At 44.3% G+C, this 72089-nt stretch overlaps 1 protein-coding gene across 2 annotated transcripts; it reads right to left on the reverse strand.

The window, feature by feature from the left end:
- Positions 1 to 11868: 11868 nt before the first annotated feature.
- Positions 11869 to 25742, reverse strand: hspb3 (heat shock protein, alpha-crystallin-related, b3). Of its 2 annotated transcripts, none has more exons than XM_041199390.1 (2): positions 25250 to 25742; positions 11869 to 12066 (listed from the first exon to the last, which is right to left on the reverse strand). In XM_041199390.1, exons 1-2 carry the CDS (start codon positions 25605 to 25607, stop codon positions 11936 to 11938), a joined length of 489 nt encoding a protein of 162 aa, XP_041055324.1. In that variant the 5' UTR covers positions 25608 to 25742; the 3' UTR covers positions 11869 to 11935. The 2 variants fall into 2 exon arrangements, with proteins under 2 accessions (XP_041055324.1, XP_041055335.1); XM_041199401.1 differs by having other exon boundaries at positions 11983 to 12066; positions 25151 to 25742.
- Between the last annotated feature and the right edge of the window lie 46347 nt (positions 25743 to 72089).

Raw genomic sequence — 72089 nt, forward strand, 5'->3', positions numbered from 1 at the left:
TCTTGCGGACAGACCAAAGGTGTTCTGCAAAGCGGTCGCCCAGTCTGCCTTTGGTCTCTCCAATGTAGAGGAAACCGCATTGGGAGCAACGAATGCAGTAGACTAAGTTGGGGGAAATGCAAGTGAAATGCTGCTTCACTTGGAAGGAGTGTTTGGGCCCTTGGACGGTGAGGAGAGAGGAAGTGAAGGGGCAGGTGTTGCATATTTTGCGTTTGCATGGGAAGGTGCCGTAGGTGGGGGTTGAAGAGTAGGGGGTGATGGAGGAGTGGACCAGGGTGTCACGGAGGGAACAATCCCTATGGAATGCCACCAGGGGGTGAAGGGAAGATGAGTTTGGGGGTGGCATCATGCTGGAGTTGGCGGAAATGGCGGAGGATGATCCTTTGAATGTGGAGGCTGGTGGGGTGATAAGTGAGGACAAGGGGGACCCTATCATGTTTCCGGGAGGGAGGAGAAGGCGTGAGGGCGGATGCGCGGGAGATGGGCTGGACACGGTTGAGGGCCCTGTCAACGACCGTGGGTGGAAAACCTTGGTTAAGGAAGAAGGAGGACGTGTCAGAGGAACTGTTTTTGAAGGTTGCATCATCAGAACAGATGTGACGGAGGCGAAGGAACTGGGAGAATGGGATGGAGTCCTTACAGGAAGCGGGGTGTGAGGAGCTATAGTCGAGGTAGCTGTGGGAGTCGGTAGGCTTGTAATGGATATTGGTGGACAGTCTATCACCAGAGATTGAGACAGAGAGGTCAAGGAAGGGAAGGGAAGTGTCAGAGATGGACCATGTGAAAATGATGGAGGGGTGGAGATTGGAAGCAAAATTAATAAATTTCCCAAGTCCCGACGAGAGCATGAAGCAGCACCGAAGTAATCATCGATGTACTGGAGAAAGAGTTGTGGGAGGGGGTCGGAGTAGAACTGAAACAAGGAATGTTCCACATACCCCATAAAGAGACAGGCATAGCTGGGGCCCATGCGGGTACCCATAGCCACACCTTTTATTTGGAGGAAGGGAGAGGAGTTGAAGGAGAACTTGTTCAGTGTGAGAACAAGTTCAGCCAGACGGAGGAGAGTAGTGGTGGATGGGGATTGTTCGGGCCTCTGTTCGAAGAAGAAGCTGAGAGCCCTCAGACCCTCCTGGTGGGGGATGGAGGTGTAGAGGGATTGGACGTCCATGGTGAAGAGGAAGCAGTTGGGGCCAGGGAACTGGAAATTGTTGATGTGACGTAAGGTGTCAGAGGAATCACGGATGTAGGTGGGAAGGGACTGGACAAGGGGAGAGAGTAGGGAGTCAAGATAACAAGAAATGAGTTCCGTGGGGCGGGAACAGGCTGACACAATCGGTCTGCCAGGACAGTCCTGTTTGTGGATTTTGGTTAGGAGGTAGAAACGGGCCGTCCGAGGTTGGGCAACTCTCAGGTTGGAAGCTGTGGGAGGAAGATCTCCAGAAGAGATGAGGTCAGTGACAGTCCTGGAAACAATGGCTTGATGTTCAGTGGTCGGGTCATGGTCCAGGGAGAGATAGGAGGAAGTGTCTGCGAGTTGACGCTCAGCCTCCGCGAGGTAGAGGTCAGTGCACCAGACAACAATAGCACCATCCTTTTCAGTGGGTTTGATGAAAATGTTAGGATTGGACCTGATAGAATGGAGTGCAGTAAGTTCAGAGAGAGACAGGTTAGAATGGGTGAGAGGAGCAGAGAAATTGAGACGACTAATGTCACGCCGACAGTTCTCAATGAAATGATCAAGAGAAGGTAAGAATTCAGAGAGAGGGGTGCAGGTGGAGGGAGAATATTGGAGGTGGGTAAAAGGATCCGTTGAACAGGGAGAGGACTCCTGCCCAGAGAAGTGAGCATGGAGACGAAGGCGGTGGAAGAAGATTTCAGCATTGTGTCGAGCCCGAAATTCATTGAGATGAGGGCGTAAGGGTATGAAACTAAGTCCTTTGCTGAGCACTGAACGTTCAGTGTCGGAGAGGGCAAGGTCAGAGGGTATAGTAAATGCACGGCCAGGGCTGGATTGGAAGATGGGGTGGAGACGGCAGGACAGGCAGGGGTGGGGGGTCCTAGATGGGTGTTGGTGTTGATGAGTTGTTGGAGCTTGCGTTCCTTAGCACTTGAGAGAAAGAGAAAAAGTTTCTTGTTGAGGCGTCGGATGAGACGAAGAATAAAATTAAACTGGGGGCATGCGCAGCTTTGAAAAAGGGTGCGGCGGTGCTGCTGGAGGGAGAGGTCAAGTGTGTTCATATGGCGGCGCATGGCGCTGAGTGTGGATCTCAGAATGTGACGGGAATAGCAGTCCGAGAAACATTTAATGTCCTGGAGATACCTGTAATCCTGGGTGGGTTCGAAACATGAGGGATGGAATTTCAGTTGAAATCCACGTGGGGTAAGCCGGAGATGGAGACAGTCACTGAGAAAGGAGATATGGCTGTGAAAGCGGGTTTTAGTAAACACCTTGTCAAACACCAGGAGAGAAATGGAAAGCAATGAAGGCGAACAAAGCAAGAGAGTGATTCGAAAATCCTGACGGAGAGTAACACAAAACTTCTTCAAGGTAGGTGTTTCTTGAAGAGAAGTGGCAGTCAATTAAATACAGAGACAAAAACAAAAAACTGCGGATTCTGGAAATCCAAAACAAAAACAGAAATACCTGGAAAAACTCAGCAGGTCTGGCAGCATTGGCGGAGAAGAACAAAGTTGACTTTTCAAGTCCTCATGACCCTTCAACAGAACGAAGTAAAAATAGGAGAGGGGTGAAATATAAGCTGGTTTAAGGTTGGGGGTGGGGGGGCTGTGAGGGGAGAAGTGGGGGGATGCGTGGTGATGGTTGTAGGGACAAGCAAGCAGTGATAGGAGCAGATAACCAAAAGATGTCACAGACAAAAGAACAAAGAGGCGTTGAAGGTGGTGATATTATCTAAAAGAATGTGCTAATTAAGAATGGATAACTGGACAGACTTCAGTCCGGAAGGCTGTAAAGTGCCTAGTCGGAAGATGAATTGCTGTTCCTCCAGTTTGTGTTGAGCTCCACTAGAACAATGCAGCAAGCCAAGGACAGACATGTGGACAAGAGAGCAGGGTGGAGTGTTAAAATGGCAAGCGACAGGGAGGTCTGGGTCATTCTTGCGGAGCAATCGCCTTCCGGACTGAATATTGAGTTCAACAACTTTAGATCTTGAACTCCCTCCTCCATCCCCACCCCCTTTCTGTTTCTTCCCCCTCCCTTTTGTTTTTTCCAATAATTTATATAAATTTTTCTTTTCCCACCTATTTCCATTATTTTTAAATCTATACCTTTTATGCCCTTTTAGTCTTATTTCACCCCACCCCCACTAAAGCTATCTGTACCTTGACTGTCCAGCTATCCATTCTTAATTAGCAGATCCTTTTAGATAATATCACCACCTTCGACACCTCTTTGTTCTTTTGTCTGTGACATCTTTTGGTTATCTGCTCCTATTTCTGCTTGCTTGTCCCTACAACCATCACCCCCCCCACCTCTCCCCACATGAGGCCCACCCCCCCCCACGCCCCCCCCCCCCCCCACCCCCGCACCTTAAAACAGCTTATATTTCACCCCTCTCCTATTTTTACTTAGTTCTGTTGAGGGGTCATGGGGACTCGAAACGTCAACTTTGTTCTTCTCCGCCGATGCTGCCAGACCTGCTGAGCTTTTCCAGGTATTTCTGTTTTTGTTTTGGATTTCCAGCATCCACAGCTTTTTGTTTTTATCTCTGTGTTGTCAGGGCCCTTAGCCTTTGCCGTATCCCATTTCTTGATATCACATGGAGTGAATCGTACTGTCTGAAGCCTGGTATCTACAATGGTGTATTCTCTGGAGGCTGCCAAGATGGATCATCCATGCATCTGACTGGAGGTGGTTGCAAATCCTTCAGCCTTTTCTTTTGCACAGATGTGCTGGACTCCTCTATTATTGAAGATGGTATGTTTTTGGATCCTCTGGTTAGCTGTTAAATTATCCACCATCATTTATGACTGAATGAGACAGGATTAGTGAGCTTTGATCTGATCTGTTGGTTGTGGGATCATTTACCTCTGTCTATAGTATCCACATTCCACTGTTTAGCATGGATGTAGTCCAGTGTTGTACTTACCCCTGCTTAGCACCTAATCTTACGGTACATCTGGTACTGGTAGTGGTGCTGACATGTTCTCCTGTATGCTTCATTGAACGAGGGTTGGTAACCTAGTCTGATGGTAATGATAGCATGAGGAATAAACTTTCTATGATTCTATGTTTCTATGATATGCCGGGCGTTGAGATTACCGATTGTGGTTCAATATAATTTTGCTGCTGTTGGTGGCTCAGTTTTAAACTGTTAGACCTGTTCTGAATCTATCCCATTTAGCACAATGGTCATGCCACACAAGACGATGGAGGGTGTCCTCAGTGTGATGACAGGATTTTATCTCCACAAGGACTGTGCAGTTCTCACTCTAACCAATACTGTCATGGGCAGATGCATCTGCAACAGATAGATTGGTGAGGTCAAGATTAAGATTTCTCACTTGTTTGATCTCTCTCTAACTGCTGCATACTCAGTCCAGCAGATACATCTTTCAAGAGTTGATCAGCTTTGTCAGTAGTGACGCTACTGAGCCACTCTTGGTGATGGACATTGAGGTTCACTACCGAGAGCACATCATGTACCCTTGCTACTTTCAATGCTTCTTCCAGGTGGTGTTGAACATGGCGGAGTAATGATTCATCAGCTGATGGAGGCTAGTAGATGGTAATCAGCAGGAGGTTTTCTTATCTGTGTTTGACCTGGTCAATTTTTGAGTTCCAGATTCAATATTGAAGGCTTCCAGGGGCCACAATCTCCTGACTGCATACCCACTTCTGGTGGGTGTCTCCTGCTAGGGAGACAGGACGTATCTGGGGTGATAATGGGGACATCTGGGAAATTGACAGTAAGGTATGATTCAGTGAGTATTTAGGCTCTTGCTTGACTAATCTGTTGGTCAGCTCTCCCAATTTTGGAACATCTACATATGTTAGTGAGGAGGGCTTTGCAGGGTTAACTGGGCAGGCTGTGTCTTTGTCTTTTCTGCTGCCTTGGTCAATGCCAGGGGCAGAGTTTTTCGCTGAGTGGGCGGGTGCATGCCTGACCTGCTTGAGCGTAAAATAACGCATGATGACGTTGGGTGAGCGGGAGTCAGAGCTGCACCCACCATTAATTAAGAAGCCAGTTAAGGCCATTAAAAAGGTAATTGATGCTGATTTTACATTGCCCAAGCGATTTCGTGCTCGTCGCACAGGTAAAACGGTCAGGCGGTCAGCTGACAATTTGCAAAACCTCATCCACGGGCAGGATAAAAAGGGTCAGCAGCATTGCCAGTGTGAGTAATGAGGAGCTTGGTAGGTAGTTTGCTGCTGGAGACTTATTGGTATTTGGCAGCTTCATCTCTGTTTGGGGCTTCATTCTTAGCATTTCCAGGCTTCATTTTAGGTCTCCTTGGTGTCTCCAAGGACCCTGGAAGATTCAGACCATGTGGACCTTCCAGGTACCAGACAGTCTTCCCTTACCCTTGTAGTGGGGATAGTGGACTCTGCAGGAGGCACCTCTTCTGAGGAGGAAGAGAGGGGCAGAAGGGACAGGGGGCTAGGTATCCCAATACAGCTTACAGGGGAGCTACCTTTGGGAGGAGAGGAGAGGCACAGGTGCAAGGGGCGCAGGGCCAGCAGGTAGTCCAAGGCATTAGGGGCCGCCATTATATTGCTGCCAGGGTTTACAGGCGGCGATGCAGCTACCTCAATATTCAAAGGTGCAAAGCCGGAGGAGGCTCCACCTCTCAGGGGAGAGCGTGACCTCCATTTATCAGGTGATTGGGCCTGAGATCACCTCCAACTGTGTGGTTGGACACCCTATGTCAGTGGCGCTGAATATCACAGTGGCCCTCAACTTCTAAACGTCCGGCTCTTTCCGGCTCAGTGGGGTATCTGTGTGGAGTCTCCCAATCAGCTGTCCACAGTTGCACCAAACTGATGACAGAAGCTCTTTTCAGGTGAGTATTGACTTTCATTCATTTCCGTACAGAAGAGGCCAGCCAGGCTGAGCGAGCCAGAGGGTTTGCAGCGATTGCTGGGTTCCCCTACATCCAGGGTGCCACCGACTGTACACATGCGGCCATCAAGGTGCCAGCCAGGTGCCTTTATTAACAGGAAGGGCTTCCACTCCATGAACGTGCAGATAGTATGTGATCACAGGATGCTGATTCAACAAGTCTGTGCAAGGTACGCAGGCAGCTCTCATGACACATACATCCTGAGACACTCCCAGGTGTTGAGGCTATTCAGTGCTCCGGCCCAGCTGGATGGATTGCTGCTGGGTGCCAAGGGCTAACCCCTCAAAAGGTGGGTTATGAAGCCTCTCTGCTGTCCAAGAACAGAGGCTGAGAAGCGGTAAAATAGGAGCCACGCCTCCACAAGGGCAATGATAGAGAGAACCATAGGTCTGCTGAAGAATCGCTTTCGATGCCTTGGCCATTCAGGGGGAATACTACAATACCCCCAGAGCAGGTGTCACTGATAGTGGCTGCATGCTGCACTGTCCACAATCTGGCACTGGCAAGGGGGGACCCACTGGAGGAAAAGAAAAGCAGCTCCACAGGCCACAGAGGGTGAATCCAGTAGTGAGCAGGAAGAGGAGCACAGTGAGGAAAATGCTGAGGGTGTGGAGGCAGACCTCCGTAACCTCCAGCAGGGACACCAGGGATGGCTTGATCCAAAGCTCCTTCAGCTAGGCTGCCAAATAAGCATTACTTCCTCATGCCAGGGCTGCCGCCTCCATCTCAAATATCTGAAATAACTCTTTCCTTTGATGCCAAAGTCCTCTTTGTGCCTGTGCAATAAAGTTTAGAGCCACCCACATCCAGCATTACATATGGGCATACCTTGCACCACATTAAATAATAAAGCTGAAACATACTCAGGCCATTACGACAAAAGAAAGTTTATTTCATTTTGACAGTCCAAACAAATTAATAGAAGCTTCTCTGGTCTCCAACCCTAGACTAGTAAACATAAACAAAAAATTGCATAATAGAAGGTCACCTGTGATCAGTCCCTCTTGTGCTCATGGTGCCTTAAACTTACATTTGCGAGTGCTCCATTTTGGTGCTCACCTCTCTATAGTAGCAGCATTGGAGACAGCCTGCTGACTGCTGTCCTGTTGGCCTTGATGACCTTAGCAATCGTCCTCTGGCCAGTGGAGCCTGTGCTGGCCCTGCCTGGGAGAGAGAAGCCAGTGCCATGGCTGGCATCTCCCCAGTTGCTGCAGCCTCATCAGATGCCACGGTCACCGGCAGAGGGGCGGAGGAGCAGCTATCATCATCCAAAGCCTGCAGAGATGTCAGGCAGCACACGCGCCGATGTGAGGTCACTCTGGACCATCCTGCTTGCCATTGGTGGATGGGCACCTAGCTGGGATATTGGGTGCCTCATCCATCTCCCACACTGACACTGACCATCTGAGGTCATTGCCTATGTGACGGCTTGCAGGTCCGAGCACAACCACAGGATTCTGTTCCTGGAGTTGCCTGTCCATGAGAGTCACCATTCTCTCAATGGAGGACTCAGTGCATGTGGCCATGCGGTTCAATGCAGTGCTGATTCTCCACATGGACTCTTCCACAACAGAGACCATGACACGCATACCCTCATGGATTTCCATCAGATCCACCCGCATATTTCACTGGACATCCAGCGTCTTCCGCCTAATGGACAACTCCAGAGGCTCATCATCTGCCTTCAACTGAACATCATCCTGGTCTCCAGCAATCCTCCAACTGCCAGCGTTCTCTGCCTCCACCTGCACCTCAGGCAAGTGTGAAGAGCCCTCAATGCTGTGCACTGACATTCTAGCTGAGGATCTAATGCCCACTGAGATGCTGGCATCTGTCCTTGTGCCTGGTTCAGAGAGCGGATGTGATGTAGGTGCTTCTGGAGCCTGGTGATCCTCTGGCGTTAGGGGTGGCTCTTCAGGGTCCTGCGCTTGGATGCCTGGTGGCAATCTAAGGGAGAACAACGACATGTCATTAGTTTAAGTCATCTGTGCATGCCAGGCACCCTGGTGAGAACATGGGGATCTGCATTATGGTGCCATCATCTTTCAATGATCAATGGAGAATCTAGTTTTGAGATTCCCACCAATGATGAGACTATACAAGAGTGTTTGCACCATCCGAAACTCTCACCTCTGTGCATTGCACTCTTACCTTCGTCTGACACCCCAGCCTCTCCGTAGCCAGTTGACCGAGGTGCATGCCGGCTCTCCATTTCCAAGACATCCTACTCGTACCTCATGAGGATTAGGAGGTTTTGGGGCTTCCGTCATTCCATGACCTTTCAATGTTATTATGGGTCATCTTCTCCTGAAAGGGCAGAGGAGCATTGATTACCCACTCTCTACCTGCAGCACCATTGCAGCCTGGCCAACACCACCTGAGGAACGTCTTTCAGGGCACATCTGGGTTGTGACCCTTGAGCCGCAAAGCACTCAGTCCAAGCAGCCTCGCCCCCTTGGCCAGCTCCGGCGTCATTGACAGTTGGCTCTCAGGCTCTAATACCACTGATCTCCACGGTGGGGACAGCCAGACCTTAACGCTTCAACACACTGATCCATGCCAACACAGTGCTCACCTTTCCAGAGTCAAACCTCTTGCGGCACTGGACCCACATGCACTGCACAACATCATGGCTGCTGACCAGCACTGCCACCTCCTCCAGTGCTCTTTTTGTAAGGTGTGGTGTCCTCCTCCTTCCATCCCTGGAGACAAGGGTGTCCCTCTTGGCAGCCACCTCCTCCAGGAAGACTGTGAGACACTCATCAGAAAGCCAGGGGGCCGAGTGTCCACCTGACCTGCCCTCCTGCCTGGCGTCTGCTGCCGCACTGGAAACCATAATTTCCTGTTGACAACACCAAAGATGTCCTCTTCACTGGCAGCCTTCCAAGGCTGCCTGGGCCAATTTTAAACCAGTCACCTGGTTGCCATTGGATCCAGCAGCCGACAGGTCCTCGCTCCTGCTCAGCCCTTCCCGACTGGTCGGAACCCACATTTCACATTGGATGGGCCTTAATTGGCCCGCCAGTGAAATCGCGGTTGGGGACTATTGTGGGCGGTGGCCTGTTTCCCAGCTGCTCCCGGGCCTGCAACTGCGCCCACCCACCGAACTCAAACTTCTGCCCCAGGCATTCTGGTGTTATTCTTGTTCAACTTTTCTGTAGCAGTTTGATACAACTGAATGGTTTGCAAGGTCATTTCGTGGAGCAGCTTAGAGTTCAATGCATTTCTGTAGGTCCGGAGTCACAGGTATCTCTGACTGGTTAAGGATGGCACATTTTAAACACCTCCCACCCACCCTCACCAACCATAGCCCCCTCCACTACCACCCCCCTCCCAAAGAAAGACATTAGTGAACTAAACAGGTTTTTATGATAATCTGGTGGTTTCCCGGACATTATCAATGAGACAAGCATTTTTTTATTCCAGTTTTATTAATTAATTAAATTTAAGTTCAACCCGATGAGGTGAAGCATTCTATAGCAAAAGAATCTTATGTAGTAAGTACTGAATAGGGAAGTTGAGTTGGTTCGAGTCAAAAAGATGAAACTTCAAGGTGACTAGCATAATTTTCAAACTTACAAAGTACTGTAAAGTTGATCTAATCCAATTATTTATATTGACTAAGAGTGCAAAATTACCAGATATAATTTAACAATTAAGAACTCGAGTAAATCTATGTTTGCAGAGCAATTTTATAAAAGTGTATAAATAAGTATGGTAAATGTTTGCCTTTGCTGCATGGGCAGTAATTTGGTTGAGCAATTGCTATCCATTATGGACCCCATTCAACTTTCAGAATATTTAAATGAAAGCTAAACAGTTTGGAGCTGAATTCCATAGAATTACACCAGTTGCCTACCATGGAATTTATTGGACACCACTAGTTGCCGTGAAGACATTAAGAGTTTAATAGATAGTGTGAGATTCGAGCCATATATTGGGATTCCTGGTCTAGACCTAAAGGACATTGGTTGGTTAACCAATTTCGTGTTTAAATATTGTAATTTTGTTTCTGACACAAAAAAATATATAAACAGATTCAGATTATCTCCAAGTATAACAAAAGACTTCCCAAACATTTTTATCACAGTAACTCAACTTTTAATTGTGCTAAAAAACATGGTTTAATGGTAATTATGCCAGATGTGGTGTGATTGGCTGTCAGTAATAAGTAATAACAATTGCACATTTAGTGACTTGAGATTAATTTTCCAGGACACAGTAACTTATTAGTTAATCATTTTGGTGTAAATTAAATCCTTATGCTATTAATTAGATAGTATCATGGATCAAAAAAAAGTTGTTCTCCATGAACTTTCTTGCCACTGTTAAGATGAATACCTTCCCCTACATTTCTGAATCCGTAACACAAAGTTATAATTTACATTGTAAATATTCAGTGACAGCGCAGGAATATTATCACAAGTTGCCACAATGTCTTAGCAAATATAAGTGGAGTAGCTGAGCCACGCTGTTCATGAAGATCACAGCTTCAGTGTTCAGCCTTTGCAGTACTTCTGGATCAGAGAAGGGGAAATTAGTGAGGATTCCTTTTCTTGATTGTTTTCCTGAGACCCCTGCTGTAAGTATGTGTGATGTCAATGGCTCTGATGCCCCCTGCTGCTGAACCATCCATGGATCCTGGCAGTCAACGTTCACACATAAATAACGGCCAACTGGGCAATGAAAGAGAGGTAAAACAATATCCATGGAAATGTAACACAAAGAGAGTGGGAAAAAACATGACAGGAATAAAATCACATTGATCATGTACAAAATCATCAGAGAATTCTTTTTTCACACTTAAAAGGCATAATACATGAAACTATTTGGGCTAGTGAAGAAATGAAATGGGGATTCCAGAGAACGAGTTGGGGTATGTTTTCTTGTTCTGTTTTGGGGAATCTAAGATCTTCTGGTGATAGTACATTGAGAAAAAGCTACTAGTTAGGATTACATTCCTGTTAATGCTCAAAAACAATTATAATCTTCTACAGGTATGCAAACCCTTCCAGTTTGACGATTTGATGTTGGACAGACAATCTGATAGCACTGAAATAGTTGTAGGATTGGCTGAGAGGTAGAGATCAGTGTCAGCAGTATACATACCACAGCTAATAACAACTTGCACTAATATAGTGACTTTAAGATGGCAAAGTCACACACCGTGTAGTAAAAAAAGGCCAATGGCACATCACGGGAGTATTAGTGAACAAATTTGACCCAAAAATTTAGTGAACCACATGAAGAAACAGGTGACAAAAAATTTGGTCAAAAAGATAGGTTTTAAGGAGCAACATTTTTTCTAATCATTTATGGGATGTGAGCATCTCTGGCAAGGCCAGCATTTATGCCCTTTCCAAATTTCCCTTGAGAAGGTGCTGGTGAGTTGTGCCTGAGTGGTGAAAATATTCTTACAGTGCTGTTATTTAGGAAGTTCCAGGATTTTGGCCCAGCAACAATGAAGGAATGGGCACATATGGCCAAATCAGGTTGGTGAGCCTTGGAGGGCAACATGCAGGTGGTGGGTGTTCACATGTGCCTGCCGTCCCTATCCTTCTAAGTGTTAGAGGTTGCAGATTTGGGACATGTTGTTGAAGAAGCCTGGTAAGTTGCTACACTGCATGTAGAAGATTGTACAATCTGCAGCCATCCCCAGCTGCTGGAGGTTGAAGGTTGAAGACAGTGGATGAGGTCCCAATCAATTGAGTTGCTTTGTCCTGGATGGCGCTGAGCTTCTTGAGTGTTGTTGGAGCCGCACTCATCCAGGCAAGTGGGGAGTATTCCATCACACTCCTGACTTGTGTATAGTAGAAAATGGAAAGGCTTTAGGGAGTCAGGAGGTGAGTTAACCATTGCAGAATTCCCAGCATCTGACCTGCTCTTGTAGCCACAACGTTTTTATGGTTGATCCTGTAAAGTTTTTGGTCAATTGTAATTCCCAAGATGTTGATAGTAGGAGTGTTGATGGTAGTAATGCTGTTGAATGTCAATGAGAGGTAGTCAGAATTTCTTTTGTTGGAGATGGTCATTATTTAGTGCTTATATGGCGCAGTTGTCATTTAACACTTACCAGCTCAAGCCTGAATGCTGTGCTTGTGGACAGAGACCAGTAATTTTATGGTTACCATTAATGATACTAACTTTTTATTCTAAATTTGTTTAACTGAATTTAAATTCCCCATTTGCCATGGCAGGATTTGAACTCATGTCCCTGAATCTTTAGCTTGCTAAATTACTAGTTCAGCAACATAACTAGCTCAGTATGGTGACATACCTCCCTTAAAAAGTGAAGAAGTAGGGAGGTTTAGGGAGGAAATTCCAGAGCTGAGTGCCCAGGCAGCTGGTAGATGGTAGAGCGATGAAAATTGCGTATGTGTAAGAGGCTAGGATTAAAGAAACACAGAGGCCTGAGAGAGTTGTAGGGCTGGAGGAGGTTACAGTAGCAGGGTGGTGGCAAGACCATGGAGTGATTTGAACATAGGGATGAGAATTTTAGAACTGAGAACTGGAAGCCAATATGAGCACAGGGATGATGGATGAATAACTCTTATTGTGAGTTGGTTATAGGCTGCAAGGGTTTGGATGAGCTCAAGTTTACCAAAACTGGAACAGGGAGACTGGCCAGGACAGCAGTGAAATAATTGAATATGGAGATATAACATAGTGTTACAAATATTAAGTTTAAAGGATTGTTATGTTTTGGGATTGTGTCTTTAATTCAGGGTAAAATAGAGGAATGAAGGGGCTCTGAATTTTGCTGACAACAAGCCTGGGTGCTGTGATTGTTAAATATTGATGGGGGCCCAGGTTGTTTTACTGGGAAGAAGATGCAAGATATTTACACCTGTAAACAATGACCAGGGCAGCTGCACTAACAGTGGATAGAGTGTTAGTCTCCATGTCCCAGAACAGTATTAGGAATGTCAAGTTTTGTAAATGGGTATACTTTAAACTGTCAATTTAATTCCAATAACAAATGAAGTTGGGGGTCTAGTGGATAGCTAATTAGCATTTCTACCTGGATGCAAGACACATGTGATTCACATTTCCATAGAGATGGGTGTTAAGAGAAGAAGGGTCCATAGGAAGCCATTGTAGGATTGGGTTGCAGATTTTCCTAAAAATATCACTGAACCTCACTGACAGGGTTAGTCTGCAAGAATCTGACAGAGAGAGAGTGAGAGAGACAGAGTGAGAGCAGAGGAATAGAGGCAGCAAGTCCAATTGTTCACAACGCAGAATGTGGGTGGGATCTCTTGCTTGGATTGAAGATAACAAAGTTTTGAGGGTTTAAGCAAAGCTGGAAGATTTGTTGAGCTTTAGCCAGAGGGAAGGATCTCCAGGGTAACCCAGTGAACTTCACAATTTTTTGAACAGCCTGCTTATTTCAATGCCAGATTGTAAATTCCAGATTGCTGTGTGGCCACATTCACCTGCACCTTAGAGGGAACATTTCTCTTCTTCACCACTCCCATCACTCCTTGAAGGTCCCATTCCATCTTCACCTCTCACTGGTCCCAACACATCTCTCCACTAACAGATCACGTTAGATTTCAGTTCTCATATCTCCCGTTTCCCTCTCCTCACCCATGTTCCATTCTCCCTCTTCCCTTATGCATCACATTCTAGCTCCCCTTTCACTGGTTCCATTCTACCTCTCCTCACACATGTCCCATTCTACCTCTTTTCATGCATCCTATTCCAGTTCTACTCTCACAGGTTGTGTTCACCCTCCCTTCACACATCCCACACCTGAGCCAGAATTTTACAACCCCCCCTCCCACCCCAGGAGTGGGCTTGAAGGTGGGAGTGGGGGTGGTGGAGCATAGAATCAAGTGGTGTGGTGGGGTGGGTATGCCAAGGCCATTGTCTACCTGCCCTTGCTGGTATTTTACCTGACTGCAGACTTGGGGGGGAGGGTACCTAAAGTTTAGGCACCCTGTGCCTAATGGAGGGCCTCCCCCTAATCCCAGCAAAAAGGGCTGTCCCTGTTTGTTCCCACCCCCCCAACACTCCACCTCCCAACAACCCCTTGGCTCCTTTCGACTGTGCCACCAACTACTACATCACCTCCTCCACCGCCCACCAACACTACAACCTGACTAACTGGTCCCAGTGAGATCGTCCCACTTACCTTTCAGTCCAGCCTCCCTTATGGCTCGTCATTGAGGACTGGCTGTAGCCCTAGCCATGGCCTTTAATCTTGGTGGTACTGCTGTGAATAAAGAGCTGCTGGCCCTCTGATTGGAGCACATGGGGGCAGCAACCATGACCTCAGACAATTAACTGCCTGTTGACCATAAAATCCAGTCATGGCTTCTGGGTTGGTGGAGGCTGGCTCACCTCCCGACTTTCCGGCTGGTGGGCAGGGCCACCACCTCTCCATAAAATCCAGCCTCTGGATTCTTAACTCTTTCCTGATACACTTCAGAGAGCAGATGAAATGCAAAAATAGCAGGGTGGATGCACACGGATCAGAAGTCTGGGTTTAGATAATAAAGAAACTGAAAACTCCATTCACCTTGCCAACAATGAAATAAAGCTCACTTAATCTGCTCTCTCATCCATTATCCATTAACCTAGACAGCTTCAATTAACTTACAGTTTCCAGGCTGGCATGTGTGGTTCAGACAATGTTAAAGGTAGGTGCTCATTGGCTATGCTCCATATATATATATGATCAATAGGCCAATCTGCATCGTAGGTCTGCATGTCAGAAAACATTAGCTGCACAATGAGACTGAATCAATTGATGAAGTTCATCCCAGCTTGGTGTGTTTATCTGGCTTTGCCTTCTGGCTTTGTTTTGTTTAGATGCTGAGGATCTTTCTGGGTCATTCAGCTCCAGATTGAGTCCTGGGCCATAAAGAGCTGCAGAATGGGAAGCACTCCAGAAACTCATTCCAATCAAGGATTAGCGGCCAGATGCTCCACGGTCCTCACCTCTTCAGCTAGTTATCGATTCTCTTTTGAACACCACCCATTGAATCTGCTCCCACTACCCATTCAGGCAGTGCATTCCAAATTGTAACCATTCAGTGCAAAAAGCCTTAGGATCCCATTTGCCTTAATAACTGCTTACTAATCTGCCCTACCACTTTCCATGATTTGTGCACTCAGGTCCCTCTGCCCTCGCCTTCTTTGGAAATGTATCCTTTATTCTATTTTGCCTCCTTATTCTTCTTACCAAAATGTATAACTTCTCTGTATTAAGTTTCATCTGCCAAGTATCCACCCATTCTACCAGCCTGTGTCCTCTTGAAGTCTATCACTATCCTCCTCACATTCACAATACATCCCAGTTTGGTGTCATTTATAAATTTTGAAACTGAGCCTTGCTCTCCCAAGTCTAGGTCATTAATATATATCAGTGCTACAGGATATCTCCACAGTCTTTATTCAAAATAGGCTGATGAAAACTGTAAGCAGAGATTGGAAAGTAATTTTTTAGAAAAATTAATTGATTTCTAGAATATAAGAATAAGGTACAGTTGTTAATAAACGTGAAATTTCAGTTCTTTTATATTATGCATCTAATACTGTAAAATGAAAGTCTTAGCCTACTCCCTTTGCTGTAAGCTAAATGTAACATTAATTATGTTAATGATACAAGATACAAGAACTTGGTGCTGAACATTTTCAAATGGCATTACTTCATTCTGGTGCAATCATCAACACACACAGCTCCTTATTTTGATTAGTAAACTATTGGAGAAGAGTGTTTACAAAATACATACTCATATATAGTGACTCGTCAAGGCTCCTTCAACAAGACCTTCCAAATCCTCGACCTCCAGCACCTAGAAGGACAAGGCCAGCAGATAGATGGGAATGCCACCACCTGGAAGTTCCCCTCCAAGCCACTTACCATCCTGACTTGGAAATGTATCGCCGTTCCTTCACTGTCTCTGGGTCAAAATCCTGGAACTCCCTCTCTAACAGCACTGTGGGTGTACCTATGCCACATGGACTGCTGCGGTTCAAGACGGTAGTTCACCACCGCCTTCCCAAGGGCAATTAGGGATGGGCAACAAAAACTGGCCTAGCCAGTGATACCCAAATCCCATGAACGAATGAAAAAATTATATAAAATGGACACAAATCAGTGTTTGTTTGCATAGAAACAATTCACTGTACTGTTACCTTTCAGCTTAAGCCAATTTTCCTCATGTCAAAATCCCAATTTCAACCATGACCAATCAAAAATGCAGTCTATCAAATATATGATTTGGGATAAAAACAAAAAACAATGAAAAACTCAGCAGGCCTGACAGCATCTGTGGGGAGAGAAACAGAGTTAATTTTTTGAGTCTGTATGATCCGAAGAAAGGTCATACAAACTTGAAACGTTAACTCTGTTTCTTTCTCCACAGATGCTGTCAGGCTTGCTGAGTTTTTCCAGCATTTTCTGTTTTTATTTCAGATTTCCAGCATCCACAGTATTTTGCTTTTATATGATTACGGAATACAAGGAGTACAGGGAGGGCGATTAAGACATAGGGCATCATACCAAGGTCATTTTTCCACATCTCCCAGAACCTACAGTATCATTTTCAGGATTCTAGAAGCAGGTTATTCAGCAGCCTGTTGATTGGGTAAATTATTAGAAACCATATAATTTGATATGAACCTACTAAGCATTTAGAGATGCATCGCCAAATCAGAGTACTACTCTGCAACCAAGGCAATGTCTCCAAGGCCATCATAGTCTGCTGCATGCTGTTTAAATTTTCTATCCAAAATTGGGACAAGAAGGAACATCATTGGGCTGCCAGCTGACAGGAAAAAGACAAGAAAGAGATAGAGGTGACAATGACACAAATGAGGTATAGGTAGGATTAGTGGCACAGGCCATTGTGTTTGAGAATGACTGGTCATCTCCTGCCGTTGACCAACTTTGTTGTTGCAATGAAACCCCATGCATTGGGATGAATTTTCCCTGTCCCACCAGGAGACAGGACTAGAAACAAAATTCAAGAACCTCGAATGAGGGTGGCTGTCCGATGGAATTCTGTCTCTGAGTGCTCTTATCGGAGACAGGTTTGCCCAGTACTGGCTACCCGCCCAGCAGGTAGCTAATTAGGATCAATTAAATACCCTGTTGTAGGCAAATTGGTGATGCAGCTGGGCTGTTCCCAAGGGCAGACAGGCCCCATGCTGAGGCCGAAGCCTGCTGTCACCTGGAGGCTGCTTCCCAGTGACAGAACAGAGGAAAGGCCAGTGAAGCCTTCATTAACACACTCCCCATGTACCCCAGCCACAGGTGCCAGAAAGCTGAGGCTGAGCTGCAGCTGCAGGCCATGCTGCAGAAGGATTCCCCCTTCACACTGATGGCCTGGCAGCTGTGGTCACACCTATTGTTTACAATTTCATAATTCTTCAGAAGCCAACTTCATCTTGAGGTGCCCTCCTGTTTTCCTACCTACGTCCACAGCATCTACCTCTCCCAGTGTAATTTCTGACTGGATATCATTGTGGGTCCTCTGATTGGGCCTCCTGGTTACCTAGTCCACTGCCATCCTTAAGTGGATGGGGGTCCCAGAGGCGGATTGTTAATTGGCTGCCTTTGAAAAGATCATGATCAAGATCACATCACAGCCATTTTGGGTTCCTGACCTGGAATTGAACCCAACAATGGGGCGACAATGATCTTGGCAAAATCTAGTTGTTTGTTCCCCTAAGGACATGCCACACTTTGCAGCCATCAGGATAAACTGCCATCTTTCAGTCTCCTCCCAATACTTTGAGTTGGATTGTTACTTCCTTTAAGTTACATTTTACTCCCTTGGCATTAAACACAAAATCCTGTTTATTTTGTTGTAGGTTGCTTTGTTGAGGATCAAGGCCACTAAGACTCTTAGGTCTCTTTCAACTTCACCCACAGCTAATTTAACAGTATTCATAGAGTATGCGTGTCCTTTTCTTTTCTTCCTATGTGCAATGCTTTACAGTTGTTTTTATTAAAATTCATCTGCTGGTGTTCTGATGTTTTCTTCAAGGACTCCTGCCTTTTTTGCTGTAGTATATGCCTGGGTATGCATTTATGCTAACTGAGGGATAGGGGGATTTCACCATTTATTGCTTTGATCAGCTTGTACTGGGGGAAGCAGAAATCTTTATGCTGAAGGCCATTTAAAGAGGCATATGAATCATCTTTCTTTGATTTCACAGGCAGATTACTGCTCAAGAGGTAGTGACAAACACAAGGGCTCCTTTCTAAGCCTCTGTCTGCCCCAACTGCAAGGTTATGCTTGTCCAAGTTAAGAAGGCATGAAGATGACATGATAATTTTGGAGATCTTTGAGGAGTTATATAGCAAAATTCCTCCTATTCTGCACACTCGCCCCGGCCACCCCCATCACCTCCAACTAATTCAAGAAATGAACCATTGCTTAAGGAATACTGTTATGTGCAGCAGTAAAAGTAGTAGAAAGGGTTTGACTATATTTTTTTTAATCTGGGGGTAGAACCTTCCAGTTGGCGTGCGGGGGCAGGTCCGACATGCCGATGCATAAAATAACGTGCAATGATGTCGGGCGCACACTGGAGTCGGCTGCATGCCCGTCAAAATGTTAAGGGCCTGTTAAGGCCATTAAGAAATTAATTAAAGTATTTAAGAACACTGCCTGTCTAACCTTAATGTTGGCGGGCAGGCGAAAAGTTCAAGCGGCCTTCGTGTTTTTCAGGAAACCTCATCCACGGGCGGGATGAGGTTTCCTGAAGCTTTGATAAAACAAATAAATACATTTTCCCACCTTTACACACGGTCACATGAGGGGACATGTTTGAATAAATTTTGAATTGGATTCTTTAATTTTTTCATATCCATATGATCTCCCTGAAGCAGTTCCGTGCCTCTCCCTCTGCCGCCTGCACCACACCCCCCCACCCCCCCCCCACGGGCAGGATGAGGTTTCATGACTGAATGAAAAAAATTAAGATTCACTTTTACTTAAAGTTATGTCCATGTCTCAACTCATTCAGCATTTTCACATGAGGGGACATGGATGGTAAATTAATTTTTTGAAAGAATAGCTTTTTCACTTTGGGAGCCAATCTCTTAGTTTCAGGGAGATCGGGGCACTCCTTTGCGTGCACACACATGCACAAAGGAACGCACTTCTGCATTTGCCATTCCCCCCCACCCACCCACACAGGGAGTGCACAGCGCTTCCGTGTGAACGTCATGCTGGGTGGGCCTTAACTGGCCACCCACGAAAAATGGAATGGGCCCCCAATCGGGGGCACCAATCGGAGGGCCACCCGCCTACGCCTGCTCCCGCACTTCCCCCCCCCAAACGGGGGAAAATTTTGCCCTTTATTTGATTTCATCTCAGCATGGCTCCTGAGATCTGCCCATGGTGAGGGGTTGTGAGTGGTGAGACCTAGAGGCATAATACTAAATAAAGCAGTTGGGATAAAGTCCCAGAGAACCAAGGCAGGCTTTTTAACTAGCCTGCCTCAGCACTCAGCAGTCCCTGGGGCCACCTCCAAACAGTTTCTGGGACTCGTAGGCCAAACTCCAGCACTTACCCATCCCTTGGAACAAAGTTCCTGCAAATCGAGGCACTTTTTCCCGAGACGGGTGTGGCAAACAGGGAGATTTCCCACTCTGTGCACCCATCTTAGGAATGAATATCTAGGCCCATGTGTGATTTGCTGATAATTAACTCTAAGCTAGCGAAGTTGAAAGTATGTTTTCTGGTCAAAGACTGAGAGTCAGGTTTAAACCTGACTTATTCATGTAAATCACAAGAATTTTGAAAGGCACTTTTACAATATTGGATGGCAGGCAGCAGAAAGGATTGTTATAAATTCACATTACCAGCCACTGGAATATTTTTGCATGATTTATACCAAAACCTGTCCATAGCTTGAAGAAGCAAATGTATCTAATGGACCAAACTGCTCTTCTCACCCTCTTTTGTTTGGGTGTATATCAATGCTGCAAAGAGCACCATCTTGTGGTACAGCCAGCAATTCACAGCTAATGAAATTCAGCTTTCCATGCAGCTAAATACACAAATGTGTATATTTGGGACGGCTCAAGGTAACTAAAATGGCATTTACTATGGGGTAAATTCATTATTTTTAAACATCAATTTTCAAAATTAGCTTCTGTCTTTAAAGGCTACTGTTTCTAAAGTGTTTCTCTAGAGGTTGCTGAGTAGAAACAGATTTTATTTGTGTGGCAAAACAGTGCAGTGAAAAAACATTAAAATTGTTATAATTTGGATGGTTACAATTATAGACTAATCAAAGCATTGTTTATCTTTAACAAAAACAGAATTACCTGGAAAAACTCAGCAGGTCTGGCAGCATCGGCGGAGAAGAAAAGAGTTGACGTTTCGAGTCCTCATGACCCTTCGACAGAAGGGTCCATTTTAAATTGCTGTCCTGGTCTATCTGCTCTCTCCACACTACTATTGTTCAGGCAAAGGAAGGGTTGGAGCTGATCTGGTGCCATCCCTCTACTTCCTGTTCTGCAGCTGATTACAAGAAAGCGTGCAGAGCAAATTGGAATGACTTAACCATTCATTTTCCTCCTTTCTTAGTAGAGAACCATCAGTGTTCATGGCAGCATGGAGATCAGGGACTTACTGCATGGAGTTCTGGTCTGAATCTGGGTCTGATTACCCAGCAGCATGTTACGTCACTGTGGGGTGAATTTTACTGGTAGCCTTACGGAATTTCAGAGCCCACTCAGGTACAATGTTCTCCTCTCTCCCCTAGCCTCAACTTCCAACAGCTATTAACAACAGGGATCACGTTAAAAATAAAACATTTCACCTAATCAATATTTCAATATTCAAACTGGATGAAAATGAATTATAGTGAATTGCCTTAATATATGGAGTGGACCATAATAATATGGAGGGAGCATTTTATGGAGTGTGGCATCAAAGAGCCCTAGGAAAAATGGAGTCAATGGGAATCAGAGGAAAAACTCTCCGCTGGTTAAAGTCATACCTAACACAAAGGAAGATGGTTGCAGTTGTTGGAGATCAATTATCTCAGCTCCAGGACATCACTGTAGGAGTCCCTCAGGGTAGTGTCTTCAGCCCAACCATCTTCAGCTGCTTCATCAATGACCTTCCTTCCTTCCTTCCATCATAAGGTCAGGAGCAGGGTGTTCGCTGATGATTGTACAATGTTCAGCACCATTCGCAAATCCTCAGATGCTGAAGCAGTCCATGTCCAAATGCAGCAAGATCTGGACAACATTCAGGCTTGGGCTGACAAGTGGCAAGTAACATTCACGCCACAGAAGTGCCAGGTAATGACCATCTCCGACAAAAGATGCTCAGTACTTTTTCTCTAGTAATGGTGATTATTCTAAGTTCCTCCTTCTCTATATCCTCTGCACTACCTGTTACTATTGGGGTGGTACTAATGTCCTTCACTGTGAAAGCTGAGGCAAAATATTGATTAACCATCACCCCTTGACATTCAATGGCATTGCCATCACTGAATCCTCCACTATCAACATCCAGGGGGTTACCATTGACCAGAAACTGAACTGGGCTAGCCATATAAATACTGTAGCTATACGAGCAGATCAGAGACTAGGAATCCTGCGACGAGTAACTCAACTTATGAATCCCCAAAACCTGTCCACTATCTACAAGGCACAAGTTGGGAATATAATAGAATTCTCCCCACTTGCCTGCATGACTGCAAGTCCAACAGCACTCAAAGAGCTTGACATCATCCAGGACAAAGCAGCCCGTTTGATTGGCACCCCATCCACAAACATTGACTCTCTCCACCACCGATGCACAGTCGTAGCAGTGCGTACCATCTATAAGGCGCACTGCAAGAACTCACCTCAAACAGCACCTTTCAAACCCACGACCACCACCATCAAGAAGGACAAGGGCAGCAGATAGATGGGAACACCTCCACCTGGAAGTTCCTCTTCAAGCCATTCACCATCCTGACGTGGAAATATATCACTGTTCCTCCACTGTCGCTGGGTCAAAATCTGGAACTCCCTTCCTAACAGCACTCTGGGTGTACCTACACCACATGGACTGCAGCAGTTCAAGAAGGCAAGTTGGGAAATTGTTGGAGTTAATAGTGGGGAATGCAGATATGGCAAAGACCCTTAATCAATATTTTTCCTCAGCTTTCACAGTGAAGGACACTAGTACCACCTCAATAGTAACAGGTAGTGCAGAGGATATAGAGAAGGAGGAACTTAGAACAATCACCATCACTAGAGAAAAAGTACTGAGCAAATTATTGGGATTAAAGGGTGATAAGTCCCCAGGACCTGATGGCCTACATCCCAGGGTCTTAAAGGAAGTGGCAGCAGAAATAGTGGATCCATTGGCTATAATATTCCAAAATTCCCTGGATTCTGGAAAGGTTCCAGTGGATTGGAAAAATGCTGAGAAAATGCCCTTATTCAAAAAGAGGGGGAGGCAGAATGTAGGAAACTGTAGACCAGTTAGTTTAACATCTGTTGTTGGGAAATTGTTGGACTCCATTATTAAGGAAGTAGTAATGGGGCATTTGGAAAGTCAAAATGCAATCCATCAGAGTCAGCATGGTTTTATGAAGAGTAAATCATGTTTGACTAATTTGCTTGAGTTCTTTGAAGATGTGACAAGCAAAGTGGATAAGGGGATCCTGTAGATGTAGTATATCTGGACTTCCAGAAGGCCTTTGATAAGGTGCTGCACAAAAGATTAATACACAAGATAAGGTCACATGGAGTTAGGGGTAATATATTAGCTTGGATAGAGGAATTGGCTAACCAACAGAAAGCAGAGAGTTTGGATAAATGGGTCTTTTCTGAATGGCAAGCTGTAACTAGTGGGGTGCCACAGGGTTCGGTCCTTGGACCCCAACTATTTCCAATCTATATTAATGACTTGGATTCAGGGATAGAAGGTACTCTAGCTAAATTTGCAGATGACAGCAAAACAGGTGGGAAAGTAAGTTGCATTGAAGAAATAAGAAATTTACAAATAGACATGGGCAGGTTAGGTGAATGGGCCAAAATTTGGCAGATGGAGTTTAACATGGATAAGTGTGAGTTTATCCAATTTGGTCGGAAGAATAAAAAGATGACTTATTATTTAAATGGAGAGAAACTTCAGAATGTTTCAGTGCAGAGGGATCTGGGTGTCCTCGTGCATGATTCGCTGAAAGCTAGTATGCAGGTACAGCAGGTAATAAGGAAGGCAAATGGAATTTTGGCATTTCTTGCTAAAGGAATAGCGTATAAAAATAGGGAAGTTTTTATGCAACTGTACAAAGCGTTGGTGAGACCACACCTGGAGTACTGTGCACAGTTTTGGTCCCCTTACTTGAGGAAGGATGTAGTTGCATTGGAGGTGGTTCAGAGGAGGTTCACTAGATTGATTCCAGAGATGCAGGGTTTGTCTTATGAGGAGAGATTGAGCAGTTTAGGCCTATGCTCGCTGGAGTTTAGAAGGATGAGAGGAGATCTAATTGAGGTATATAAGATGCTAAAGGTGATAGACAAAGTCGATGTGGAGCAGATGTTTCCTCTTGTGGGGCATTCTAGAACAAGAGGCCACAGTTTTAGGCTAAGGGGTGGTAGATTTAAATCAGAGATGAGGAGGAATTACTTTTCTCAAAGGGTCGTGAATCTATGGAATTCACTACCTCAGAGTGCAGTGGATGCCAGGACGGTGAATAAATTTAAGGAGGAGATAGACGGATTTTTAATTAGTAACCGGTTGAAAGTTTATGGGGAGAGGGCAGGAAATTGGAGTTGAGACCGAAACAAGATCAGCCATGATTGTATTGAATGGCGGGGCAAGCTCAAGGGGCTGAATTGCCTACTCCTGCTCCTAGTTCTTAGGTTCTTATGTTTTTAAGGCAGCACCACCACCTTCTCATGGGCAATTAGGGATGGGCAATAAGTGCTGACCTAGCCAGCGATGCCCACAACCCATGAATGAACTTTTTAAAACCCACTTGAGAACAGCCATTAAATATCTACATTCACTCCATCCACCACTGATGCACAGTGGCAGCAGTGTGCACAGGATGTACTACTGCAACTCACCAAGGCTCCTTTGACAGCACCTTCCAAACCTGCAACTTCTACCACCTAAAATGGTGAGAGTAGCAGACATATGGGAACACCAACACCTGCAAATTCCATTTAAAACTGCACAACATCCTGACTTGAAACTATATCACCATTGATTCACTGTCACTGAGTCAAAATCCTGGATCTCCAACCCTAACAGCACTGTGAGTGTACTTACGCCACATAGACTGCACCACCTTCTCAGAAGCAATTAGGGATGGGTAATAAATGCCACCTTTGCCAACGATGCTCACATCCCTGTACCAATTTTTTAAAAAGATAATCACTGGAAATGGTCAAGAGGAAAATTTGGGAGGGCCATCAACTAGAGCATGGTTTGCTTTGGGTAACGACTTGTTAGCTGTTGCTTTTGGGGCTGAATGTGTTATTCATCATTTCAAGGAAGGACCTGATTGTGACTCATACAAAACCTAACCACTTGCATAGAGTTAACATTGGGCCCTCAAGAGTTCATATTTCAGCTCTGCCCATCATGTTAGATTCTGCATTTAGCACTCAATAGCTCTCCACATTTTTGTGCCAATTATAGAACGGCTGTAACATCACAGTTTGCTACTAAGGAAATTAAAAGCAACTGTGCATATTTCACTGTTATCAATTGGTAAAAACTTTACTGAGAAATCAAGTCGAATCATATTTTTAAAGTTCAGAGCAAATATTCCACTCAAATGACTGCTTAAGTCTGCACAAAAAAAAGTAGCCTTCCTACCACATAACACCAAAGACAGATTTGTTCATATACCCTTCCCTGGAAAACTGCCCACAAAAAAATGCACAACCTTAACACCACAAACCATGTTGTAAATTAAGTGTCTCATTTTTCAAAGTTTTCATTCCTGTGAAGCTATCTCCTTTAATTTGCAATGGACACATTTTTTGTCAATTACTATTAGATGTGCTATTATATTTACTAACTTCTATCATTTTTGTTAAGCATGCAATTATTCAGAACAAGCTACTTCATACAATATTAATTCTTCAGTAAGTGCTGCAGCTATGTCTTTGTCTTCACCACCAAAATACCATCATGACACAACATAGCAGAAAGATCTTTTGACTGCACACCATCTGGAAGTTTGTACTGTCTTGTAAAACTCCTCGAGACAAAGCCATGTTCATCCATTCTTCGGCCATGCTGGGCCCTAATGAGAAGCCATCCTTCGAATACTTGAATAATTATATCTTCAGGGCGGAACTGTACTACATCCAACATGATTTGAAACAACATTTCAGCTTCAGTGCCCTCCACTGATTTAGTTGATTCTTTGACTGAAAGTTTGTCCCCTGTCACAATTCTTTTTGTTGGACCTGGGAGGGCAAACATCAAATGATCCAGTTTGCATTCTGTGAGATTTCGTCCTGCAAGTTTGCTCTGGTAACGAGCAGGAGTGTCAGTCCAATGTCTTATAACTCCTTCCTCCATTAGCCCTTACTTTGAAACAGCTCTTTTAAAAAAATAGAGAAGCCTTCTGGGTCAGTCTCTATCGAGGATGCTGCTGCTTATTATATGCCTCAGCTTCTCATTTGCATTAGTCAATCTGTCTTTTATAGAAAGTCTATTCTGGGCACTATGTAGAGACAAAATATTTCTATGCTTGAGGCTCAGTTTCCTTTTAATACTTTGGAAAGAATGCAGGCAATTCCAAACATTTGGCTCCAACAGTCATTGGCTGAGTAACTGATCCACAAATAGGAATTGTCCTTCATTAGCAAATGAATAGCTCCTCCTGAGAACTGCTTACAGAGGAAACTGCTCAGGAGCTCTACTAATCGCCACTACAGTATTTATCTATCAGTGGATGTCAAAGTCTTGTGTTTATGTGCTTCTGTCACACTTCCAAGTATCAAAACGTTTTTTTAAAGAAACAGTGAGTCGTTTCTCATTAGTTTCTTTTCTCTTCACAATTTGGCCTCTCCTCAAGAGTATTTACAAATAACAACCCATTTACAGAATCATTCCTTAGCAACTAGCTTCTTTTTGGAATCAGAATGGACCTATTCAGACCAATTCTAATGGACGTCATGAACAGTAATCTTAAAGTGAAAGTTAAACCCAACTCCATTGAAGCATTATAACTTTGATCCAGACCTGTGACAATGGCCCTGATATTTACTAGGATGGCATTTCCAAGTGGGGGACTGGGGAAGGGGAGGGTTGGGGTGGTGTTATTCTGGTTGTGCATTGCACATTTTTTAGTGAGACTCTTCTCCTCAGAATTTAACTCAATTTTTTTAAGTTCAGCCCTGGTTGGTCAGGTTTTCCTGTTTACTGTGGAGTTTTGACTTCACAGAATACATGCTTCCTTTTTAAACTGGATCCTACCCAGAAGTCAAAAGCAGAAAGGCAGAGTATTATTTAAATGGTGATATATTGGGAAATGTGGATGTACAAAGGGATCTGGATGTCCTTGTACACCAGTCAATGAAAGTAGGCAGGTGCAGCAAGCAATTAGGAAGGCAAATGGTATGTTGGCCTTCATTGCAAGAGGATTTGAGTTCAGAATTAGGGATGTCTTACTGCAGTTAGACAGGGCTTTGGTGAGACCATATCTGGAGTAGTGTGTGCAGTTTTGTCCCCCTACCTAAGAAAGGATATACTTGCCATAGAGGGAGTGCAGCAAAGGTTCACTCGATTGATACCGGAGATGGCAGGACTGTCATATGAGGAGAGGTTGGTTTAACTGCACCTGTATTCACTAGAGTTTAGAAGAATGAGAGGGGATCTGATTGAAATGTATAAAATTCTAACAGGGCTAAACAGACTGGATGCAGGGAGGGTGTTTCCCCGGTTGGGGAGTCTCGAACCAGGGGCTACCGTCTCAGGATACGGGGCAGGCCATTTAGGACTGAGATGAGGAAAAATTTCTTCACTCAGAGGGTAGTCAACCTGTGGCATTCTCTACCACAGAAGGCTGTGGAGACCAGGTCACTGAGTATATTCAAGAAAGAAATCAGTAATTTTTTAGATATTAGGGGCATCAAGGGGTATGGAGAGAAAGCAGGAATATGGCATTGAGATAGAGGATCAGACATGAACATATTGAATGGCGGAGCAGGTTTGAAGGGCCAAATGGCCTGCTCCTGCTCCTAGTTTCTATGTTTCTATGTTTCAACCTGATTGACGGGCTTAGCCCCCTATCAAGCAATGAATGCTGCAGGAGAGGCTGCAGCTGATGAGCATGTAAGTTTATGCTGAGGTGGTCGTGAGGCGAGGGTCTGGATTTGAGGGGGGGTGGGGTAGTGATGCGTGAATTGAATGAGTAGAGATTAGAGTGTAGGGTCAGGGTTGATCATAAGGGATTTTAGGTAGATCAAGAGCCAGGGATAGCATGGGTCTGGATGATTTTACAGGGGAGAGTTCTGATTGTGGAGTGGGTCAGTGATATTGAGAGCTGGGGTGGGGGGTGGGGAATAGCTTTGTGTCATGGAGGGGAGGGAAGTGGGCAAGCTTGGTTGGCCGGGGATAGCATTGCTGCTCCTCATTTCCCACAAGTTTCTGTCCTTGCTGCCTTGACTGATGGGGTTCCTGCGGTCCTAGAACTCCAAATGGCTGGGATAGGATCCAAGGCTGGTAACTTGATTTGGGAAATTTCTGAATTGGGAAAGTGCCCTGTTAGGCCCAATTTTTGCTCTGGGGCCGTGGATGTGGGATAGAGTTGGGCCTACCGCTCCCAGAAGCAGATTGGAGGCAGCAACTGGGGTGGGCATGTACTGACGCAGGCTGTTTAACAGGCCCACCTTGGTTCTCTGGGACTTCAGCTAAGATTTCCTTCTCCAGGCCTAATCCCATGATGGGGATGGGAAGCAGGAATATTTCCCTCCATGGAGCCCAGTAGGAAATCACACCGAATTGTGTGATGCTGAGCTCATTAATTATGCAATCAGGGGTTTCCCAACCTTGTTAGCGGGCAGGAAGTTGCACCCAATCTATTGGAGTTCTTTGAAGAAGTCACATGTGCTGTGGATAAACAGGAACCGTTGGATGTACTGTACTAGCCCTAGCAAAACTGGAGTCATTGGGAATCAAGGGAAAAACTCTCCGCTGGTTGGAGTCATACCTAGCACAAAGGAAGATGGCTGTGGTTGTTGGAGGTCAATCATCTCAGTTCCAGGACATCACTGCAGATGTTCCTCAGGGTAGAGTCCTAGGCCCAACCACCTTCATGTTTCATCAATGACCTCCCCTCTATCATAAGGTCAGTAGTGGGCATATTTGCTGATTATTGCACAATGTTCAGCACCATTCGAGACTCCTCAGATACTGAAGCAGTCCATGTCCAAATGCAGCTAAACCCGGACAATATTCAGGCTTGGGCTGATATATGGCTAAAAACATTTGTGTGTCAAAAGTGCCAGGCAATGACCATCTCTAACAAGAGAGAATCTAATCATCTCCCTTTGACATTCAATGGCATTACCATCACTGAATCCCCAATATCAACATCTGAGGGGCAACCATTGACCAGAAACTGAACTGGACTAAACATATAAATACCGTGGCTACAGGAGAAGATCAGAGGCTGGGAATTCTGCAGAGAGTAACTCACCTCCTGATTCCCCAAAGCCTGTCCACCATCTACATGGCACAAGTCAGGAGTGTGTTGGAATATTCTCCACTTGCCTGGATGAGTGCAGCCCCCTCAACACTGAAGAAGCTGGACACTATTCAGGACAAAGCAGCCTGCTTGATTGGCACCACATCCACAAACATTCACTCCCTCCACCACTGACGCACAGTAGCAGCAGTGTGCACCTTCTACAAGATGCATTGCAGGAATTCACCAAGGATCCTTAGACAGCACCTTCCATGCCCACGACCACTACCACCTAGAAGGACAAGGGTAGCAGATACATGGGAACACCACCATCCGGAGGTTCCCCTCCAAATAATTCACCATCCTGACTTGTAAATATATCGCCATTCCTACGCTGTCGCTGGGTTAAAATCCTAGAACTCTCTTCCTAACAGCATTGTGGGTGTACCTACACCACATGGACTGCAGCGGTTCAAGAAGGCAGCTCACCACCACTTTCTCAAGGGCAATTAAGGATGAGCAATAAATATTGACCTAGCCAGCGACGCCCACATCCTAGGAAGGATTTTTTTTTTAAAAGCTTAGATTTCAGAAGGCATTTGATAAGATGCCACATCCAAAGTTATTGTGGAAAATAAAAGCTCACGGTTTAGGGAGTAACATATTGGCATGGATCGAAGATTAGCTAGCTAACAGGAAACAGCGAGTTGGCTTACAGCGAGTTTTTCTTGTTGGCAGACAGGATGTGACAAGTGGTTCTGTGTTGGGGCCTGAACTTTTACAATTTATATGAATAACTTGGATGAAGGGACTGAAGGAATGGTTGCAAAATTTGCTGATGACACAAGGATTGGCAGGAAAGTAAATTGTGAAGAGGGCATAAGGAAGCTGCAAAGGGACATAGATAGGTTTTGTGAGTGGGTAAAGATCTGGCAAATGGAATATAATGTGGGCAAATGCAAAATGGTCCATTTGGGCATGAAGAATATAAAATAACTCTCACTCTAAATGGTGAGAGATTGCAGAGCCCCAAGTTTCAGAGGTATCTGGGTGTCCTAGTGCATGAATCAGAAAAGGCTAGTATGCAGGTACAGCATGTAATTAGGAAAGCTAATAGAATGTTACCATTTATTGCGAGGGGAATGGAATACTGAACTAGGGAGTTATGCTTCAGTTGTTCAGGGCACTGGTAAGACCACATTTGGAGTACTGTGTACAGTATTGGTCTCCTTATTTAAGGGAAGATGTAAGTGCACTAGAAGCAGCTCAGAGAAGGTTTACTAGACTAATACCAGAAATGGATGAGTTGTCTAATGAGGAAAGGATGTATCCACTGGAATTTAGAAGAGTGAGAGGCGATTTAAAAATGTAAGAACATAAGAAATAGGAACAGGAGTAGACCATTTGGCCCCTCGAGCCTGTTCCGCCATTCAATAAGATAATGGTTTATCTTCTTTGATTTCCACATTCCCATCTAACCTCAATAACCCTTGATTCCCTTACCTAACAAGAACCTAACTACCTCTGCCTTAAAAATATTCAATGACCCCACCTCCACCACTTCTGAGGCAGAGAGTTCCAAAGTCACACAACCCTCTGAGAGAAAAAATTTCTCCTCACCTCTGCTCTAAAAGGGCAACCCCTAATTTCAGAACAGTGCCCCCATGTTCTGGACTCACCCACAAGAGGAAACATCCTTTCCACATTCACATTGTCAAGGCCGTTCAGAATCTTGTATACTTCAATTAAATCACCCCTCAGTCTTCTAAACTCCAGTGGAAACAAGCCCAGTCTGTCTAACCTTTCTTCATAAGATAACCCATTGATTCCAGGTATCAATCTAGTAAACCTCCTTTGAACCGCCTCCAATGCATTTACCCTTCCCTAAATAAGGAGACCAAAACTGCACACAGTATTCGAGGTGCAACCTCACCATTGCCCTGACTTGATTAAAAACTTTTAATAGCCTGAAGGGCCTTGATAGAGTGGATGTGAAGAGGATGTTTCCTCTTGTGAGAAAATCTAGAACTAGGGGGTCAGTGTTTAAAAAGAAAGGATCACCCAATTAAGACAGAGATGAGGAGAATTGTTTTCTCCCAGAGGGTCGTGAGTCTTTGGAACTCTCTTCCTCAAAAGGTGGTGGAAGCAGAGTCTTTAAATATTTTTAAGGCAGTGTTAGATAGATTCTTGATTAACAAGGGGGTGAAAGGTTATTGGGGGTAGGCAGGAATGTGGGTTCAGGTTACAATCAGATCAGCCATGATCTTATTGAATGGGGGAGCAGACTCGAGGGGCCGAATGGCCTACTCCTGCTCCTATTTCATATGTTTATATGATTGCATGTTCCCTTTGTGCAGAACAAGTTGGCACAAAACAAGTACAAGAGATAGAAGACAGGAAGGCTCATGCCATACAAATATAAGGCTGTTGAGCTGGCGGGGCAGGATCGGGACCAAGCATGTGGAGACAGCAAGTTAGGTACTCGGCCTCCATCTAGAAAGGAACAATGTTTAATGTCTCTACCTAGAAGCCTAAGGTGCCATGTTGGAGACAGCTCATGCAGTCACTCACTCTCTGCTTTCACAATTGCAGGTGCCAGCAAGGAGAGGGTAAGGCCAGACCCCGAACCTAACTCCACCACCAGCTCCAGCCTGCAGAGGAATGAAGATTCTGAGGGTAATGATGAGATTGCACCCGTAGAGATATCACAGCAGTCACCTGCACCTTCCACCGGCCCAGAGACTCATACCTTGGTGGGTGCAAGAAATAGTTCAGGCGGGATCTCACATTCTGGTGGTCACTGCACAGACATGTTTCCACAGCAGAAGGAGGCAGGGACAACCAAGTTCATCAGCACTCGGGGCACTGCTGAGGAAGAGGCCCTTGCAAAGTCCAAGTCAGATGACAAGCTTATGGGAGCGGACCTAGACAGGATGCTTGAGATGCAGCATGAGGAACATCAGGCAGATGTGTTGGCAGCATTCGACAGAGTGGTACTCAAGGTGGAGGAGTCCATCCTTCTGCCATTTGATGAAGTTGTACTGACATGTGCGTGCATTGAGAACTCCTTAGGGAGGATGGCAGACACCCTTGAGATACTTGTCCAGCAGAACACCCAGTTTCTGATGAACATGTGTGCAGACCTGCACTCTATTGCAGTTTCCATAGACAAGGTTTTGCAGTGCCTACGCAAGAGGAGGACAAGGCACCTTGACTTCCATCCAGGTGGTTCTTGTTCTTAGGCACCCAAGGGGAAGGGGAGCAGCAGGCAGACACCCCTGGGACCTCCACTCAGGACTCTCATGGGTGTGTGGCCCTTCACAATCCCCATTGCCTGTGAGTCCATCAGCTTTGGCCTCTGTGGCCGCAGAGGGTGCAACTGCACCAGAGCAGGAGGCCCAATGTAAGCCAAGGCCCTCCAGCCTTGAGGACACAGAGGATGCCCACAAAGTTATCGAGGACAAGAGGATATAGCAGTCAGCAGATTCAATTGTTCAATGTTGATAGTAAATATATGGTCACATGCACTGTTAGAAGGTCTGATGTGTTTTCATTGTGTTTCCTAGTTGTTAAGCCTGTGCGCACCCCCTATATTCAGGGGGGCAGCCCAGGCTGGGCCTGTGGCCCAGAAAGATACGTTTGCAGGGAGGCATCGATCTTTGCCAGGGCCCTTGCCAGCCACATGCACGAGAAGCCTCCCACCCATGCTGCCCCTTTACTATTCACACTCTCCTTGATTCCCAAGCCTTTACTTCAGCAGAACTACATTCAGGGCTTCCCCTTCAGTTGTCCAGTTGAGCTGACCTTCAGCTCCATCCATCCGATGACCAAATCATATCCAGCATCTCGACATTTCCACCATGGTTGTGTGCAGCCATGGTATGGGTGACTTTTGAGGCACAGTCCAACACCTATCACCTCCCCCCATTAGCCTCCCCCCCATAACAATTGACCCTCCGGGTGTTACCTTTGACCTCCCCACAGTCACTCGAGAACCCCACCCCACCACCCCACCACCCTTAATCCAGTGCAGGTTAATGTTGCCATCCCCTTCCTACCTGAGGAGCTCACCCCAGTAACTGTTGAGATGCCACCCACTCCCCCACTTGTCCTGCTGACCCTCAGAATCCATGTTTATTTTCATCTGCCTTGCAAAAATCCTCAGCGCCTTTTCACCCACCATCGCAGGACCCCCACCCTCCCACCCTACAGGATCCCACTGCCTCCTTGAACCCTCACCATCCCTTCATATCATCAATTCCCTCAGTTTGCACCCCAAGACTCAGCAGTAGACGCCGCAGGCCCTTTCCCCTGAACCCCTTCCCGCCTCCAATGCCCGTTCACACCTGCACACACTTCCCTCCCCTGCAATGCCCATACTCCACCATGGCCCTTTCCATACTCCCGCTCCAAAACCCACCTCACCCATCCCAGACCCCTGCTGCTTTTCTTTCTTACCCCCACTTAAAACATTCAACATTTCCACCCCCCAGGCCTCCACACCCATCCCACCTCTTCTTCCATCTCCTCCCCGTCTTGCCCCCAAAACAGGAAGACCATCGTCTCACCACACAACCTCATGCTGCCACTCACCTGGAACAGAGTCCACTCTATCAATGCCACAGCCTCTAGTGGACTCCACCTGTTCAATGCCACAGCCTGTAGAGGACTCTACCCGATCAATGCCACAGCCCCTAGTGGACTCCACCTGTTCAATGCCACAGCCTGTAGAGGACTCTACCCGATCAATGCCACAGCCCCTAGTGGACTCCACCTGATCGATGCCACAGCCTGTAGTGGACTTCACCCGGTCGATGCCACAGCCTCTAGTGGACTCCATCTGATTGATCCACAGTCCCTAGTGGATTCCAGCTGATTGATGCCACAGCCTTTAGCAGGGTTCACTCGGTCCATGCCACAGCCTCTAGTGGAGTCCACCCAGTCAATGGAACAGCCTCTAGCAGAGTCCATCCAATTGATGCAAATGCTCCAGGAGAGTCCACTGGAGTGATGGCCTACTGATTCAATGACCCACTTGGTGCTCAGGAAACCACCAGCTTCAGAGTCCTCCTTCTTGTCCAGCATCCGAGAGCTTCCCAGCCCTCCACCCAGGTAAGTCCCAACAAGTGCACGCCACATTGATCTGGACTGGCGCGATTTTACACTGGCAGGATGGGATGACTGGATGGGAGGGGGAATACCAGTCAGGGGTTAATTTGAATCCCATCAGTGGATGCAATAGGGCTTCCCAATGGCCTGTGGTGAGATTGGCAACAGGCCACTATCACAACACAACAGTTGGGGATACAAGCTCCCGTTGTCAAATCCCTCTGTCAGGAATCCGATTTTTATGTTCCCGTGGGATTGTCCCCTCCCGCCTGCCACGACACTTGCTGGTGGCAGCAGGGTGGGGAGGGAAACGATTCTGCCCATTGTTCCAGTTGTTTGCTTATATTTTAGGCCCTCTCGCCCTCAGCTCTCACACCTTTCTGTCCCCCCAAGTACTCAAGTGTTTATAGCTTCTGATATTGATGCTTTAACGGTCTTGTTGATTGTCGCGTTTATAGGGTTGTAACAATAGCAGTTTTTAGAGAAAATTATGAATGGGGGTTTTTAAGCAGTTCACACATGCCATTGTTACTATAGGGCTTGTTTCTTCTGTACAGATCTTATCCTGGATAAGTGGGCCTGGAAGTACAATGAGTTGACATGGAGTGTGTGAGGGGCCATTGGAGGTTGGTGGCAGGCATGAATTGGCATGGAGCAGGCATCGGGTCAGGGGTAAGATCTTTTGACATTACCTTTTAAAAGGTTCCAAATCCAGACTATGGTTCGCGAATCCTCAAAGATCCATGAAGCACAAGTCATGGTGAAGCTGGCCTAACTCCATGAAAATTGCGAGGGGCTAGGAAATGCCTACCCATGCAATGGAGTCAGCCAGGTCAGTTATGGGTTTAGTACCCGCACCCTTATCCTGCTCTACTGAAAACTGGGGGCACCAGGAATAGGGGTGGGAATCCTGGAATCGTGTCCTGCCTGCCATTTTTAAATGGCTCTGGAACCATCTGGATATGTGAGGCACGCAGCCTTATTAAGATATTTAAATGAGCAACCAACTCTGAGAGTAGATTAGCAGAGTAGGGGGAGGTGATGGTGTAGTGGTATTGTAGCTGGGCTAGTAATCCAAAGACCCAGGGTAATGCTCTGGGGTCCTGGGTTCAAGTCCCACCATGGCAGATGGTGAAATTTAAATCCAATAAAAATCTGGAATTAAAGTCTGATGATGACCATGAAATCTGTTGTTCTTACCTGGTCTGGCCTACATATGACCCACAGCAATGTGGTTGGCTCTTAAATGCCCTCTGAAAAAGGGCAATTAGGGATGGGTAATAAATGCTGGCCTAGTCAATGATCCCATGAATGAATAAAAAAAAACTGCTGACCACCCCATCTGCCTCCATTAAAGCCAGATTGGATTCGGGTTTGAGATTTTTTAAACTTTTACATCCTATCTGACCTAAATCCATCAGTTTTGGGAGGTTAAAGTTCCCCTGTATGATTCAACAATGTCAGATTATATATATATATATATTATAGATCATTTACTATTTACAATGGCATTACTGTCTCTGAGTCCCCCACTATCAACATCCTGGAGGTTAACATTGGCCAGAAACTGAATTGGACTAGCCATATAAATACAGTGACTACAAGAGCAGGTCGGAGTCTAGGAATCCTACAGCGAGTAACTCACCTTCTGACTCCCCAGAGCCTGTCCACCAACCAAAAGGCACAAGTCAGGAGTGTGAAGGAATGCTCCCCACTTGCCTGGATGAGTGCAGCTCCAACAACACTCAAGAAGCTTAACACCATCCAGGACAAAGCAGTCCGTTCGATTGGCACCCAGTCCATAAACATTCACTCCCTCCACCACCGACGCACAGTAGCACCAGTGTTAACCATCTACAAGATGCACTGCAGGAACTCACCAAGGCTTCTTAGGCAACACCTTCCAAAGCCACGACCACCACCACCTATAAGTACAAGGGCAGCAGACAAATGGGAACACCACTATCTGTAAGTTCCCCTCCAAGCCACTCACCTTCCTGACTTGGAAGTATATTGCCGTTCTTTCACTGTCACTGGTTCAAAATCCTGAAACTCCCTTCCTAACAGCACTGTGACTGTACCTACACCACGTCGACTACAGTTGTTCAAGAAGGCAGCTCACCACCACCTTGTCAAGGGCAATTAGGAATGGGCAATAAATGCTGGCCTGGCCAGCAAGGCCCCCATCTCGTAAATAAATTTTGTAAAGTAATTATAGGAAAGTATCACTAAAAGCATTGAAAATATTATCTGAGATAAAGAGAGTTTGGCACAGGAAAGGAGGTTCCTTTCCAAGGAGGTACAAGAGCCATTCAATGATGTCATCATGTGACACAAAATAGTTGACATCCATTTTGAAAATTCGACCAAATTTTCCAAGTCAACCTCAAAGCAAAGCAAGTTGTATATTGTTTTATCATAAGTGATTTCTGTAGCAAAGTATCATGTAATAACTGAAACATTTAGTTTGGATATGACTTCATGGCACAAGGCCATCTAGTTTACTAGCTTAGCAATGACCTGAACTTACTTGGTGGCGCAGAACTGTTTATATCTTCATCAGGATAGCTTGTGCTCGATGTTCTGTGCCTTCATACTATGTACTGCTCCATGTTATTCCCAGAATATTTTCATAGATTGGTTTTCCCCATGAAAAGCAGAAAAATATTTAGATTGCAACTATAGAATAGGTTAGTATTAGAATTTTTAAAATTCAATTGTCAGTAACTTATTAGCTCTAAGGCATCGTAACCGGAGGATACCCCAAAGATGCGCTGGGCAGCCCCTCCAGAAGTTGCAGGTAAGGATTGCCCAGCAATGTCCTGGGAAGTTCAAACATCCGTTGGACAATTGCCCTGCAATGGGAACCATTGAAAACTATGATATAAATTGCAAACTTCGGATGGTTCTGATTGTCCTACTGTAATGGTTACCCAGGAAAATTTAAAAGAAGTAAAACCACTTCTAAAACCACTCCTGGGTAACTATAGTACTGACCCATCCCTGGCCCACAGGACCACCTTGATTACTTGAAGCTCCACTGACCCAACCTCCACCATCCCACTGACCACTCGACTCCCCAACTGACCACCTGATCCCACTTCCACTGACCACCCCGGACCACACCCCCACCCCCCTCTCCTAGATGGCCAAACCATCCCTGCCTGATACACTGGGTTTACCTCTTACTCTGGAATCCATTGGGCCTTCTTCTTGGGACTGGTTGCAGTCCTGGCAGCTCTTGATGCTTCTGGGGCTGCTGGAGCTGCCGTCCAATCCAATTGGTCAGCAGCTCCCAAGGGCATGACTTCATCCTTAGTGAGGGGCAGAAGTCACACTGTTAACCAATTTAGCCCACCCACAGTGCATTATGGGTGCAGGACAGGCTCACACAAAGCGAGTCAGCTTCCAGCCGAATTTCCTTCTTTTTCTGAATGTATCGTAACAAACACGATCTTAGCATGTGTAAACAGAAGGATAAGAAGTAAGTCCCAGGTAGCAAGCTTGTGTAAGGCATTCGGGTATCCTGTACTGCACTGTGGACAACCTGGCATTGTGGAGGATGTAAAAGCAACTAGATTGATATCAGAGATTGGACCTTTGAGCTATAAAGAAGCTGTGAATATTTACAACAGAGAAAATAAGGCACAGGGTAGACCTTATCAAAGGTTCTGACTCAGTTAGAACATTGTGTTCCGTTTTAGATGCCCTACTTTAGGACCTTGAGGCCATTGAGAGTGTGCAGAAGAGATTCATGAAGATGATACTAGGGGCTGAGGATTTTTGGTGATGATAAGAAAATGGAAGTCTTTTCATTAGGAAAAAGAAATGCAAAATGTAATTTGGCTGGGGTGTCCAATAGCCTGAAGCAATTCAGGTAGAAAGGGAACATAGTTAAAAATTATTTCCTTTGGTCAGTCAGTTAGTAACTAAATACCAATTACTTAAGATCATCATCAAAAGAATAATGGGAGAGGCCAGGAGAATTTTTTTTGATGCAGAGAATTCTTAGGACATGGAATACCTCCAGAAATAATAGCAGAACCATAGAATCATTGGACTGGATTTTGCTGCCGCAAATCAGACGGACCACTCCCACCCAGCCTTGTGCAAATGTAAAATACACCGTGATCACATTGGGTCAGCAATAAGATGTCATTACACCAATCTCAAAAATTATGGAAGGTGAGTGGGCACTGAAATCAGAAGCCTGCCCGCCATTTTGAAATGATCAATAAGCAAGCTATTGAGCTTGTTAATGAGCCACTTGTCTGTTCCCTGCTGCATTTTTCAGGCGTTGGACAGGAAAGGTTTGTGAGCATTTTACGGCAGGTATGATGATGCAGCATAAGGGCAGAAGAAAAGGCCTATCAACAGGACCATGGTCGAACATAGCAGCAAATACTTCTGATGAGGGTGGCAGGGTCTGTATGATTTCTGACTTTATTTATCGGCTATTTTGAGCCTTCCATGAGAAATAACGACAGATTCAGAGACCAAGGGGCCTTTAAATTTGAGGCCGTGGCTTCCTGTTCACAGCATAACCCTCTGCCCACCATGTCCCGGTGTATAGACTCCTGATTGGGCATGGAGCCTCCAGCTAATTGGCTGCCTTCCAACCAGGCAGCCCCTAACTGACCATCTAACGCTCGATTCACCAAGCAGAGACAGAAGGAGCGGCAACGCATTCACTTTCTATTCAGCCTCCTTCACCCCACCAAAAACCATAAAATACAACCCATTCAATCATAAAATTGTTACAGCACAGAAGGAAGCCATTCAGTCCATGGTGCCTATGCTGGCTCTCTGCAAGAGGAATTAGTCTCACGCCCCTACCATTTCCCGTTACCCCAGCAATTTTTTTTCTCTTCAGGTACTTATTCCATTTTGAAAATCAATCAAATCTACCTGCACCACATTCTCAGACAGTGCATGCCAGATCCTAAACACTTGCTGCATAAAAGACTTTTTCCTCAAAGGTTGCTTCTTTTGCTAATAACTTTAAATTGGTATTCTCTGGCTCGTGATCCTTTCACAAATGGGAACAGTTTCTTCCTATTTACTCTGCCTAGTCCTTTCATAATTTTGAACACCTCTATCAAAACATTCAACCTTCTCTTCTCTCAGGAAATCTTAGCTTCTTCAATTTATCTTCCTAACTGAAGTTCCTCAACCCTGAACCATACCCGTAAAACATTTCTACATCTTATCTATAAGGCCATCACATCCTTCCTAAAGTGCAGTGCCCAGAATTGGACACAATACTCCAGTTGGTGTCAAATAGGTATGCAATAAAGGCTCATCATGACTTCTTTGCTTTTGCTCCCTATGCCTCTATTTATAAAGCCCAGGATCCCTTATGGTTTTAAACCATCTTCTCAACCTGTCCTTACCACCTTCAATACTTTTCTCTTTCTTCAGGTACCATGGTGACCATGGACTTCCATGTGTTGTGCCATGGTTATGCTTGACAAGGTACTGCAGCGGTTTGCCGTTGCTTTCCCCAGGTTCTGACTAATAAGGAGACTTTCCTCCTCTTACTGCTGCCATAGGCATATTGGAAAGGATTTGCAGGATGATAATGAAACTGTTTGGGCACATCTTGAGTACATCTTCCATGGCCGTCAAGTCCAGAGTGGGACTCAAGCCCAGAGATCCCAGATCAGGGGTAGGGACAGTACCCAACGGGCCACAAGACACGCCTTCAACAATTAGTGCTTTTAAAAAGGAAATGCTAACTACTTGAAAAAGAACACTTTTAAAGAGCATGGAGGAGTACAGAGTGGGACTCTGAACAGTTTTTTCATAGAGTTTGGCACAGATGTGATGGGTGGAGTCACTCCTTCTGTGCTATAAAATTATATCATTCTATGACAATTTTTTGAAGATTAAAAGGGATATACAAATTGAGGGAGGTGGTAGTGTGTTGCTAATTCACTGGACTATTAATCCAGAGACCCAGGCTAATGATCTGGGGTGAGAAGTTCAAATCCATGGCAGCTGGTAGAATTTAAATTCAATTAATAAATCTGGAATATAAAGCTATTCTCAGTAATGGTGACTATGAAACTATCATTGATTGTTGTAAAATCCCCTTTAGGGAAGGAAATCTGCCAACCTCACCTGGTCTGGCCCACATGTGACTCCAGACCCACAGCAATGCGGTTGACTCTTAACTGCCCTCCAAAATGGCCAAGGAAGCCACTCAATTGACGGGCAAACAGGGATGGATTACAAATGTTGGCCTTTCCAGTGATGCCTACATGCCATGAGAGAATTTTTTAAAATACAGATAATCAAAATTTTTAAAAATCCAGTCATGGGATGTGGGCATCACTGGCTAGGCCAGCATTTATTGCCCATCCCTAATTGCCCACGAGAAGATGGTGGTGAGCTGCCTTCTTGAACTGTTGGAGTCCATGTGCTGTAGGGAGGGAGTTCCAGAGTTTTAACCCAGTGATAATGAAGGAACGACAAGTCAGGGTGGTGGGTAGCTTGAAGGGGAGCTTGCAAGTGGTGGTGTTCTCATGAGTTTGCTGCCCTTGACCTTCAAAGTGGCAGAGGTCGTGGGTAGGAAGGTGCTGTTGAAAGAAACTTGGTGAGTTGCTGCAGTGCATCTTGTAAATGATATGCACTGCTGCCACTGTTTATCAGTGGGAGAGACAGTGAATGTTGAAGGTGGTGGATGGGGTGCCAATAAAGCAGGCTGCTTTGTCCTGAATGGTGTTGAGCTTCTTGAGAGTTGTTGAAGCTGCATTCATCCAGGCAAGTGGAGAATATTCCATCTTACTCCTGACTTGTGTCTTCTAGGTGGTGGACAGGCTTTGGGGAGTCAAGCGGTGAATTACTCTCCACAGAATTCCTAACCTCTGACCTGCTCTTGTCATCATAGTATATATATGGCTAGTCCAGTTCAGTTTCTGGTCAATGGTAGCCCCCAGAATGTTGATAGTGGGGGGTTGAATGCCATTGAATGACAAGGGGTGATGGTTCGATTCTCTCTTTTGAAGATGGTCATTGGCTGGCACCTGTGTGGCTAATAAACAGGAAGCAGGGACATGAGTCAAAGCTCCACTGTCACTTGCATGCAGGAAAGAAGTAGCCAGCAACAGTCCCAGCAAAGATGTGAGGAGAGTAATTCAAAATTATGAAGTGTCTTGGGGCATTTTACTATGTTAATGGCACTATATAAATGCAAGTTGTTGCTGTGCTATACAGAGAAGGCTAACCATGAAGGACACACAGCCTCAAAGGCCAGATTTTTTTTCATTCATGGAATGTAGGTGTCACTGGCCTCTGGGGTCTCACCTCACCTCTCAAGTTCTGCTCTTTTGTCCATGTTTGGACCAGGGCTGTAATGAATTCAGGAGCTGAATGACCCTCGCGGAACCCAAACTGAGCGTCAGTGAGCAGGTTATTGCTAAGTAATTGCCGCTTGATAGCATTGTTAATGATCCCTTCCATCACTTTACTGATGATGGAGAGTAGACTGATGGGGTGGTAATTGGCTGGGTTGGATTTATCCTGCTTTCTGTGTACAGGACATGCCTGGCAATTTTCCACATTGCCGGGTAGAAGCCAGTGTTGTAGCTGTACTGGAACGGCTTGGTTAGGGGCACGGCAAGTTCTGGAGCACAAGTCTTCAGTACTATTGCCAGAATATAGAATCACAGAATCATAGAAAGTTTACAGCATAGAAAGAGGCCACTTGGCCCATTATGTTTGCACTGGCCAGGAAACGAGCAATGCAGCCTAATCCCACTTTCCAGCATTTGGTCCATAGCTCTGCAGGTTATGGCACTTCAAGTGCATATCCAGACACCTTTTAAATGAGTTGAGTATTTCTGCCCCTACTATCCTTCCAGGCAGTGAGTTCCAGACCCCTACAACCCTCTGGTCAATTACCGCCACAAATTATTTACAGGCATATTGAACTTTTTAAGGAAGACTTGTGTGTTTTTAAAGAAATGCAAGCAAGGACATTGAGCAAAAGATGGCTGATAATGTAAAGTGACCACTTTCCGAAAAATTCCCATGTGGATTATGCTGACAGACCTGTCCTGAGAGAACATGGAATGTCACACCTCAAAAGGTGTCATGGCCTTCATCAAGCAACAACACTTTGAAAGGGAGATAGGAAAGATGCAAAATACTGAAATTTGATCTCCATCTACGCCTCGTGGACAAGCCAAAGACTGATTCATATATTTTATTGTCAGGGCCCATAGCCTTTGTCTTTCCAGTGCCTTCAGCAATTTATTGATATCACGTGGAGAGAATCGAATTGGTTGAAGACTGGCAGCTGTGATGCTGGGGACCTTCAAGGAAGCCAAGATTGATCATCCACTCAGCACTTCTGGCTGAAGATTATTTCAAATGCTTCAGCCTTATCTTTTGCACTGATGTTCTGGCCTCCGAGGATGGGGATATTTGTGGAGCCTCTCCCTCTGGTGAGTTGTTTAATTGTCCACCACCACTCACAACTGGAGTACAGGAGCACAGAGCTTAGATCTAATCCGTTGGTTGTGGAATTGCTTAGCTCTGTCTATCATTTGCTGCTTATGCTGTTTGGGATGCAAGTAGTTCTGTGTTGTAGCTTCACCAAATTGACACCTCATTTTTTGCTATGCCTGATGCTGCTCCTGGCATGCTGTCCTGCAATCTTCATTGAACCAGGATTGATCCTAAGGCTTGGTCTTGACGGTAGAGTGGGGCATATGCTGGGCCATGAGTTTACAAATTATGTTTGTGTATAATTCTGCTGCTGCTGATGACCCACAGTGCCTCATGGATGCCCAGTCTTAAGTTGCTATATCTGTTCAAAATCTATCCCATTTAGCACGACGGTAGTGATCCACAACACGAGACCAGGACACAGGCAGGCATGCAGAGTTACTGAAGCTGTTTTGCAGCCAAGCAGATTATTATACCAGATTATTGTACTCTTTGTTCATCAAATAGCTAAATGCATGAACTGTTCCTTCAACAACCTTACTGTCCTCAGATATGCAAGGAAATAGCCCAAAACACAACCATCTTGTTCAGCCGACTGAGTAACTGAGCTTCATTGCTCACAAAGACAGAGCGACAACACATCACTCAACCCCACACCCAAGCTTCTATCTGGCACCAAGTCCCCTCACCCAAGATCACTCTGACGCCACTCCCCTAATCCAAGCATCCAAGAAAAGCAAAAATAATAATAAATATATGTATTATAGTATAACTAATTTTAATACAAAAATCATATATGTGACATTGGAATTATTGTAACTCAGGAGCAGGTCCTCAGAAGCAAAGAAGCCAAGAACCTCTGATTTAGATGACAGATAGAGAGTCATATATCCAAGTTTGCCAGTGACACAAAGATACACTACATTCCCAGGCATGCCTATGGAAGCATAAAATATATTAATTTATTAAATGAAGGGGAAAAACTCAGCAAATGGATTTTAATGTTTTAATGTATGCAGTTGTGAGGACAACCACTTTGGACGTAAAAAGGATTTAATGGGGTACTTTCTAAATGGTGAAAAGCTGGAAACAGTGGAGGTCCAAAGAGACTTGGGAGATCCAGATACTCAGATCATTAAAATGCCATGAACAGATATAGAAAATAATCAAAAAGGCTGATGGGGTGCTGGCTTTTATACCTAGAAGTCTAAAATATTAGGAGGTAGAAATTAAGCTTTAGCTATACCTGGTTAGACCACATTTAGATTGCAGTTCTGGGAATCGCACCTTAGGAAGGATATATTGAAGGGAATGCAGCATAGATTTATTAGCATAATACCTGGATACCAAGGGTTAAACTACGAGGAGGGATTACACAAACTCCACTTATATTGCCTGGAATTTAGAAGATTAATGGGTGATTTGATTCAAGTTTTCAGGATAGTCAGCAGAACAAACAGGGCAGATAAAAGGAAACTATTTCCACTGTTTGGGGAGTCTAGGACTGGAGCACAGTTTAAAAATTAGAACCAGACCTTTCAGGGATGAAATTAGGAAACACGCAAATCATGAAGAAGTTTAGAACTCTCTTCTGCAAAGGGCAACTGATGCTTGATCGATTGTTAAATTTAAATCTGAGATTGATAGATTTTTGTTAGCCGAAGGTATTAAGGGCAAAGGTAAATATATGGTGTTAGGTCACAGATCAGCCACGATCTTATTGAATGGTGGAACAGGTTCAATGGTTAAATGGCCTTCTCCATTTCCTACATTTCTGTATTTTCCAATTTCTCAGTCCTTTCCCTTACAGCCTGGACTTTTTATTTCACAGTCAGACCCAGTTTGGAGGTAGGTCTCAGTGACGGTCATGCTCTTTAAGCTGAAAGTACTCTTCTAATTTGTTTGTTTTATTCCTTAAACTATGTACAGTTGTGTACAGAAATCTTAATTGGGCAATGTACCCTATTCAGCCCTTTTTCCCAGATAATCATAAATCTTTAACACTATAACCGTATTCTGTACCATCAGAGTTAATATACACTGATATAAAATTATGGAATTTTATAGCCCAGAATTTAGTCTTTTATGCCTGTACCAGCTCTCTAATAAGAGCTACCCACACAACTCCATTGCCCCACCCTTTCATTATACCTTTACTTAAAAATATTTTTCCATTCCACTTTTAAAAACTTATGGATTCTGCTTCCATCAATGTTTCTAACAAGCTTTCCAACCCCTGATCATTCTTTGGAGTCAAAAAGAATCTCCAACTCACTTTGTTGTTCTTTTTTTGATGGCTTTGCACAGGGCAACAAGGTGTTAAAGGGAAATATTTTGTGGCATGTAAATTTGGATCTTCTACTTGGGAAAGGAACTATCAATCAGCCTTACATATGCAATTTCCTTCAGGTCTGTCTGCAAACTTCATTTGCATTTTCTCCCATTTTTGCTGTGTTCTACAGATGTGATTGACTGTGAATGCTGCAATGTTTATTTTTAGGGAGGATGCCCACAAGTGCCAAACCAGTCAAACCTCCTTGTGCCTACTTTCTGCAGCAACAGCTCCACTGATTCATTAGAAAATGGGGCTTTGGCTCATGTGGCAATCTATTACACATATACTCTGCTTGGTTGAATTGTGTATTGTATCCCAGTAGCCACTTCTGTTTCTTTTTCTGTTTCTAGTTCTGTTTCTTTTTAAATGACTGTGACAGCATTAAGTAGCTATAGTATGGCAGGGAATACAAGCTTCCTCCCAAGATCTTCCACTGGCATCCTGAGGCACGGCCATCAGCATGAAGTGTATGTGTAATAAAGCCAAATCCATAAGTTATGCCAGCAACAGCCAGATGAATGAACTGCTGCATGCTGTTAAAACACTCTCACGTGCCTACATTTGAAAATCCCCACTATTGTTACAAATTAAGAATTATGGTGAAAATAAACAATATTTTGTTTCTCCTTCACTGATGTGCTGCTTTGGGCTGCATTAGAGTGCTTCAGTTGGAGTTTGGTGAGAGAGGGAGCTTGGTCAAGAGCGAAGGAGGTGATCCTTTCATTTTCTACCTTTCCTCAGTAAGAAGAGTGGCTGGTAAGTAGGACCTTCAGTCCTTAATATTCTCTAAATTAGAGGAAGTAAAAGTAAAGAGAGTAATTTAAGGGTAAGTCATGGAAGGGCAGCTTGGCCAAGTGGAATGCTCCTCCTGTGTGATGTGGGGAGTCAGGGACACTTCCAGTGCCCAGGGCGACCATGTGTGCAGGAAGTATCTCCAGCTGCAACTGCTTGAAATCTTTGTTTCGGAGCTGGAGTTGCACCTGGAGTCACTGTGGAGCATCCACAAGGATGAGATTTTCATGGATAGAATGTAGAGTGAGGTGGTCCCACCACAGGTAAAGAGTGCAAAAGGCATAAAGGGAATGGGTGATCACCAGACAGAGTAAAAGCATTAGGCAGGTAGTGCAGGAATCCCCTGTGTCCATCTCCCTCTCCAACAGATCTTCCGTTTTGCATACTGTTGGGGAAAATGGTTTCTCAGGGGAATGCAACAAGAGCCAAGTCTGTGGCACCACGAGTGGCTCAGCCAAACAGTTGAGGGGATAAAAGAATGGGAGAGCAATAGTGAAAGGGGATTCTATCATAAGGGGAACAGATAGACATTTCTACAGCACAGATGTGACACCAGGATGGTATGTTGCCTCCCTGGTGCCAGGGTCAAGCATGCCACTGAGCAGCTGCAGGACATCTAAAGAGGGAGGGTGAACAGCCAGAGGTCGTAGTACCAACGTTGGTACCAATGACATAGGAAAAAAAAAAAGGGATGAGGTCCTGCAAGCAAAGTATAGGGAGCTAGGAAATAAATTAAAAAGCAGGCTCTCAAAGGTATTAATCTCAGGATTACCCCTAGAGCTACGTGCTAGCAGGATCAGGAAATGGAGAATAGATCGGATGGATGCGTTACTGGAAAGAAGATGGAGGAGGGAGGGATTTAGATTCCTGAGGCATTGGGCATTGTGGGGAAGATGCAACCTGTATAAGCTGGATGGGTTACACTCAAGCAGGACAAGGACCAATATCCTCGCAGGGGTAATCACTAGTACTGTGATGGAGGGTTTAAACTAGATTGGCAGGGGGTTGGGAACCTGAGCAGGGAGACACAAGAGAGGGAAACAAAGATAGGAATGAAAGACAGAAAAGTAGAAAGCAAAAGTGGGAGGCAGAGGAAACAAGGGCTGTCAGCAAATAGGATCATAGTACAAAAAAAAATGTGTAAAATATGTTAAAAAGACAAGTCTAAAGGCATTGTATCTGAATGCACAGAGCATTTGCAATAAGGTAGATGAATTAACAGCGCAAATAGACTGATTGCGATTACAGAGAATGGCTGCAGGGTGACCAAGGCTGGGAACTGAATATCCAAGGGTACTCGATATTTTGTAAAGACAGGTAAAAAGGAAAAGGAGGCGGCATGGCATTGTTAGTTAAGGATGAAATCAGTGGGATAGTGAGAGAGGATATTGGCTCAGAAAATCTAGATATAGAATCAGTCTGGGTGGAGCTAAGAAGCAACAAGGGGCGGAAACATTAGTGGGAGTTGACTATAGGCCCCCAAACAGTAGTGATAAGGTAGGGGACGATATTAAACAGGAAATTAGAGATGCATGTAACAAGGATGCTACAGCAATCATTGGTGACTTTAATCTACACATAGACTGGGCAAAACAAATTAGTAATAATACTGTGGTGGATGAAACCCTGGAGTGTGTACAAGATTTTTTTTTAGACCAGTATGTGGAGGAACCGACTAAGGAACAGGCTAACCTAGTTTTGATACTGTGCAATGAGAAGGGGTTAATTAATAACCTTGTTGTGTGGGGTCCTTTAGGGAATAATGGCCATAACATGATAGAATTCTTCCTTAGGTTGGCAAGTGAAGGAATCCAATTCGAAACTAGAGTCCTAAATCTAAACAAAGAAAACTCCGAAGGTATGAGGTGTGAGTTACACATTACTTTCTGGTACAAAAACATAACAGGAAAAGTGACCCAACCATGGCTATTCTGCATTTAATACTAACGTGTATTCTCTAGAGGTTTGAAGAATGAAGGGTGATCTCATTGAAACCTACAAAATACTTAAACAAATAGACAGGTTAGATGCAGGTAAGATGTTTCCCCTGGTTGGGGAGTCTAGAACCAGGGGACACAATTTCAAAATAAGGGGAAGCCACTTAGGACCTGATCCTGAGGGACAGAATTAATCTACACTTGGAGAGGCAGGGATTAATCAAGGACAGTCAGCATGGTTTTGTTAACAGGAGGTCAGGTCTGACCAATTTGATTGAATTTTTCGAAGAGGTGACCCGATGTGTAGATGAGAGCAATGCATTTAACGTAGTCCACTCGGACTTCAGCAAGGCTTTTGATAAGGTCCTGCATGGGAGACTGATAACGAAGGTAAGAGCCCATGGGATCCAAGGCAATTTGGCAAATTGGATCCAGAATTGGCTGAGTGGCAGGTGACGGTCCAGGGGTGTTTTTGTGACTGGATGCCTGTGTCCAGTGGGGTTCCACAGGGATCGGTGTTGGGTCCCTTGCTGTTTGTGGTATATATAAACGATTTAGACTTGAATGTAAGTAGGCTTGATCAGTAAGTTTGCGGATGCCATGAAAATTGGTGGAGTGGTAAATAGTGAGGAGGATAGCCTTAGATTACTGGAGGATATAGAAGGGCTGGTCAGATGGGCTGATCAGTGGCAAATGGAATTTAATCTGGATATGTGTGAGGTGATGCACTTGGGCAGGACAAACAAGGAACGGGAATACACGATGAATGGTTGGACCCTGGGAAGTACCGAGGATCAGAGGGACCTTAGTGTGCATGTCCACCGGCCCCTTAATGTAGCAGGACAGGTAGATAAGGTGGTTAAGAAGGCATATGGGATACTTGCCTTTATTAACCAAGGCATAGAATATAAGAGCAGGGATGTTATGCTGGAACTGTATAAAATACTGGTTAGGCCACAGCTAGAGTATTGCGTGCAGTTCTGGAATACACATTATAGGAAAGATGTGATTGCACTAGAGAGAGTGTAGAGGAGATTTACCAGGATGTTGCCTGGGCTGGAGATTTTTAGTTATGAGGAGAGATTGGATAGACTGGGGTTATTTTCCCTGGAGCAGAGGAGATTGATGGGGGACATGATTGAGGTGTATAAAATTATGGGGGGGCATGGATAGGGTAGACAGGAAGGAACTTTTCCCCTTGGTGGAGGGACCAATAACCAAGGAGCATAGATTTAAGGTAAGGGGCAGGAGAGTTAGACGAGATGTGAGGAAGAATTTTTTCACCCAGAGGGTGGTGGGAAGCTGGAGCTCACTGCCTGAAAGGGTGGTAGAGGCAGAAACCCTCATAACATTTAAGAAGAATTTGGATGTGCACTTGCGATGCCATGGCATACAAGGCTATGGGCCTAGTGCTGGAAAATGGGATTAGAATATTTAGGTACTTGTTTGACCGGTGCAGACTTGATGGGCTGAAGGGCCTTTTTCTGTGCTGTAGACCTCTATGACCTCTATCACCTCTATAACTCTATGACTCTATGAGGAGAAATTTCTTTACTTGGAGGGTTGTGAACCTTTTGAATTCTCTACCCCAGAAGGTGTGGAAACTCAGTCATTGAGTATGTTTAAGGTAGAGATGGATAGATTTCTGATTAACGATAACGTAAAAGGTTACGGGGATAGTGTGGGTAAAAGGCATTGAGGTGTTCAATCAGCCATGGTCGTGTTGATAGGTGGAGCGGGCTCAATGGACTGAATGGCCTTCTCCTGTTCCTAACAAAAGAAATTAAGGCCTGAATCTTAGGCTTGGTGAGCGGGAGCGGCGCCCACTCGCTGAGACGTAAAATTACGTGGGATGAGGTTTAATGAATGATTTTAAATTTTCACACAAATTTTTATTAAAATTAATGCACATGTCCCAGCTCATGTGGCTATTTCACATGAGGGGACATGTCATAAAAATTATTTCACCACTTTATTAACCTTTTGAAACTTAAATCATTTCCCCCTGAGGCACAGAGGTGCCTCAGGGAGATTTCTGCACTCTTTCACACGTAGTGCAGGCCCCAACTCAGGGAACACAATACCTGTATTGTGTGCAGTTTTGGTCTCCTTATCTAAGAAAGGATATACTTGCCATAGTGACAGTGCAGCACATGTTCACTAGACTGATTCCTGGGATGGCAGGATTGTCATATGAGGAGAGATTAGGCCAACTAGGTCTGTATTCACTGGAGTTTAGAAGAATGAGAGGGGATCTCATTGAAACATATAAAATTCTGACAGGGCTGGACAGAGTGGATGCAGGGATGATGTTTCCTCTGGCTGGGGGGGTGCAGAACAAGAGGTCACAACCTCAGGATATGGGGTAGACCATTTAGGGCTGTGATGAAGAGAAACATCTTCACTCAGAGGCTGGTAAACCTATGGAATTCTCTATCACAGAGGGCTGTGGAGGCCAAATCACTGAATATATTTAAGAAGGAAATAAATAGATTTCTGGACTCTAAAGAATTCAAGGGGAAAGGGAGAGCATGCGGGTAAGTTGTTGAGATAAAGGATCAGCCATGATCATATTGAAAGGTAGGGCAGGCTCAGGGGGCCAAATGACCTACTCTTGCTTCTATTTTCTATGTTTCTAATCCAGGATGCTGCTGGGCTGAAGGGGATCTTGCCCGCCATTCGGAAAACTGGCAGGGCACCTCCATCAGTTCCATGGGGGAGGCCTGATGGAATCAAGTAACTTTCAGGCATTTAATTGGCCACCATTGGGCTTTCCCTGTGATTGAGGTCCCCAGCAGTGGAAGTCCGCACAGCGAGAGCTGCCAGCCAATAATCAGTGACAGCTGGCGGCAATACACCCGCCAGAGGCTCAGAATCGTCGTGGGACCCCAGGCCAAGGTGAATGAGGGTGGGATGGTGATCGTGGGGTGGCTGTTGCAAGCAAATGAAGGGCACTTAGTTATCATAAATAATGACCCTTTCAATTGTGTGAAATACACTCTGCTTCTTTATCCATTCGATGAACTTTATAACTCATCTGAAGATTTTTCTACATTTGCAAGGTTGATCTTTTACTTGACAGCTTGCAAGGGAAAGGAGGGTAGCTTTGGTGCCCCTCCCCCTTCCTGCTGCCAGGTCTTTAAATTGGGTATGGAATAGCTAACAACTAGTAACCACCACCACCCTTAGGCCGCTAGCCTTCTGTTGGGTGGCCTTCTGGAGGTGCAGGAAAGCAATGCAGCCCCATTTCATTCCTGTGCCCACTAAATTATGGTGGGTTCAGGGACAATGAGTTTCAATTGGCTCATTAATGAACCTAACTGACATCCCAACGGCAGCAGCCAGGAATCCCATGTCAGCCTTTTCCACCCTCCAACTTTCTCAAGGACAACTAGGCATGGGTAATAAATGTTGGCCTAACCAGCAATGAATGAATGGAAAGAAAACTAACAAATGCTGGGCTTGTATGATAACTGAACTTGTTGCGGAATGAATCGTTGAATCATGCATAATAAATAGGTGGTAGGTTTAATTCTTGCTTTGTGCTGAGTTGGCCTATCTCAATCAGAATCCTACAAATGCCTTTTCTTCCCTAGGTTAAGGATGAGATATTTGGTCAGGATTCTTGTTTCTGATTACTGCCCCAGCTGCTGGAACTGCTCAAGTCTGAATGTTGCTTGAGAGTTAGACTCAGATATAGTGAACTTGATTTTTAACTCAAAAACCCATTCAAAAATTAAAATCAAGCCTCATGTCTCGCACAAGCAAATGACCTGTTGTCTACTGCCAAGGTTCAAACAAGAAGATTGGCAACAGTCAACACCTTAAGAGCTTGGCTGCTAATATCACTAAGAATAATTTCTAACATATACTGTACAGCATTAAAACCATAACATTAAGGTTTCTAGATTTTCATGGTCCTGATCAGGACTAAATGGAGATGGAAGCATTGGTTCCCACCTCCATGTCCTCCCTTGGCCATTTTCAGGAGGGTGAGGAAGGGAATGGGCCCCAGAAGCTGCCTGTTCTTATTAAGGAGAAAACTGACAGCATTGTGGGCTCATTGAGAGCCAACCCAGGGTAAGCTCTTTCATGTTCATGGAGACAGCTGGACATTTGCAGCTGTCGGGTTTTCTACCACCTGTATGGATTGGGGATGGGAAGGGAGTAAAAAGTAATTAAAATGGTTTTACGTCCTTTACAGCTTACGTTGAAATGATGTAGCTTGGGTTGTATCTGTGTTCTTTAGGGTGAGTCATGACAGTGCTGTGATTGAAAGGTGTAACTACCTAGTAAACAACATGTTTGTCAGATTGTTACTTCTGCCAAATGGCAAGTTGTCAAGTAAACTATCAACCTTGTAAATGTAGAAAAGTCTCAGATGACTTAAAAAGTTCATCTAATGGATAAAGAAGTAGGGTACATTTCACACTGTTGAAAGGATAGCCTATTATGATAACTAAGTGTAAATGTTTCACCTTTTCCCATTGCTTTTATATATTAAGTATGGACATCTATTGAGAAAGCAGTTCTGAACTCTCTTTGTTTACTCAGGGGGTTTATGGGCTCTTATCTACAATCCTACAATGCTTCACATTGGTTATACAACTGCTTTCAAAAATCTGTTTACTCAGGGGGATTTATGGCAATTCAACGGCTTCCAACTGTTATAGCAGGGTTCGTGATTTCTGTTCATGCAGGGGATAATGGGTAAGGGCAGTGGTCAGAATGTTCAAATGTATATAGGTGATTGTTGCTGATTGTCTTGGAAGTGCCAGGTCAAGGCTTTTAGGAACAGAGATGGGCCTTTTAACCTGTCCACTCCGGACTTAGCCACCATCACTCCAGCCTCCAGGTCCACCACTAGGCCACTTAGGGTCTGGGCTCCCAGAAGACCTTGCCTGCAGCAGTCTCATGACAGAGATGGGATTGCCATGGCTCACTTTTTTTTTTTGTTCATGGGATGTGGGCATCACTTGCTAGGCCAGCAGTTATTGCCCATTCCTAATTGCCCTTGAGAAGATGGTGAGCTGCCTTCTTGAACTGCTGCTGTCCATGCAGTGCTATTAGGGAGGGAGTTCCAGGACTTTGACCAGCAACAGTAAAGGAAAGGCAATATATTTCCAAGTCAGGATGTTGAGTGTCTTGGAAGGAAACTTCCAGGTGGGGGTGTTCCTGTCGATCTGCTGCTCTCGCCCTAGATGGTAGTGGTCGTGGGTTTGGAAGGTGCTGTCGAAAGAGCCTTTGTGAGTTTCTGCAGCGTATCTTGTAGATGGTACACACTGCTGTCACAATGTGTCGGTGGTGGAGGGTGTGAATGTTTGTGGATGGGGTGCCAATCAAGCAGGCCTGGATGGTGTCAAGCTTCTTGAGTGTTGTGGGAGCTGCACTTATCCAGGCAAGTGGAGAATATTCCATCAGACTCCTGACTTTTTTCCTTGTAGATGGTGAACAGGCTTTGAGGAGTCAGGAGGTGAGTTACACGCCATAGGATTCCTAGCCTCTGATCTGCTCATATAGCCACAGTATTTATTTTAGCAAGTCTAGTTCAGTTTCTGGTCAATGGAACATCCGTGATGGGGAATCCATGATGGTAATGCCATTGAATGTCAAGGGCAATGGTTATATTCTTTCTTGCTGGAGATGGTCATTGCCTGGCACTTGTTTTGCATGAAAGTTACTTGCCACTTGTCAGCCTAAGCCTAGATATTGTCCAGCTCTTGTTGCATTTGGATATGGACTGCTTCAGTATCTGAGGAGTGGCAAATGTTGCTGAACATTGTGCAATCATCAGTGAACATCCCCACTTCTGACCTTACGATGGAAGAAAGGTCATTGACGAAGCAGCTGAAGATGGTTGAGCTGAGGACACTACCCTGAGGAACTCCTGCTGTGATGTCCTGGAGCTGAGATGACTGACCTCCAACAACCACAACCATCTTCCTTTGTGCTAGGCATGACTCCAACCGAGTCATGAGAGAGTTTTCCCCTAATTCCCATTGACTTCACTTTTCCTAGGGCTCCTTGATATAAAACCATGAGACAATAAGACATAGGAGCAGAAGCAGGTCATTCAGTCCATTGAGTCTGCTCTGCCATTCAATGAGATCATAGCTGATCTGATAATCCCCAACTCCACACTCCTGCCTTTTCCCCATAACCCTTGATTCCCTCATTGATTAAAAATCTGTCTATCTCAGCCTTGAATATATTAAATGACCCAGCCTCTACAGCCCCCTGCGGTAAAGAATTCCACAGATTCACTACCCTCTGAGAGAAGATATCCCTCCTCATCCCTGTTTTAAATCGGTAGCCCCTTACTCTGAGATTATGCCCTCTGGTCCTAGACTCTCCCACAAGTGGAAACAACCTCTCAGCATCTATCCTGTCAAGCCCCCTAAGAATCTTACATGTTTCAATAAGGTCGCCTCTCATTCTTCTAAACTCCAATGAGTACAGGCCCAACCTACTCAACCTCTCCTCATAAGAAAATCCCTCCATGCCTGGGATCAACCTAGTGAACCTTCCCTGGACTGCTTCCAATATCTTTCCTTAGATAAGGGGACCAAAATTTTTCACAGAATTCGAGGTGTGGTCTAACTAGTATCTTGTATAGTTTAAGCAAGACTTCCCTATTTTTATACTCTATTCCCTTTGAAATAAAGGTCAGCATTCCATTTGCCTTACCTGTTACCTGCTGAACTTGTATGCTAGCTTTTTGTAATTCAATCACAAGGACCCCCAAATCCCTTTGTGCTGCAGCTTTCTGCAGTCTTTCTCCATTTTAAATAATATTCAGCTCCTCTATTTTTCCTGCCAAAGTGCATAATCTCACATTTTTCCATATTATATTCCATCTGCTACGTTTTAACCAACTTACTTAATCTGTCTATTTCCTTCTGTATACTCTTTGTGTCATCCTCACCACTTGCCTTTCCACCTATTTTTGTGTCATCATGCAAACTTGGCAATAGTTCATTCACTTCCCTCATCCATATCATTAATATATATTTTAAATAATTGTGGGCCCAGCACTGACCCCTGTGGCACTCCACTAGCTACATCTGGTATGTTGGCTGAAAGGTAGTTCAGGCTATTACTTGAACAGTCTGAAGGACATCTCTCCCAATTTTGGCACAAGTCTCCAGATACTCGTGTGGAATTCTTTGCAGGATTGACAAGCCTGAGTGTGCCTTTGTTGTATCAGAATTCAATGCTTAGGTCAATGCCTTAGAACTCGATGCAGATGGCATAATTCTGTTTTTGTGTTTTGGGGTAAATGCAGCCTTCTGATGTATTACTGAGTTGTGAGTTTAAAGTATTGGCCTTTGCCTTCTTCACTCTGAGACACGGGTACCAGTGGGTGTGGACTGGTGAATGCAAATGGTGTGTAACCAGCTTGACATCTCCGTGGCAGTCCTCGTGATCCTCCTTTTCTTCTTACTCACCAGAAGAACATGAGAAGCGTAATGATGCCACACTCGGTCAAATGCTGCCTTGATGTCAAGGGCAGTAACTCTTACTTCATCTCTTTAGTCCATGTCTGAATCAAGATGTAATGAGATCAGAAGCTGAGTGACTCTTGCAGAACCCAAACTGAGCGTCAGTGAGCGGGTTATTGCTAAGCAAGTGCTGCTTGATAGCACTGTTGATGACCCCTTCCATCGCTTCACTGATGATTGACAGTAGACTGATGGGGCAGTAATTGGCCAGGTTGGATTTGTCCTGATTTTTGTGTACAGGACATACCTGGGCAATTTTCCGCATTGCTGGGTAGATAATCCTGCCTTCTGATTCCCTCCTCCAAGCATGAAAATTCGGTCCCCGGTGTCAGCAGTTTCCATTTTGTAAGCTCTCTGTCATAGACAAGGAGACTCCTCGTCCTCGTAAAGTGCCCCATCTTCAACTCCATTTCTCCTACAAAGTCCTTCAATATGCTGTTGCTTCCCAAATCCATGTCCATCTTTCGTGGATGTCCATGTCTGACTCCCTCCAAACAGAATTTCCACATCTGGCACAGTACCAAAAAGGCTCTTATCACAATCATAAATAACATCCAATGTGACTGACTGTGACTGTGCTAAACTATCCCTCCTTGTTTTCCTCAACCTGGGTGCAGCATTTGACACAACAGGACAAATCCAGCCCTACCAATTACCGCCCCATCAGTCTACTCTCAATCATCAGTAAAGTAATGGAAGGGATTATCAACAGTGCTATCAAGTGGCACTTGCTTAGCAATAACCTGCTCACTGATGCACAGTTTGGGTTCCACCAGGGTCACTCGGCTTCTGACCTCATTACACCTTGATTCAAACATGGAATTGACAGCATTTGACACAGTTGACCACACTGTTCTACTCCAACCCCTTTCCTCCTTTGTCTAGCTGGCCTGGTTTCAGTGTTATACACGTTTCATATGCCTATGAAGAAGATAGACATTTTACTTTTAAAAGGATATGGACAATTTACCTTGACAAGATGGACTGCCGGAGGGGTGGGGGGTGGGGGGTGTTGTTGGGTGGCGGATAGGGGGGTTTAGTTGATCTTTTTTCATGTTTTTCGTACAGACATGGACTGACTCAAGTCTGGGCATGTCTCTGGGAAGTCATTAAGATGCAAGATCTTTTGGGGACATTCCATTGAAGAGACATCAGAATGCAACAGGTCACTTGTGGAGCTACAAACAACAGACCTTGTCCATCAGAAAGACTGCCTACTTCAACCTCAGTAACATCACCTGACTCCATCCATGCCTCAGCTCATCTGCTGCTGAAACCATCAACCACAGCTTTGTCACCTCTAGACCTCACAATTCCAATGTACTCCTGGCCAAATTCCTAACTTTCACCCCCACAAAAACCTGACATCAACCTAAACTCTGCTGCCAGTATCCTAACTTACACCGAGTCCCATTCATCCATCTCCCATGTGCTTATTGACTTACAACGGCTTCTGATCCAGCAATGTGTTGATTTTAAAATTCTCATTCTTGCTTAAAAATCTGTCCATGGCCTCTCCCCTATTTCTGGCATCTCCTATCTCACAACCGTACAAGATATTTGTGCTCCTCCAATTCTGGTTCCTTGGGCATGGCAAATCTTAATTGTTCTAACAATGGTGGCTGCGCGTTCAGCTATTAATGTCCTAAGCTTTGAAAATCCCTCCCTAAACCTCTCTGCCTCTTTAACTCTCTTTCCTCCTTTAAGTCATTCCCGTAAAACCCATTTGACCAAGCATATCACCCGTCCTAATATCTCCTTACATGGCTTGGTATCAAATGTTGTTTAATAATGCTTGTGTGAAACATATTGGGTCGTTTTACTACAATCACAGTGCTATATAAATGTATGTTGTTATTGTTCTTGTTGTCCACTTCTACCTGCAATATCTAATATACCTGTAGGTGGCTCTGTGACATGGCAAAGAAGTATTAAATAGTATAACATTAGAACTAAAAGTAGCTGCTGTATTCTGTATTGTGGTCCTTTTTAAGTTACCGCTGGGCTCTCTCCACCCACATCTAACCCTCTCTCCCACCCCAATGGGGACTTTGCTGTGGCTCTTACTACTACTCCTGTCCTTTCATTATTTGAGTATTAGTGCCTGGACAGCCTCTTGTCCTTGCTGAATGAGCCTGATGCATCAGCAGCCCACTCCCCAAATCAAATGAGCAATTCTGTGACCTACACTCCCTTTTACCTGTTGAGCAAGTTGGCTGGGTTCCCCCAACTGAGTCAGTTTAGCTGGTTAACAGCCAACTTAGGCTGGATGCCTGAACAGCCTGCTTCAGTTTCTTAGCTGCCACTTCTTCCTCACTTGACCTGCGTTTCACCTAATGTTCCCTCCTCATAATCACTGACTAAAAACCCTGCAGTGTGCATGTTTGGATGCATGACAATGCTTGTGGTAGATGGACTGCATGATGCAACCCAGCATAATGAGAACTTTGCTTTTAGCTGACACTAGCTGTTTCTACCTAATTGTAAAAACAGTCTACAGAAAGAGTAAAGGAAGATGGGTTATCCAGGTTTCATGATGGAATGCCTCAGAAGTTAGATAGAACGTCACTAACCTTGTATGCAATATTACTGCTGTATAACGTATGGAACCATGCTACTGAATTCAGTTAGGCAGCCTTCCATTTCGTAAGACGATGCTTTGCGCTGTGATGTTCAACTTTGTTTTAAGCATCGCCTGGTGTGGCTCTGGAGCCCCACTCTGTCACGGCAGTCCCTGCTACATTTGTTCTCGGGGAAGACAGTAGCTGAGAAGGTGCACAGTTCGCTGGCCTCTGTTTTCTCCGGGCCCTCTTGTTGGCCAGCTGAACTTACTGTTTCTGCTCACCTCTTTCAATGGCCTTCCAAACAGTCAGCCTCCGGGGGTGAGTGCCATCAGTGCCTGTCTCCAGTTGTCAGTATCTGCCATCTTCATAATAAGTGAACCAGTGAGTGAGTGAGGATATCAATGAGACAAGGAGGATACTTGTTAGACAGGAGGAGCACAACTTTAGTACTCTGCTCTAGCAGTGGGAGATAATGAGATTGGTGGGACCATGCAGGCCACAGATTAATGGGAGTACACTTAGTTGCCATGGCAATGCTGTGACCTGCATATCATGTTATCATAATAATATAATACCTTGGGCTTATTTACAGTACAAGACACAAGATGCACTACTTGCTCATAAGGGATTGTGCATTCATTTATTAAGACTAGGCACATGAGAACATGGGTATAAAGCTTGAAGGCATCAGAACTGTGTGTGTGCTTTGCTCAAAGCAAAAGTGAAACAAGACTGGATCACCTGACACATTTCCCTCCTAGTGATATCATGCTGATATCCTTTAAAGGCATATTACAACATCAATCCTTTCTTTTTAAAGATTCTTGCCCCCCCCTTCCAAAGAAGTGTACCTATTTGCAATATAAGTTCATGTATAGTTACCATTACATAAGTGCATAGAACTGGTGAATCTGTGTCTCTAAAGTGTAAAGGTACACCCAGATCTTGAAATGGTAAATTTGTCTGGAGATTTCTTTAATTGCTCACAGTGATCCATGGGATTGTCATTCTTGGATGTTGTTCCTGGTTGCATTTGGGATCTTGTCCTCGAATAAGTAGGGCTATTCGGTGGTTGAGGAGCTGGAGTGGATCTGAATTGTCCCCGGTTGTGCTTCACGGGTGTGTCTTTGTGTGCAATGACTTCATAAGACCTTGGGTCTGAACAAATCCTTATCACCTTGGCTGGTTGCCATGTACCTTCTATTGGATCCTGGATGCAAACTCACTGTCCCAACTGTAAACGTGGCAATTCTGTACCTGCATTTTATCATGCACTTTTGTCATCTTTTCATGTAGTTTTAAAAGTTGCTCTCCAGTTTCTGAGAGAGTAGAATGGATAAGAATAGGTAAGTTGGTATGCATGGTCTGCCAATCGTGTTTTCTGCCGGTGATAGAGTGAATAGTTGCACTTAAACGTGTCACTCTCAGATGTAACATTGTAATGCATAGATCTTGCTTGGTCTGTATACCTTTGAGAATTAGAGATTTCACTATGTGAATAATTTGTTCACTAGGCCGTTAGAAATAGGGTAATTAGGAAAAGTAGTAGTGTGATTGATATTCCACTTCCCACGCATACCTTGAAATGGCTTGCCAATAAATTGCGGATTGTTATCAGTAATGATCTCGCTAGGCATATCAAATAAACTGAAAATAGCACCTAGAGTGTGCGCAACAGTTGTGCTTGACATATTGTGCACTTGTCGAACAATGGGGTACTTGGTAAAGTAGTCGACAATGATGCTGAAGTCAGTGCCATGGACATGAAAGAGGCCAGGTGCGATTTTATAGTCATAGAGTCATAGAGGTCTACAGCACAGAAAAAGGCCCCTCAGCCCATCGAGTCTGCGCCAGTCAAACAAGTATATAACTTTTCTAATCACAGTTTCCAGCACTAGGCCCATAGCCTTGTATGCCATGCCATCACAAGTGCACATCCAAATACTTCTTCAGTGTTATGATGGTATTTGCTCCTACCACCCTTTCAGGCAGTGAATTCCAGATTCCCACCACCCTCTGGGTGAAAACGTTCTTCCTCACGTCCCCTCTAAACCTCCTGCTCCCTACCTTAAATCTATGCCCCCTGGTTATTGATCCCTCCATAAAGGTGAAAAGTTCCTTCCTGTCTACCCTATCTATGCCCCTCATTATTTTATACACCTCAATCTCCTCTGCTCCAGGGAAAACAACCCCAGTTTATCCAATCTCTCCTCATAACTAAAACTCTCCAGTCCAGGCAACATCCTGGTAAATCTCCTCTGCACTCTCTCTAGTGCAATCACATCCTTCCTACAATGCGGATTCCAGAACTGCACGCAATACTCTAGCTGTGGCCTAACCAGCATTTTATACAGTTCCAACATAACATCCCTGCTCTTATATTCTATTATTAGCCTTGGCTAATAAAGGCAAGTATCCCATATGCCTTCTTAACTACCTTTATCTACTTGTCCCACTACCTTAAGAGACCAGTGGACATGCACACCAAGGTCCCTCTGATCCTCAGTACTTCCCAGGGTCCTACAATTCATCGTGTATTCCCATGCCTTGTTTGTCCTGCCCAAGTGCATCACCTCACAATTATCCGGATTAAATTCCATTTGCCACTGATCAGCCCATCTGGCCAGCCCTTCTATATCCACCTGTTACCTAAGGCCTTCCTCCTCACTATTTACCACCCTACCAACTTTCATGGCATCCACGAATTTACTGATCAACCCTCCTACATTCAAGTCTAAATTGTTCATATATACCACAAACAGCAAGGGACCCAACACCAATCCCTGTGGAACACCACTGGACATAGGCATCCAGTCACAAAAACACTCCTCAACCATCACCCTCTGCTTCCTGCCACTCAGCCAATTCTGGATCCAATTTGCCAAATTGCCTTGGATCTAATGCACTTTTACCTTCATTATCAGTCTCCCATGCGGTACCTTATCAAACAAAAGAAGTCCAAAACAAAAAATAAATACACGATGAATGGTAGGACCCTGGGAAGTACTGAGGATCAGAGGGATTTTGGTGTGCATGTCCACTGGTCTCTTAAGGTAGTGGGACAGGTAGACAAAGGTAGTTAAGAAGGCATATGGGATACTTGCCTTTTGTTCTTTTGTCTGTGACATCTTTTGATTATCTGCTCCTATCACTGCTTGCTTGTCCCTACAACCACACCACCCCCCTCCACTTCTCTCTCCCCCCACCCAACCACCCCACCCCCCCGCCCCCACCTTAAACCAGCTTATATTTCACCCCTCTCCTTGGATTCACCCAGTTCTGTGGAAGGGTCATGAGGACTTGAAACATCAACTCTTTTCTTCTCCGCCGATGCTGCCAGACCTGCTGAGTTTTTCCAGGTAATTCTGTTTTTGTTTTGGATTTCTAGCATCCGCAGTTTTTTGTTTTTATCTGTAATTCCCTAGTTTATCCCTTCCCCCCTTCTTGAATAACGGTACCACATTGGCTGTCCTCCAGTCCTCTGGCACCTCTCCTGTGGCCAGAGAGGTATTGAAAATTATTGCCAGCGCCCCTACTATCTCCTCCCTCGCCTCACTCAACAGCCTGGGATACATTTCATCTGAGCCTGAAGATTTATCTATTTTTAAACCTGCCAGACCACTTAGAACCTCCTCCCTTTCTATGCTAATTTCTTTAATTCCATCACAGTCCTTCTGCCTGATTTCCAGACCCACGTCGTCCCTCTCACTTGTGAACACTGACACAAAGTATTCATTTAGAACCCTACCAATGTCATCAGCTCCACACACAAATTACCACTATTGTCCTTAATGGGCTCTACTCTTTCCCTAGTTATCTTCTTACTCTTAATGTATTTGTAAAATAACTTTGGATTTTCCTTTATTTTACCTGCCAATGTTTTTTCATGCCCCCTATTTGCTCTCCTAAGTTCCTTTTTAAGTTCCCCCCCTTCACATTCTATATTCATCTAGGGCTTCCGTTGTTTTGTGCCCTCGGTATCTGCCATAAGCCTCCCTTTTTTTCTTTATCAAATCCTGTATATCCCTCGACACCCAGGGTTCCCTGGATTTATTGGTCCCATCCTTTATCTTTACTGGAATATATTAGCCCTGTACTCTCCCTATTTCCTTCTTGAATGTGTCCCACTGCTCTGGCGCAGATTTACCTAAAAGTAGCGGCTCCCAATCCACTCTGGCCAAATCATATCTGATCTTATTAAAATCGGCCTTCCCCCAATTTAGAACTCTGATTTATGGCCCATCCTTGTCCTTCTCCATAACAGCCTTGAATCTAATGGAGCTATGATCACTATCTGCAAATTGCTCCCCCACTGATACCTCTACCACTTGCCTGGCTTCATTCCCTAAAATTAAGTCCAGGACTGCCCCCTCTCTTGTAGGACCTTCTACATACTGGCTTAAAAAGCTCTCCTGGATGCATTTTAAGAATTCCACTCCCTCTAAATCTATCACACTATGACTAACCCAGTTAATGTTGGGGAAGCTGAAATCCCCCACTATTACTACCCTATTATTTTTATACTTCTCTGAAATTTACCCACATATCTGCTCTTCTATTTCTCTCTGACTGCTTGGGGGCCTATAGTACACTCCCAGCAATGTGATTGCTCCTTATTTGTTTTTCAGTTCTACCCATATGGCTTCATTTGAGGATCCTTCTAAGATGTCATCCCTCCTTACTGCTGTAATTTATTCCTTGCTCAATATTGCCATACCCCCTCCTCTTTTACCTCCTTCCCTGTCTCACCTGAATATCCTATATCTTGGAATATTGAGCTGCCAATCTTGCCCCTCTCTCAACCATGTCTCTGTGACAGCAATGACATCATACTTCCATGTTTTAATTTGTGCCCTCAGCTCATCTGCCTTATTTGTCAGACTCCTTGCATTAAAATAAATACCATCCATTCTTGCCAAACTCCCTTGTGCCTTAATTGGCCTATAATTTCTATGACTTCCAGACTCACTTGCTCTCTCTTCTAATTTTGGCTGTGCATCTCCCACTGCTGAACTTCCTCTCAGGATCCCATCCCCCTGCCAAGTTAGTTTAAACCCACTCCAACAGCACTAGCAAACCTCCCCGCAAGGATGTTGGTCCCATTCTAGTTCAGATGCAACCTGTCCACCTTGTTCAAGTCCCACTGCCCCCAGAAATGGTCCCAATGTCCCAGCAACATAAGCCCTCCATCCTGCACCATCTGTCCAGCCACGCATTCAACTGGACTAACCTCTTATTTCTATGCTTACTAGCGCATGGCACCGGAAGTAATCCAGAGATTACTACCTTTGAGGTCCTGTTTTTTAATCTGCTTCCTGGCTCCCTAAATTCTGCTTGCAGGATCTCATCCCTCTTTCTACCTATGTCGTTGGTACCAATATGTACCACGATCTCTGTCTGTTTGCCCTCCCCCTTTAGAATGCCCTGCAGCTGTTCAGTGATATCCTTGACCCTGACACCAGGGAGGCAATATACCATCCTGGAGTCACGTCTATGGCAGAAACGCCTGTCTGTTCCCCTTACTATCAAGTCTCCTACCACTATTGCCCTTCCCCTTTTTTTCCCCCACTGTGCAGCTGAGCCACTCACAGTGCCATGAGCGTGGCTGCATTCCCCAGAGGAACCATCACTCTCACCGTTTTCCAACACAGATAAACGGTTCTTGAGCGAGATGCACCCTGGGGATTTCCTGACTACCTGCCAGGCACTTTTCTTCTGACTGATGGTCACCCATTCCCTCTCTGTCCGCACTTCTGTAAGCTGTGGCTTGACCACATTTAAAAACATGCTATCCATGAAATTCTCAGCCTCACGGATGCACCTCAGTGCCTCCAGCTGCTGCTCAAGCTCCGAAACTCAGAGCTCAAGTAGCTGTAACTGGTGGCACTTCCTGCACACATAGTCAGTCAGAGCGCAAGGAGCATCTAGGACTTCCCATATGTTTCAGGTGAAACATAACACAGGACTGAGCTGCCCTGCCATGCCTGTAGTTGAAAAAACCCTTACTTTAAGTTAAATACAGCAAAAAAAGTTACATTATTTATGCACTTTAAATAAAAACAAGAACTCTTACCTTTCTTTGGCTTAATCTATTTTAAACTGGAGAAAAACACTGACCCAGTACTTACCAATCAGCTCTCACCTTTGTGCTGATGTCACTTTTTGAAGCTTTCCCGCACTCTCGCTGGTTCTGATCTCTCCGCCGCTCTCTCGCACTGTCTTGTGATGTCACTCTTGTTATTTTCAAGAAGAACTGACTACAGGACACTCTTCCCAGACTCTGAGTGAAGTAAATTATTTAATAAATACTCCAGGTAGAAGAAAGATGCAGAGGGTGTATCATGTAAATATGCTTAAAAAGTACACTGACAGGGAAAAGGAACAAAAAGAGATATTAGTGATTGTGGATGATGAGAAAGAGGTAGAAGTGCAAGACTCTGAAATTGATTTTTCTCCAGTCAAATTGGATGAGGAAGTACTTGAAAATTTAAATGAAATATTGAGTTACCTTCCAAACAAGTATCACAATTGATTTGGAAAAGCTAATGCAGTCACACAAACCTATTTATGGGAATAAGTTGAGGAAGGCAAATTTAGTTATGCATGATGTGTCTGTACAGATTTCATGTTCTATAAGGCAACATCCTTATAGATTAAATCTGGCAAAGTTATCATAAGTGCAAAAAGAAATTGATTTCATGCTTCAAAATGATATCATTGAGCCTTGTTGCAGTAACTGGAGTTCGCATATTGTGTTGGTACCGAAACCATATGGAACACAAAGACTGTGTGTGGATTATTGAAAGGTGAATACGTGGCAAAAGCGGAATCATATCCTATACCACCATTGGAAGATTGCATTGAGATAGTGAGACAATTGAAATTTATCACAAAGATTGACTTGCTAAAAGAATATTGGCAGGTTGGTTGTTGGAAAGAGCAAAGGAGATATTGGCTTTTGTGACGCCAGATAGACTACATCAGTTTAAAGACATGCCACTTGATATGAAGAATGCACCTGCGGCGTTTCAAAGACTGACAAACAAAATAATTGCTGATCTAAGCAATTGTGCTGTTTATATTGATGATCTGATAGTTTTAAGTCAGACATGGGAGGAGCAATTACAGCATCCAGAAGAATTATTTTATTAATTACAAGAAGCTAATTTGGTGATGAACTTGGCTAAAAGTGAATTTGCAAAATCGCAAGCTACGTATCTAGGCCGTACCACTGGACATGGTAAGGTGGCTCTGAGAGATGTGAAAGTCAAGGCTATCGTGGATTTCCCAGTGCCTACAACAAAACGAGAGGTTTTGAGATTTCTGGGCATGAGTGGGTTTTACTGAAAATTTGTACCAAATTTTAGCCAAGTGGTTGCTCCACTGACTGAACTATTAAAAAGGAACAAGAATTTTCAATGGACACTGGAGAATCAGAAGTCATTTCATAGTTTGAAAACTATTAACTACGACAGCAGTTTTGGCAGTACCCAATTATGCCAAGCAATTTAACTTGGCCAATGATGCAAGTGATATAGACATTGGGGCTGTACTGTTACAAGAAGATGACGCTGGAATTGAAAAACTGATAGGATATTTTTCACAGAAGCAAATGTACATCAGAGAAGATATTCAACGATTGATAAAGAGACCTTGGGTTTGGTGTTAGCATTGCAGCATTTTGAAACTAATGTTGCAAACAATTCATCAGAAACAATTATTTATACAGCCCACAATTCTTTGAAGTTTTTGGACAAATTTCAAGACTTTTCAGGTGGAGTCTATACACAACCATTTAATCTATGAATTATACATGTTGCTGGTCGAGAAAATCTGTTCGCAGATGCATTGTCATAGTTTGAAGTGAGGAAAAATTGGACATTTAAAAAAAAAACTTGGACACTGAACTGGAATGATTTCTGTTGACTTATGTGTATATATTGTTTTGTTATTGCATGCATCTGGTAATAATGTAATAAATATAGGATATAGTGTAAAATGGGTTCTTAAAAAATGAAGCCATCATTTAAAATTATGATGGTTCATTTTGTGATAAGGAGGGGATGTCATGAAGCGATATTAACGTGTATAATGTTATTGGAAATCATTTTTAAATTGGTCTTGTTTATGTGTGTGTCTGTTTATGGCTTAATTGGATTAAAACCAGCTAGCCTGGGTACTTTGATGTTTAGTGGTATGAGATGTTACTTAGGTAAATATAAGGATTGAAGGTAAAGAATATGTTGTATTTGTTGAATAAACCATTCAAAAGAATGGGTAAACTCTTGCACCTAGCTAGGAAACACCAAGCAATGTGTTTGTATTACTAATAAAATAGGTGAAATGAAAGGATTATTGTTAGGAGAGGCAAAATTAAAAAAGCTAGTAATACGATGGAAAATTTACATTCAAAGGGAAAGCTAGGTATAAACTGAGAGGAGTTTGTGTGTGTGAGTCAGAGCCATGTAAGATCTACTCAGCCTGTAAGCCTAGGAATATGTCTGCAAAGGAACCAAATTGCAAGGTACCTCATCTTGAATTTGTTTAGGTCAAATCTGCTTTGCCTGCTGTCTATGGGTTATTGTTGCCTTGGTAAAGATTTACCTGTGAGTGATTAATTTGGGGATTTGTTTAACAGTTATAATGGTAGCAACTTGTTGTCATGTATGTGTCTAATTTGTTGTTAAATTAATAAACGTTTAATTTAGTTTTATAAAAAAAACCTCTTGAGGCTTGGGGGTTTTATTTCTGAATTCAGAGCTGCATCTCAAACATACCAATTGAAAATAAAGCTTATGACCCTTGTTCAAGATTCCTTCTGGAATTTAAACAACTCAGCATTTACCAACTGCTGTGTCATAACAATGATTAGATTCTCTCTTGTTAGAGATGGTCATTGCCTGGCACTTGTGTGGCACGAATGTCACTTGCCACTCCAAGCCTAGATATTGTCCGGGTCTTGATGCATTTGGACACTTTTTAAAAATTTGTTCATGGGTTGTGGGCGTCGCTAGTTGGGCCAGCATTTATTGCCCATCCCTAATTGCCCTTGTTCAGAGGGCAGTTAAGAGTCAACCACATTGCTGTGAGCCTGGAGGCACATTTAAGCCAGACCAGGTAAAGACAGCAGATTTCCTTCCCAAAGGAGCATTAGTGAACCAGATGGTTTTTACAATCGGCAATGGTTTCATGGTCATCATCAGATTTTAATGCTAAATTTTTATTGAATTCAAATTTTACCATCTGCCATGGTGGAATTCAAACCCAGGTCCCTGGTGCATTACCCTGGGTCTCTGGAATACCATTCCAGTGAAAATATCACTATGTCACTACCGCCCCATGGACTGCTTCAATATCTGAGGAGTCACAAATGGTGCCGAACATTGTGCAATCATCAGCGAACTTCTGACCTTATGATGGAAGGAAAGTCATTGATGAGTCAGCTGAAGATGGTTGGGCTGATGACACTACCCTGAGGAACTCTTGCAGTGATGTCCTAGAACTGAGATGACTGACCTTCAACAACCACAACCATCTTCCTTTATGCTAGCTTTGACTCGAACCAGTAGAGAGTTTTCCCCCTGATTCCCATTGACTCCAGTTTTGCTAGGGCTCCTTGATGGCACACTCAGTCAAATGCTGTCTTGATGTTAAGGGCAGTCACTCTCATCTCACCTCGGGACTTCAGCTCTTTTGTCCTTGTTTGAACCAAGACTGTACTAAGGTCAGGAGCTGAGCGGCCCTGGCAGAACCCAAATTGGGCATCGGTAAGCAGGTTATTGCTTAGCAAGTGCTGCTTGATAGCACTGTTGATGACCCCTTCCATTACTTTACTAATGATTGAGAGTAGACAAATGGGGTGGTAATTGGCTGGGTTGCATTTGTCCTGTTTATGTGACAAGACATATTTGGGCAATCTTCCACATACCTGGATAGATGCCAGTGTTGTAGCTGTACTGGAACAGCTTAGCTAAGGGCGCGGCAAGTTCTGAAGCAATGGAGTCTTCAGTACTATTGCCAGAATATTGTCAGGGCCCATAGCCTTTGCCGTATATCCAGTGCCTTCAGCTGTTTCTTGATATCACATGGATTGAATTGAATTGGCTGAAGATTGGCATCTGTGATGCTGGGGACCTTCAGAGGAGGCTGAAATGGATCATCCACTCGGCACTTCTGGTTGAAGATTGTAGTAAATGCTACAATGCTACAAAAAAATTATCTTCTTTTGCACTGATGTGCTGGGCTCCTCCATCATTGAGGATGGGGATATTTGTCAAGCCTCCTCCTCCAGTGAGTTGTTTAATTGTCCACCACCATCCACACGTGGTTATAGCAGGATTGCAGAGCTTATACCTGATCCGTTGGTTGTGAGATTACCCGGCTCTGTCTATCACTTGCTGCTTATGTTGTTTGGTATATGAATGTTTCTGTATTATAGCTTCACTATGCTGACACCTCATTTTTAGGTATGCCTGGTGCTGCTCCTGGCATGCCCTCCTGCACTCTTCATTGAACCAGGGTTGATCTCCTAGCTTGATGGTAATGGTAGAGCGGGGGATATGCCAAACAATGAGGATACAGATTGTGTCCGATAATAGTTCGCTGCTGCTGATGGCCCACAGTGCCTCATGGATGCCCAGTTTTGAGTTGCTAAATCTGTTTGAAATCTATCCTATTTAGCATGGTGATAGTGCCACACAACACAATGGAGGGTATCATTAATGTGCAGGTGGGACTTCGTCTCCACACTGACTGTGCGGTGGTCACTCCTACTGATACTGTCATGGACAGATGCATCTATGGCAGGCAGGTTGGCGAAGATGAGGTTAAGTATGTCTTTCCCTCTTGTTGGTTCCCTCACCACCTACTGCAGTACCAGTCTACCAGCTATGTCATTTAGGACTCGGCCAGCTGCGTCAGTAGTGGTGCTACCGAGCAACTCTTGGTGGTGGACTTTGAAGCCCCCCACCCAGAGTACAATCTGCCACCCTCAGTGCTTCCTCCAAGTGGTGTTCAACATGGAGGAGTACTGGCTCATCAGCTGAGGGAGGGCGGTATGTGATAATCAGCAGAAGGTTTTCTTGCCCATGTTTGACCTGATGCTATGAGACTTCATGGGGTCCGGAGTCAATGTTGGCAACTCCCTCCTGACGGTATACCACTGTGCTGCCACCTCTGTTCTGCCGGTGGGACAGGTCATACCCAGGGATGGTGATGGTGGTGTCTGGGACATTGTATGAGAAGATATGATTCCGTGAGGATGAAAATGTTATGCTGTTGCTTGTCTAGTCTGTGTAACAGCTCTCCCAATTTTGGCATTACCCTCCCCAAGATATTAGTAAGGAGGACTTTGCAGGGTCGACAGGGCTGAGTTTGCCTTTGTTGTTTCTGATGCCGGTCCAGTTCCATTCCTTTTTTGATGAACACGAAGCCATTGTTGATTGTTGTAAAAACACATCTGATTCCCTTATATCCTTTAGGGAAGGAAATCTGTCCTGCCCTACATTTGACTCCAGACATTCAGCAATGTGGTTAACTCTTAAACATCCCAAATGACCTAGCAAACCACTCAGTTATCTCAAACCGCTCACCATGAGGGATCTGTCTGCTTCCCAGCTCTTTACTTGAGCACTAGCTTGGCAAGCTTTTCCTTGCAGTCACCATGCTGTGTTTTCAAAGCTCTCTGACTCTGCAACTTCATTGCGGCCTAATAAAAACATTGAGGATCTTTTCAAGCATGATCTAAGACTATTCACCAGGTTGTACCTGTACTTAAGTTTGGTGCCACTTGTCTTGCCACTGCTGATCGCCAAGCTGTGTTATTATAATGATATAATACCTTGGGCTTATTTATTGTTCAAGACACAAGGCACCAATTGCTCTTAAGATATTTGGTAAACACATTGCGAGTTCATTTATTAAGAATAGGCACATGAGAACAGCTATACAAAGGCATATTACAGCAATGCATATCGCCTGAAGTTTCCACACCCTTCTTTGTCTCCCAAATCTCAAGAGGCAAATATTCACCCACACTTAGCTTCTAAGTTCCCTTCATATGAACATTCAAAATAGGAGCAGAAGTAGGACATTCAGCCCCTCAAGCCTGCTTCTCCATTCAATAAGATCATGGCTGATCTGTTTGTATTACTAATTCCACATTTCCATCTACCCCTAATAACCTTTGATTCCCTTGCTTAAGAAGAATCTATCTACCTGCACCTTAAAGATATTCAGTGACTCAGCTTTCACCAACCTCTGAGGCAGAGAGTTCCAAAGTTGCACAACCCTCTGAGAGAAAAAAATTTTCTTCATCTCTATCCTAAAAGGGCGACCCATAATTTTAAAACAGTGCCCCTTAGTTCTGGACTCACCTACAAGAGGAAACATTATTTCCGCATCCACCTTTCAAGACCGTTCAGGATCTTATATACTTCATTCAAGTCACCCCTCCAACTCTTCTAAACTCCAGTGGAAACAAGCCCACCATGTCCAACCTATCCTATTAAGACAACCCACTCATTCCAGGTATCAATCTAGTAAACCTCCTCTGAACTGCATCTAACACATTTACTTCCTGCAGGATCAATGGAGGAGCAGAAGAAAAAGGTGAGAGAAATGATGCTAATGAGCAGAAGGAACAGGAGGGCACAAATTTTATCTTTGTCAATTAGGCTGATGCCAAGAAGAAGGATACGAATGATTCCACGAGGCTTTCTCCATAGCCTAACCCACTCAAAGCTCTGCTTTTAATGTTTGGTGACCGTGAGCCTTCAAATACTTCTGCTCTTTCACAGCATCCAATCACCACCACCACCCCACCCCCCTCGCCCCATTCAAATTATAATTATTGCTTTTATTTACATACTGATAGGTACCAGTTCACATTTATTGCTATTGAATTCCATCAGTCACTCCTTGCCCATTACACCATTTTATCACTATCATCTTGCAACTTCTCTTAGTCCTCAGCATTATTTACTTTATTTCCTATTGTATTCTCTGAAAATTTGGATTCTGCTCCCTCTAACTCTATTGATAATCATTGATTTACACAACGGAATTAAGTAACATCCAACCACTTTAGAAACCATTCTTAGTTCTGACTCTTTGTTTCTCCTTTCTAATCAGTTTCTTATCAAATTTGGTATCAGCCACATAATTCCATACCACTATGGAATTCAACAATCTCTTGTGTGGCACATTATCAAAGATTTTTTTAAAATTATTTCCTCATTCTGTTAATTCCTCAAAGAACCAAGTCAATTTTGTCAAGTGAGATCTTCCTTTCTGTAATCCTGGCTGGAGCTGATATTCTGGATGCTAGAGTGTGCAGAGTTCAATAAGGACTTTCTTCAGAAATGTAAGTTGATGCAGACAGTCTTCTTCAAGTGCCAGCAACTCATGCACAATAGTGCCAGTTATTTCATTATCAGACAAATAAGTTGGAAAAAGGTGTAGTGTTTCTTGATTTCAACACACCAGAGATGAAGGGATAAGAAAGAGCATATAGCCAAAATCAATTTTCATAAATTAGTGCAGAGTAAGGAACTAACATGGTCACTGATCTGTCCTTTTTGTACTGTAAGCCTGATTATCCGCAAGCATATATATTTTGAACACTTTAATTATAAAATTGATTCAACAGTGACCCCTTCTGACTGATATAGTTTTCAGTTTCAGTTATTATTACCACTAAACATGTTATTACATTGCCTCTGTTTATAATGATTGGACCATGAGGGCAATTGGGAGACCTGGTGGGGGAGGTGGTTGCTTCACTTTAGATGTTTTTTTCACCTCTCCCTGACCACTTTGGGGAGATGGTGGCACAATAATAACATCACTGGACTAGTAATCCAGTAGGCCCAGGGTAATGCGCTGAGGACATGGATTCAAATCCCACCATGGTAGCCGGTGGAATTTAAATATGATTAATTTTTTAAAAAGCCTTGGATTTGAAAGCTGGTCTCAGTAAATGAAACTATCATTGATTGTTGTAAAATCCCAGCAGGTACACTAATGTTATTTAGAGAAGGAAATCTACCATCTTTATCCCGTCAGGTCTCCATGTGATTCCAGACCCACAGCAATGTGGTTGACTCTTAACTGTCCACTGAAATGGCTGAGCAAGACAATCAATAATCACTTAGGCAAGTGAAGGATAATTAAGGAAATCCAGCATGGATTCATCAAGGGAAAATCATGTTTAACGAACTTGCTGGAGTTTATTAAGGAGGTAACAGAGAAGGTTGATAAAGGAAATGCAGTTGATTTTCAAAAGGCATTTGATACAGTGCCTTACAACAGACTTGTGAGCAAAATTCTAGGTCATGGAATAAAAGGGAAAGTAGGCATTTGGATAAGAAATTGGCTGAATGACAGGAAAGAGTGATAAATTGTAGTTTTTGAGATTGGAGGAAGGCTTGTAGTGGAGTTCCTCAGGGGTCTGTGTTGGAAACCTTGCTCTTCCTGATATATTAATGATGTAGACTGTAATGTGCAGGGCATGATTTCAAAATTTGCAGATGATATGAAGATTAGAAATGTTGTCAACTGTGATGGGGATAGTTTTGAACTTCAAAAGGACATAGACATGTTGATGGATTGGACAGACAAGTGGCATATGAAGTTCAATGCAGGGAAGTGTGACGTGATTTGTTTTGGCAGGAAAGAT

The sequence above is a fragment of the Carcharodon carcharias genome, chromosome 1 (assembly GCF_017639515.1).
Source record: "Carcharodon carcharias isolate sCarCar2 chromosome 1, sCarCar2.pri, whole genome shotgun sequence".
In the NCBI taxonomy this organism is placed as follows: Eukaryota; Metazoa; Chordata; class Chondrichthyes; order Lamniformes; family Lamnidae; genus Carcharodon; species Carcharodon carcharias.

Bases quoted from the DNA above. Each gene is read 5' to 3' on its own strand.
- hspb3 (XM_041199390.1), bottom strand. From the start codon at position 25,607: ATGGAGGAAGGAGTTATAAGACATTGGACTGACACTCCTGCTCGTTAC. The intron at 12,067-25,249 runs GTGTGCAGTCAA...GACATTCAACAG, and splicing joins ACAGTACAAACTTCCAGATG to CATTACTACCATCAACACTC.